The following is a 72089-nucleotide window of genomic DNA, read 5'->3' as shown; positions in this document are numbered from 1 at the left end:
CACTTGTGCCTGCTGGTCTTACCTGCCAGTTAAAGGCATATAATTGCTTCTGTTTTGCATCACAGGTGTAAAATAGACCCTCATTACATGGATGGAATAAACGCCAGCAGGGTTCTGAGTGCAGGCTGAGGAGAAGAATTGAGGGAATCCATCTGGATAGTTTCTTTTTTTTAGTTTAGCTGAATTCAACAACCTATCAATCCGCCCTGCTGCAGGCATTTAACAGCTTACAGATTGATGATAATAAAAATAAAAAAAAACAGCCTAAAATAGGTGGGTTAATGTTTTCAGAAGCTTTGGAGGAACGAGACATTGTCATGAAGAAACTTGAAGCTGTTTTCACAAAATGCATTCTCAGGTGGCAAGACGTGATGTGTAGAAAGAACAACGCAGAAGAGGCAGACGAAGCAACACAGTCCAACCCTATGATGACAGTTTTTACTCTAATATACAAAAACGTAGAATAGAAGTTGTAGAAGAATCCTTAATGAAGCAGTTTAATTACACAGATTGCATGCTATATAGTCTGTGACTGTGCACACATCCTATAAACATCATCAGCCCATCCTGCTTGCTTGCATTGAATTTTCATGGCTATTACCTGCTTCGTTCTCATATTAGCTCAGCCCAATTTTACGCATAACATGTACTAAGGGGCTGGCAAGAAAAATTCCAGACAATATCGGAACAATAAAACGTGGCAATTTGGTTTTGTGCGTTCACACATGCAGCTCACTTCGGACAATTTCAGGAAGCTTTCAGGAGTTTTGTTCATATATGAAAGCCCCATTATAAAATACTTTATATACTGTATAGTTGGCTTTTCCCTCCGTTTCTATGGTTAGCTAGACGTGCATTAGCTAACAGACTGTTCTAGTTTCCATTTACAGAAGGGACATGCAGCTACAATAACTCTTCTCTTCATTACACTCCAAGCACTAAGCCGAAGATTTTTATTTTTTTAATAGAAAAAAATCTTTCAATTATGTCTCAAGACATCCATTCCTGCTTTAGTATTCACCTGCCTCAGTCATGATTTAACACCTCATAAGAAGCTATGAGCCACCCTTGACATTTATATTCCATTATGGCTAACAAAATCATTTTGTGTTGTTGAATTTTTGTGTTGTTTTTGTGTTGTTGAATTTTTAGTTTTCATACAAACTGCACAGTTTATTAAATGTGAAAATGTTGCATTTAGAGCAGCTGCTGTTAAAAAGAAAACTCTAATTTTGTTGTGAATGTTCATCTCTATTCAGTGCTGTAGTTCCCAGCCATCAAGTATGCATCTCCCAGCATTAACTGTCTCCATTTGCAGCACTTGAACTTTCAGAGCTGAATATCTGAAACTGACCCGTGGTTTTAAACACACCAGAATGAATAAAACCATTGATGGGGAGAGAAGTCCATCCATCCGCTGTCTGAGTGCAAACACTCAGCAGGGAACCATTAAGTTTAACACCATGTTTCATTTGACAATACTTCCATTTGAAAGCTAATGTGAAAATATTCTAACTGTTGGGTGAGTTGGCATTGCTTTACATTAGATGGACCTAAGTCATGCCTTTAGCAACATATATCTTTGAATATATATTTTAAAGACCACTGCCTTTCCATTTTGTTTCCAAATTTTTAAAATGCTAAGATCGGGTCCTTATGTTTTCGGTGCAGACCCCAGACCATCACTATAGTGTGATAGTAAGGGGAAATAAAAATCATAGTTCCTACTTTCCAGCTCAAGGTGACTCTCAGCGCTGTCTGCTCCAAAGACTATCCCATCGCTTGAAACTGTTACAGGACTCTGGAGGTGCAGGATTTATTTAAATGGAATCTTAAACTCCTCACAATGCAGTGGAACAGCCTTTTTCATTAGACCTTCCATGTCTGCTCAGTGTGGATGTCTTTCAAACTCCTCATGTCATACCATTTTGTTTATTCTTTTGAGTAAGTTCCTCGGACATGAAGAACACATTATACAACTGTTTCAAGTACTTAGTTTCCCCCATGACACACAGAAAGTCATTAACATTTGAAAATGGTGGGATGCTTCAGGGCAGGTTGAGTCTGGCAGGTGTGTGACTCAGGGCAAATAATATGAAGGGCACTAGTGGGCAGAAATTCTCGAGGCATGTAAGCTAAAACAGTTCAAAGCACTGGATCGACTTTTCAGCGTTTTGAATAGATGACTCAGACCGAAGGTATGACAAATAGAATTCTGTTCTAAAAAATTGGGGGGAATTTTGTCTTGGATTCCAAGTGCTGCAAACATTTGGCTTCTTCCTCAATACTTCATTAAAAACAACAATATTGCACAACCCTTGTATCCCCAGCACAGGAGTCCTGGTCTCCAAACTATACCAATACAACTACACTGTACCACTTGATATGACAAAGTTAATACAAAACAATAATGATACAAACTAAATGTATATCATCCTATACTGTTTAATAAATGATGATTCGATACAGTGACATACAGTTTAAAACATTGCAAAACAATGATTTGGTATGATACACTCATTTGTGATGAAATATCAAGATTCGATTCAACATGATAGGGCACTGATCTATTTGATGCAGAAGGGACCAAATTCAAGACGATTTTCTAATTTGTGCCTTTTGGTAAAACTCGGAGTTTAAAGTGATATTGGTTGTGCAATTGAGCGAGCCATGGCATTCAATATAGTTCAAGCAGAGGTGCTGCTTATCTCCAGGCAAGACAGGCAACTGCTTGGGGCCCCAGACCAGTAGGGGGCCCCTGAGGACTCACAAACGTAAACCCAAGCAGTGGCCCAAAATGTTAAAATTTTGCAAGCGTTGCATGCATTGTTGCTGTGAAAACCAAGTTTGCCAATGAAAGTCAATAAAGAAAAAATGAGAGGAAGTATCAGTCTATAGGAGGGAAAAAAGGAAACAGGAAAAAAGAAGAAGAGGAGGAAGCGTTGCAGACATGATGGTGATGAATGCTGGTTGGAGGGCCCCCCAATTCATTTTTGACCCAACAGACTCTAGAATCGCCCCTGAGTTCAAGTAGATACAATGAGCAGAAACAATGTAGACTTAAGGCCAGGCTTGCTCATGAGTACTCACTGCTTAGTCGAGGGAGTGCACTCCATCAGATAATGGTGTGAAAAGTTTTCTGATGTAAACTGTCAACTTTTAAAGATAGCAGAGCTGGAAAGCATGCATATAATGTTACTGCTTCTGAAAACAATGGGCCCAGTCATAGTTCAGTCTAACCAAAGACAATAAAGATCTGTAGCAATGAGCAGCTGTGTGCGCAGGACTCGAGCAGCACAAAGGTAAGTTAGGTCACGGGTGTTGCCTATCATGGGGCCCAAAGGATTTATGACTTCACAGACTTATTCCAACTGCAGGGTTAGAGTTATAGGTCCAAATATAATTTCACATCAACACTCAGCTTCTGAAGGCATGCCCCCTATGTACCAGTATGTCCTTGTCGAGCAGATTTGGTAAATTAAAGTAAACTAGGTGCTAACAGTTGTGGGAGATTACAGTAGAAAAGAGGTTTGGGAATTACAAACTAATAAGATTTGTAATTTGTTGCTTTTTCTTTTGGAGCACATAGCTTCACACCAATGAATTTTGTTTTGCTCAAGATATCTGCCCGTTAAGGTAAGTTTTTCTTGTTACTCAAGGCATTTACAGGCACATTGATGTTAAGCAAGGGTTATACTGGAATACTGTCCTTGTCCCACTATAGAGAGGGAGAACTGATTTACTGACGGAAAAATGGCTGACTACATTCTGGTAGATGGTGACATGCCCCCTTTTCAGCTAGTTGCTATTTGACCTTCTTCCTGATGACTTTATTAGCTTGTTGACAAGTTAGCAAATGGCAAAAAGGGGGTTTGTATGTCGAACTGAGAAAACATGGAAGACTCTACAGCTTTGTACATTTTATCACTTTACTTTCCCTTTTGATGCGATGAACGCTAGCCCTCTAGCTTATTGGGATAACCGAAGGCAGATGACAACGACTCCTACTCTGCTTCAGACTTATGCATTTCAACTTTTTAAAGCCCGGTATGGAAAATGTGGAGCATGCGCATATTGCCTAGTGCGGTTTGGGTCAGATTGAGGTGTATTCATGCAACAGTTTATCGACCTCCAACCGCATTATCTAGGTGTGTTAGTCAGACTTCAAGAAATTTGATTCAGTACCATTATAGCCAGCCTAACAAGATAAATTGACCATTTCTAGCTGCATGTAAACGTACTGAGTAGTGTTGCAAAAGCATTGGGTCTGGATAATATGACAAACAGTGCAGAGCAGCTCTATGTGTGAATTGTCATGAGATAGCTTTAGTTGTGATTTGATGCTACAGTATAATAAAACAAACATAAGGATTGATTCTTGTGATACCAGATACAGTATTTATTGCATCAAAACGAGAGGTTGTAATGTATAGATTCCTCTTCAGATTTCATATTTTGAATAAGAAAATGTTTCTTTTACCTCAACCAGAAGACACACATCCTTCATAACTCTGGATGATGCAACAGCCCGTGTATATTTCAGCTCTTTGTACATTTTAGTGCTCACAGCTGTGCTGCCTATAGAGCCTCTATGTCATGTCTGTGTTCACACACCAAACACTCCTGCTTTGCACTAGAAACACAGGTGTTACGACCCCCTCAGTTCAAAAGCTGCCTCCCACCAACTCCCTGTGAGTGTGAGTGTGGGTAAGATAACATGTGGGTTTAAATAATGCATGTAGCTCAACTGCAGGACCCGTGTGACATTAAAAACTGCTTTGTAGTGATGGAGTGTCCGAACCCACATTCTCACTGTGAATGATAAAGAACAACAATTACGATGAAGCACTGAGAGTCTATTGGAAACCTTGTGTTGATATGATTTAGTATGTAATTAAATTTTAACATAAAAAAAAAAACTCACTGCAGTGTTTGACTCTGACAATGATTAACCTCAGAAACTGCAGTGGCCTAGCAACCACAAGCAAGCTGGTTTCATGCAACCTTTGACCCTTTTAAGGTTCAAGGGTGCACAGAATTTGAGCGTAACCTAAAACCAAGGTTTAAAAAGTTCAACCCACCTGCAGTATTATTTACTGTATGAGCCTGACCCATGTCTCGTGACAGCTCCCAGCGCCTCTGTGTTGTCAATACCGCTGATTTCACATGACAGCATGGCTGGATGTCATAAAATGAATTTTTACAAAAGATATAAAGAAAAGGTCATGAAGGCGTGTTGAATAGTAGCGGGAAAATGTGAGAGTGTAAGCTTATCATCACTCATTAACACTTTCAGATGTAATCATATTGTGTCACCTCCTCATCGCTGTCACATAACATTAAGCTGTTAATTGGGAACATGGAATGATGCAACACTGATATAATCACCTAAGTGGGGGTTGGTTTCATTTTATACACGGCAGCCACAGAAGGAAAAAATTCAGCAGGTTAAACATTTTTTTTGTCGTTTTTGATAAACTTGACCAGCCTCCACCATCGGACTGTGTCCAATGAAAAGATCAGCTGCTCAGGACCAGGCGATTTGTCCATTCAAATACTGATAGCAGTATTAACTAACCGCATTCATACACATGCCACAGATGAAGCAGCGGGAGAAACCTGGGCTTAAGTGTCTTGCCTAAGGACACATAGGACCTGTGGCTGCAGGAGCTGGGGATCAAACCCCTGACCTTGCGGTTGAGAGATGAACGACTCTGCCACTGAGCCACAGCTGCCCAGTGTTAGATTTTCATATTCCCACATTCAAACTTACTTGATATAAAGATTGATTTTATGACCAGCTTTTCATTTCTTATGTTACCATATCACACCAAACGAAAGTGAGTGAAGTGATGTTAAAACATTGGCGTGTTCTTGTGTCTTGGTCGTTCTGTTTCTTTCAGATAAGCAGAGGAAGAGCCGTGTAGCGCTGAAACAACCACTGATGAAGGCGAAGAGTGCAGATATTATCCGAGATCAAAGAAAATACAAGAATCCTGCAGATGAAGTTTCATCTGTTCATCATTTAGCACACTTTATCATCATTATTAAATGAGATAATGGGTGATCACACATCAAACGATTATGGTAATCAGAAGAACAACATTTAATGGTTTCAGCTAATGAAGTGTAAAAAAAAAAATTTAAAAACATGATGAGGAGAGGTTACAATGACTCTCTTTAACTAGTACTGCTCATTTCTTTGGATAAAATGCTGCTGTGGTACATTTTCATACATTTGACAGATTTAAAACAGTTTGAAGGCAGCCAACAAGGACATGTGAGCTGAGATACCCCAGTCAACATCAATGTAAAAGATAAAGAGAGAGAGAGAGAGAGAGAGAGAGAGAGAGAGAGAGAGAGAGAGAGAGAGAGCGAGCGAGAACTAATGTTATATTTTGAGCCATTTGTCTCATCGGGACATGAGAGCCAAAAAAAAATAAAGTTTAGGAGTTAAGAGGAGCTTTGTTTTTTATGATGACAGTGCATTTTGGCTTTATGAGGCAGAATTGGAAAGGATTTAAAATCCCTCTCCAATCTCCCGGGAGTGAATTCATTTAAACCCTGAAACAGTTTCTTTATGCAACATTATACAAGTCCTAAAATATGGTGACTAATGTGGATACTCAGAATTGATTACATTTGCAGTCAAGTCTTCTGGAGGGCTTTTTACACGATTACACTCACATCATTTATCAAGTATCTGCCCAACCTCTGCATCCTATTTGATTATTTTAGAGAAACAGCGCTCTCTGGTGGACACTAGAGATATTGCTGCTCTTATCATTTCAATAACTGCAAATAGTGTATGTATGATTTTTGTATTTAAAGGTTTGGTTTCCTTCAGAATTAAAAAATTGTTTAAAAATTTGAATTTTACATTCTGACAGTAGAATAATTTAATTTGGGGTTCGATGGGGGGGAGACTGAAAAGTGATCACTCTTGGACTCACATATTTCAATTGCACATTTTTTCATGAAGACAGCATTTTTTTTTAACTATTTAATGCTACTGGAATAAGCACAATCTCACATTAAGTTTGCATGGCATGGAAGTTTGCACTCCCTCCATACAATCATACAAAGTTCTAATTTGTGGTTTTGTTTTATTTCAATGTTTGCATGGCTTAAAATTACATTTTTGAATAGGCCAAAGTTGAAGTTTTATACAGGTTTGATTTGAACATTTGTTCAGGTTAACTTATAGATGAGCCGGGGAGCAGCAGGTGTTGTTAGATGTCACGTATGTTTCATGTCATGTGTCTTGTCAGCTGCAATTTGAAGCCTGAGTTTACCCTGGGAACAATGACGTATCTGGCTGCAGGGTGGTGCAGACGGGTTAGTGCTGTTGGCTCTCGGTAAGAAGGTTTCTGCATGGTTCAAATCCCCGCCTGACAGCAGCCTCTCAGTGTGGAGTTTCCATGATCTCCCTGTGCATGTGTCTCTCCGGGTACTCCGGCTTCCTCCCCCCGGTGGACACACTTGTTGGGTTAATTGGTGACTCTGAAATTGCCTGTAGGTGTGAATGTGAATATGAGACCTGTGGCTGACTGGCAACCAGTCCAGGCTGTACCCCGCCTCTCGCCTAATGAAAGCTGGAATTGGCTCCAGCTCCCTGTGACCCTGAACGGGAAACGGATCGACAATAAAGTATCTATTACTTTATTTATAAATTCATACATTCATCACTCAGTCAGTATGAAGAATCTTTGCTCCATAGTGGGTTCCAGCTGGTAATTTATTACAAAATCAATAATAATGAAATGACTCAAATCTAAAGCCTAGACTCACCCGTTTTAGAAAGACGAGTAACATTAAGTTTGATAAAAAATAATTGATATGATTTCTAAATTCACCTTTATCAGGCTTTAATGCTTTATTTTCTCATATTTTAAACGATGTAACTAACACATTCAGTAAATGTATTTGCCCCTCACTTTTGAGTCTTCTGATCATCTTTTGCTTTATTTGAAGTTTAAGGGCTCCATGTTTCCACAAAGTAAGATGGCCACTACGTGTTGGAGTGAAACCACTCTGAATGAATAAAAATAGAAACTTTGTCTCAGTCTTAGCATGAAATTGGTCCAAATGCAAAGATCAAAAACATTTCCCAACATCAGCCAGTGTGCGTGCAATTGTTTTGTGTTGGGATAGCTGCAAGTTTTGTATATATAGGTGTGTGTTTTGAGCTTGTTTGTCAAGATATGTGTGTGTGTGTGGCCCTTGCTGTTGGGGGATCATTTTTCGCCGCCATGTTGACACACGTGTGATCCCAGTCACAACCGTGGGAGGTGAATAGGGCTGTGCACATCATATGTCATGCTATCATCACTGCATGGATACAAAGACAACACCCCTTTAGGACACACACACACTCAAACACACATACATACTGGGGAAAGGTGTAGTGAGGCGGAGGTTAGTGAGTTCACATTCCAGGTAGAGGACATGAGGCCTGTCCTTGAGCAGGAGTGAAACGCACAGCTACAACATTCTCAGTTGTTTGAATAGCTTTGAGCATATGTGTTTTATAAACTTACTCGTTTTTTTGGAGGGGGGGGGCGGTTGTGCTGCTGCTTTTATTCTCCCACCAGTTTCCAGCCAGGTCACCTCAAATTGTGGCTGGATTAAAAGGTCAAAGGGTCAAATCCAAAAATATAATCTTGACAGAAGGGTTGTGGGGTCCCATGCAGGTGGCGGGCCGTCAGACAAAGTGTTGGCCTCTCGCTCTGCAGATCCTCTCTCGCTCGCTAAGAAGCGTGTCATATGCAGCTCTGGACACAAAAACATGCTGGCACTTTGACGTCTTTTGGTCACCCACAGCCCCCCCTTTCACCGCCCGGACAAAAGTTCAAGGAGAAGTATGAGGGGAGGGGGGGGGATTCCCCCTTGATAAGGCTCGCCGCTTAGAAACTTCCAAAGGCCCTTTCCATTTGTTCAGCTGCCTGATGGAAAAGTACCAGGCTGTGGCCCCACCAACCACCCACTGGCTCATGTGGTGGCACTTGAGCCGCTGCTCTGTGAGTAGAATTAGCCTAACTCAATTTGTGAAAACGGCTGGCGCATGACGCTCCATCAGATAAATCCTTGTTTGTGCAAACACTCACGAGGGACAACTTCTCATCATGAGGGATGACACAGCAAAAAAAAAAAACAAGATAGGGAAGGTTCCTGAAATATCAGTAGAAAGAGAGTATCCTACATCTTTGCCCTACATATTTTGAAAAGGTTGCTTGCTGAGTAGGAGCCTAAGAAGATTATCAACCTGCTCTTTAGCCAGATGTTTCAAGCATCATCTTTCAAGTTAAGTTAAGTTGCTTTTAGGCTACCTGCAAACAGCTACAACACACCCACCTGTCAGTCAATCAGCCACACCCCTTCTCATGTGGAATTATGCATAACTCTTACCCGTAATTAAAAGCAATTGAGCCATTAATAAATTCCCCCTTTGTTCAGTTGTTAACCTTTAATGATAAGAGCTATAAAGACCAAAACTAATTTTTTAAACCAGGCTGTAAACATGTTTATTTCAGCTGTATAAATGAGAAATTTAACATGGGGCTTAATGGGGATTCCTTGGTTTTTGGAGCCAGCCTCAAGTGGACACTCAAGGAACTGCAGTTATTTGCAATAAGGCATTGGCTTCATTTTTTAACTGCGGAGGCTGGCACAAAATTAACACTGTGTTAATGCTACATGGGTCAATTGCCAGCCTTATAAATAAATAAATACAAATATAATTCTGCTCATACTCTGGCAGCAGTTAAAAGAGGAATAATATAATTAGAAACTGAGGGCATTATTTGATATGAATGTTATTAGCCTCTGCTATTGATATGGTCGCAGCGAAACTCGGCTGAACACCAGCCTCAGCTCCTTTTTTACGGAGCTGCTTTTTGTCTGCTACAATGACATCAGGCTGGCTGTCTAGCATCTCCCTGAGGGAACTCCAAAAGAATGCTAATTTTCTGCTGGATGTGTAAATAAGCAACTGTTTGCTATCAAGTAAAGGCTATGTTGGTTTGTTTCTTCTCACTGATTGACGTTTGGATGACAGGATATGTTGGCTGAGAGGCAGAATGGCCTTGACTGCTAACCCCCACAAGGGATTTAGCACATTTTTGTGCTTCTTTTCTTAGTGTATGTAAATTTCACCAAAAAAGATGGCATAGACACAGCAAGTACTGAAGTCAGGTGAGCTCAGATCCTCCTCTGCAGGCACATAATTTATTCTGCTTATGTGATTCTGACCGAGATATTGATCCTCCAAGCTGGCTCCTGTAGGGCAGGAGACTCTAAACGGAAAAGTATGATAAACTCTTGTGACCAGAGAAGGTTTGGAGTCTACCTTTGTCGGTCACTAGGGGGTAAAGTTAGCTCATAGCTATTATGGGGATTGAAAGTGAGATGCTTGGCTGTTGGGTCTTGTGTCAGAGGCTAACATTGCAAGGTTTGAGTTGCACCAGTTTCACCAGTCTTTATTTTTGAATGGGATGGTTATATTTAATGTCTTATATAATTAGAAGGCGAACTCTACTGGTGAGGTTATAGCACAATGTTCTATGCATTAGAAGGATAGAAAGTACTGGTTCTAAACTGGTCATCTTTGACAAACAGACAATATCTGTAATATTTGGCACAATAAATATGGACTGGACAACCAGTGAGACTTCATCTCACATGATCTTGATTCTTTTTTTACTCTACTGAGGAAATTAAAATTAGTTCAACCAACATCACATGCTTTATCGTCTTTTGGAAAGGAGTTTAAAGTGCTGTAATGGGTACATGTTTGGGCATGTGGTCCGTGAATTTAGCTGTATTAAATATCTGATATCTAGTTATATGATGTTTTTGCTACATCCCATGCATTGTCCAAATCAACGAAAATTAAAAACCATTGAAGTCAATCAATCCATCCATTATCTATTGCACTCATCCCCTTCAGGGTCCCTGGTAGCTTGAGTCGAACCCAGCTGTCATTGGGTTAGAGGCAGGGTATACCCTAGACCAGTGGTTCTCAAGTGGTCTAGCCAAAGGACCCACCACCAACTCCTTCATGAAATCGTGACCCAAACTACTGATTTCACCAGCATGTTTTAAGAGTGCCTCTTAGACTTTCTGAAACTTTTTTTCCCCCACTCATATGTTCGCAACCCACTAAAAATGGTTCTGCGACCCACTTTTTGGTGCCGACCCACCAGTTGAGAACCAATGTCCTAGACTGCTTGCCAGACAACCACAGGGCTGACATACAGAGACAAACAACCAGGCCAACTCACACTCACGGGCAATTTAAACCTAAGCAAGCATGTCTTTGGACTGTGGGAGGAACCGGAGTGCAGAACATGCAAACTCCACTCAGAAAGGCCCTGTCAGACAGGGATTCGAACCAGGAAACTTCTTTCCATGAGGCAACAGTGCTAACCTGAACTAAAACCAGGCTATGAATGTAAACGCACAAGCCTTGTTAGATTATTTTACATCAAATTTAGCAAATTAGCTTGTTGCTTTGGTTGGGCTGTTCTTTCATTCAGGTTTTGAAGAACTTTAGGAACTGATTAAAGTCAAGATTTCATGAATGCAAATAAACAGACTAAAAGAAAGTCCTTTCACTTTGTCTCCTGACTCATCGTTTTTGTTTGTACCTGAGTTCTGTTTGAACTCTCAATAGAAACAACATCTTGAATCCAGATTTCAAATATGCCATGCCAGATGTTCTGTAAATATTCAGCTATGTTCCCCAGAAAATATGAACAAAGCAGATAATATTGACCATCATGGCGATTCAAGCTGTGCAGTAACTGACAAACTGCACGTGTCCCCTGTTTTCTGGAAACCTTTTGGGACACGTGCGAGTCACGGCGGTGGTCCCTCCAACCCTGCCGACCGTTGGACTGTTTGGGTTTGTTGTGGCCCGACCCCGACAGCAGGAGAGCTGCGGAGGGGGGGCTCCTTTCATGAGTATGTGCATGTCAACAGCAGCCTCTGCCACCAAAAGACCTGCTCCCAGACCCATTAGCGAGCCGGGGCCAGAAAAATTAGACGAAGGAAAAACACATTGCATAATACCTTATGTAACGAGCCTCCGAAATTAATAGCTGGGGCAGAGAAGCGGAAGAATTGGGAAATTATGTCGTGGCCTCACGGTATTGTGTTGTCGTCCTGGCATGAGGGGCACACGGGAGGGCTCAAAGGTTCAGGATTATGTTATCTACTTATCACAGCTAGAGAATCTCAGTGAAAACCTTAAAACTAGTGCTGTCAAACGATTCCATTTTTTAATCCCGACTGATGCTAGATTTCAATAGTTAATCGGCATTTATAATCACATGTTTGAAATTTCATTATTTTGCATTTAAAGAAAAAATTAGGCCTTTATTTTGATTTTTTGTACTGTCTTCAGCTGAGAGTACTTTACGTGCGGTTTGAATTCAACCATGCTTTTATTTTGAAATAAAGTAAGGACCCTCTGGTAGATTGAAGGTTATGACACTTACGTAACATTTGGAAAAAGGAACTCGATACAGATCAAAATCTGACGTCAAACAGCTAAAAAAAAAAGGTAACAAAGGTAAATGTTTGATTTCATGAGGTGGATTTGAATTTGGACTCGTCAGCTGAGCTGCCTGAGAGGTTTTCTTTTAAGTGAAATGAGACTTTTAAAGATGCAGCAGTGTCCTTCTTTTCCATCACTGTGACTGCAGGGAGACTCTGAAGAGGGGTGTCTACAGCGCTCCTTAAGGGACAAAATAGCGATAAAGAAATAAATATGCATTAATGTCAGTCCCTACTTAATCATTAACTAGCTAATGGTGTCAGCTCTGCTGAAAACATACATCAACTTTCTTTGAGAAAAGATTCATTTGTAATTTTATGTTAATAACTTCGAAACTAAAGTTAAAGAAATGGATTAAGATCCCTTTACACTTATAACACCATCAATGATAGGACAGATTTGGGTAGTTGTAATTAGGTCTGCATGATATGAGGAAAACTTGCAACAATATCAGGGGTGGTGAAAGAACAAATACTGAAGTGTCAGTATTTATGGAAGCCCCAAATTGACATGCATCAATACATTATAGATAACCATGATAATGAGTACATTTAGATTGTTTTCTCGAGATCTAAATGTCAACTATGGAGACAAAGACTATCAGACTTTTTGAGCAGCTCTAGTTATTAGGACTTTCTGCCACTGACCAAATAGATTAAAAAACAAGGTCAATTTTAATAATTAACTTTCCTGTGAATGAAAGATTGAAGTTCTTTAACCAATTGGGACCGTAGAATAAAAACATGGACGTAGCGTCAGTGTTTTCTTATGAAGCAGAACTTCTAAAGTTTTGAAGCCAAACGATGACGGTCGCCATATTGGTAATGCTGTCTCTAACTAACTTTTTGAGTCTAGAAACAGGCAAAGAGACGGCGGGCCTTAAACCTCCTGGGAAACAGCTCCAATGCACCCACCTGTCAGTCAAATAAGCCCATATTTATGCTTAAAGTTGATTATGTAAACAGATATGTTGTGAAAAAATAAAGTGTAATGTGCAATAAAATATGCATTTGAGGTGTTAACAGGGTTTCCTCAGCCTAGCCTCAAGTGGACCATCAAGGAACTGTAGTGTTTTTGCACTTCTCAGTGGCTTCATTGTTTTTAAAATCAGAGGTTGTCACTTGATTAGGATATCGCAGGAGACAATAAATAAATGCATAGATCAGTGATCGTTTTACTGTCACCTTTGTAGCATATCCCTAAAAGTGTATCTTGGGTAAAATATGTCATACATCTGTGTTTGCAAACACCCTTTAACCTGGTCTGGTGTCTTTGAGATAAAAATGAACATGTTGGTGTCCTCATCTTGGTTTTTTACAGCGTGAAAGAGCAATAGCATTCCAGCACACTGATAGAAGTTAGTGATTAGTTCTGATAAGGAAGCTGCATGCTTGTTTTCATGCTGTGCAGAACATGCATGCTCATGTGTTATAAATTGAATTTTCAGACTCCTTATATCAACTCCTGGAAGTATAGATGCTTCTTAAGCGAACAAGTAGGGAAACAGAAAGGGGGGAACGAACAACTATAAGCTACAGACTAAAGATGGAGATTACATGTATTTTTTTTTTGTATCTGGGAGACACAGTCAAAGGAATTGGACAGGACCAACTCAGACAGGACAGAATAAGGGTACCACGGTCATGTGCTGAACATGTGATGAACTACAGGACATACAGATTGGTACTTAGAGACATTTCTTTGACTCTTACATCTTTGTAAGTAGGTTATCCTACATAAGCCTCAGCTGAAGTTCCTATCTGTCATGTGAAGTAACTTTGCATCACACATAGTCTTAATCGATGATTTGTGTGAAATGCATTTTTTCACTGCAACTCAAAAGCCTTTAAGAAAATACTTGACCTAATTTACAGAGCTTGAAATTGTGCTCTGGTGGTTGTTTTAGGAATTGACTGGTCAAACAAAAAGAATTTGCATTGGTTTTATGACCCAAAAAATATATATATATTTATATTTGATTACGATGATTATGTCACCATCATGATATGACTTCCCTTTTGTGCAGTTGTAAAATAATCTTCTCTCTAAACACACAAAAACCTCTAGCTCGATTCAAGGCTTGTTGCAACCAATTATTGTACAAATAGTCACTCAAGTGGTGTCAGTATGATTATTTGACTGCTCTCAGTCGTGTCAGAGCCTCCCCTATCTCTAATTGTCCAGATCGGGATGAATGCCTCAGATGGAGTACCCGCGATGACCAATGAGAGCGAGTATCCCATCATGAATCCTACTTGGAGTGATGTTTGAGTCGATGCTTTCTATGCTACCAATTCTATGTACTCATACTAAAGGATTCCAGTATGTCATTAGGTTGCTGTGACAAATGTTACAGTTTTCTGGACTTAAGTAAATGAAAGCATACATGAACGTATCGTGTAGTGTTATAGTATGGTATTGGTCCGGGATGATGGTTGACCTACAAAGCACAGGACACATCGGCCACATCAGTGGTTAGAAGACCAGACAGAACCTTCCTTTCTTTCTTTGACAAAAAAAAAATAGATTGTCATGGTAATTTTTCAGATATGTTCTGTTGGATAATTTTGCTACTTGGTAGATGTTTGTTACATAAAGTACCTCCACGTGTTGATGCCAACAGACTCAGCAAAATGATCCGATGCCAGTGACGTTGTGGGGTTGGGGCTGGTCTCTGCAAGTGGATTCAGAGAGGAGGATGCTGTCTAGGGGCATTTTCACACCTAACCTGTTTGGTTTGGTTAGAATGAAACCAAGTCCATTTGCCATTTTATTGCAGTCCATGTGGCGTGAAAGCTATCAATCAAACCTTAGTGCGGCTGGTGGACCAAACAACCATTCCAAGACTGCTTGAAAAGGTGGGTCTCGGTACGCATTTTTTGACCCTGGTGCGTTTCGTTTGAAGTAAGAACATGAACTGATCTCGATCAAAACCAACTGCAGGAAGCAACCACCATGGGCCCTCTCTATTTTATTCTCTAATTTCAGTGGATGGGCAGGATTAACACGAGCCTTCTCCTGGACTGTCCTGATAGCTCCTTCGGCGACTCCAATACATCAACATATTATTTTCAAGTCGCAGTTATGGCCTCATTTTCAGACTGTAACGTTTTGCGTACAGTAATAAATGCAAAAAAAATAAAAAAACGATGACCAGAGCCAACATCAATCCGTGTAATTGTCAATCTATTATAACATTAGAAAGTGGCTTTGGAGCAGCCACAGCCAGACAGGAGTCGACTTGTCTTTGTTTACTTCCGGGTTTTTTCCCACAAGAAATTCCGACCAATTAGAGAGTGTTTTCCCTGGCCATCACACATGTTGGCCCGTTATAAATTCCTGTGAGAGCACAGACTAAACATGAGGTAATTATGCTAGAAAGTAACAAATTGGTACATGATTTGGACCAGAGCAAACACATTATATGTGTGAAAATGTCCTACATTGCAGGTCATCTTGGACAATGTCGATCACCCACTTCATGGCGTGCTGGTAAAGTAGCCCACAATGCACCACAGAACGCCACATGACGTAATGCCTGTCTGCAGGAAGGAGTAATAACACACCATATAATTACAGATATTGGCTTTGTGTAGCATTTGCTTGCCTAGCACTAAGCAGGGAGATGTGTTGACTCCATGTCCACTCTTGTAATGACATAATTGTCCATGTTCTGTTGACATGTTTGTTTTATTTAGCTCTCTTATTTAACAGGCTTAAACTTAATTTTGTCTCGCGGTCACGTCCACTTAGTACAGTTATTAGTATTTGAGACTGGGGGCTATTCTTAGATTGTCTTTGCTCTCATGGTCAAAATAACACCCATCTGGATAAACATCCATTTGTAGGGGGTGAGGGCTCTTTGTCAGGGTCTGTGTTCTCTTCCCTCTGACTGATGAGAACTTCTTTATCCTTCAAATCAAGAAGACAGATGTTGGATTGAAGAAAAACATGTACACTGGGTCTGTGCATTCAACCCCCCTGTGCCATATGTCCATCAAAACTGCAGAAAAACACAGATGTGGTTATTATCCAGGAATCAGTGGGTGATTGGAACATGCATTTTTTTTTATGACTGTGATCAAGGAAACGCCAGAAATTTGAGTTCAATTTCCTGTGCAAACTTCACTGTTTATTCTTAGTTCATCAAATCCAAGTTCTCCCTGTGATCATTGAAACTGGAGCAGAAATGTTCTCAGTGCATTGTTGTGTCATTTCTGTGCCACTTACATAACCAGTGCTTTTGTTTGACCAGTTTGCCAATGGGAGTTATCAGTAACAGGTACTCTCCAGTCTGCACTTTATGTAATTTTTATTTGGCAGCATTCTGCTCATGTCCTAACCATCGGCTTTCAACAGTGTTTGATCAGTGTGAAGAGGGTGGCTGCTGCTGGTTCGATAGTATGTCACCATTTTTAGATTATCACTAAATAATCTAAACTCCAGGAACTGCTGGGGCAAGTTCTCATGGTGCCCTGGAAGTTATAAAATAGCTTTCTGGTGGTGTCGATGACCGAGTTGTCAGTTCGGGCGTCACATGTCCGGCTGGGCGCCTGTGGCTCAGTTGGTAGAGTCGATCGTTTCTCAACTGGAAGGTTGGGGGTTCAATCACCAGCTGCTGCAGCAACATGTCCAATGTGTCCTTGGGCAAGACACTTAACCACAAGTTGCTCCCGCTGATTCTTCTGCGACGTATGAATGTCTATGAAAGGGTTTAATTACTACTGATGGTCACTTTAAATTGCAGCCTCTGCTATCAGTGTGTGAATGTGTAGGTGTGACCTGCGGTGTAAAAGTGCTTTGAGTGGCCAGAAGACTAGAAAAGCGCTATACAAGCTCAAGTCCATTTACCATTTACAATGTCCAGAGGCTACAGTCCACGAAGAGGGTAACTCGGGTTCAAATCCGACCCATGGCTCCTTTCCCGAATGTCATTCCCCACTCTCTCTCTCTCCCTGATTTTTGACTCTATCCACTGTCCTGTAAATCTTTATAGAAAAAAACATCTTTCAATGGGGAACTTGACTTGCTGATTTTAAATTCAAAGTTGCTTAACTCTCAATTATCAAATTTGTCAACCAAGGACCAAATAGATGACCAGCCTTCACATACCTGATAAAAAAAGAAAATCAACTCTCACGTGGCCGGAAGCCTCTTTGTTGCTACTTTCACCATATAGGTCAAATGTAACGTCAGTAACATCTGACCTATACCTACCTAAGTCCTGTCTGATTCCATTATCTTTACTGGGGTTAAAGGGGTAAAATGAAGAGACTGACACCTAAAAATAGCTCAGGTACACGCACGTGAGCACTTTCAGGTTATTTCCTCACTAGACTCAGGTCATGTCAGTGTAAGGCCAATAAGAAAAGAACCTCAGTATTGATACTTACATTCAGCCACGTAAAACGCTGACTTTGATACACAGTTTCCAAGTGCTGTTGGAAATAAGGTGGATAAGAGCCATGTAATTAACAGAAGTTAAGTTACTGCCTTAAAGCTCCTGTGAGGAGTTCTAAGCAGGGCATGAAACGGACTGAAGTTATTATGTATGCCTCTTGTATACTGCATCACACAATATATAATGCATCTGAAAATAAAAGTCAATAAAGTAGTTATGACTTTGCAACATACGACCATTTTTACGCGTCTCCCTTCTTACAGGTGACATTTCTATTTCAGTGAACTGGGTCACCCGGCTTGAGAGTCAAGTCCACACAGTTCAGACATGAGGTTCAATGAAAAATTGTGAAATACAGTGACGTGCGTCTGTCAACATATGTATAGCATTGTATCTTTTTTCCTCAAAAACCAGCTGCATGTTGGAACAGCTTGGGTTCATGCCTCTAGGTTAGTAGTCGTCTTTGAGAGTGCTGGAGGCAGTTAGCCAAAAGTGCACAACCACACGTGTCTGGGGTCGTCCACAAGGTCGTTTATTACAAACTACACATCAACCTTACAAAGCCTGGTTGTGTGGATATATTATTTCATCATAGCTAAATATCGTCCACACGAGCCCTCAGGTCACTGTTGAGTTGAGTGGCAAAAGGAAAGTAGGAGCTCGGTTACAGGTATCTTTCCATGGCAGAAGCGCCGCTCAAACTAACTTCGAGGCTAAAAATAATCTACCATCTAGTGACGTCTCTCCCCAAACTAACCAACACAGTACGTCTTAAAGGGACATTCCACAATTTCAACTGGTACAATGTGTCAAGTGTGAAAGCAGACACAAGGATTTTGCACATACAACAATCTTTTTTAGTACTTGCTACACACTAGACAATTTTTTCAAATCTTGACCGATTTTAAAGACGTGGGAGACCAGACATAAGGAACCAAACATTAAAATACTCCTTACACACACATCTACTGTTTGGAGTAACGACTTCACAATTGGGTTGCCACAGTGACGAGATCTCACAAAAACTCAGACGTGAATTAAGAAGAAATTCCTCTTGGCTCAGGGCACAGTTGTGTTTATGTTCACTGCAATGTTTGTGAGCTGCACCATCCAGTTGGTGAAGCTTTGCGGGATACTCGCTCTCATTGGCCATGGCGGATACTCCATCTGAGGCATTCATCCCGATCTGGACAATTAGAGATAGGGGAGGCTCTGACATGACTGGGAGCAGTCAAATAATCATATTGACACCACTTGAGTGACTATTTGTACAATAATTGGTTGCAACAAGCCTTGAATCGAGCTAGAGGTTTTTGTGTGTTTAGAGAGAAGATTATTTTACAACTGCACAAAAGGGAAGTCATATCATGATGGTGACATAATCATCGTAATCAAATATAAAACAAATTTGGGTCATAAAACCAATGCAAATTATTTTTGTTTGACCAGTCAATTCCTCAAACAACCACCAGAGCACAATTTCAAGCTCTGTAAATTAGGTCACGTATTTTCTTAAAGGCTTTTGAGTTGCAGTGAAGAAATGTACCTTGATTGAAATTAGTGCCGTCAGCATTAATTAGTTAATCATGATTAATTAAGGACTGGAATTAATGCGTTGCATATTTTAAAATGTGATTTATTGCATGCTATTTTTTCCCTTGTCGAGCACCATAGATACCCCTCCTCAGAGTCTCCCTGTAGTCACAGTGATGGAAAAGACGGACACTACTGCATCTTTGAACGTCTCATTTCACTTTAAAAAAAACTCTCAGACAGCTCAGCTGACGAGTCCAAAGTAATATCCAACTCATGACATCAAACACTTACCTTTGTTACCGTTCTTTTGAGATGTTTTTACTTTGTGATCTTTATCAAGTTCCTTTTTCCTCGGTTAAGTCAATGTTGTAATCTTCAATCTACCAGAGGGTCCTTACTTTATTTCAAAATAAAAGCAGGGTTGAATTCAAACAGCAAATAAATTAATCTCAACTTAAGTAAAAATAAAAACCTTGCAATTTTTACTTTTAATGTTAAATAATGGAATTTTTTAAACATGATTAAAATGCAATCAATCGCAAAATAACTATCTTTTTTTTTATAGTTTGACAGCCCTAATTGAAATACATGTTTAAAATGTAAGTCTATTTGTGAACATTTACTGCCTATTTGTCCATCTCCTGTGAAACCCTGTTGGTGTCTCAGGGTTTTGAGACTCAGTCACAGATATGTAGCTAAAATGGCAGACAATTAAAAGGCAGAAGATCTGATTGTACAGCTGCTATATCAAATGGTGAGTTACAGAGATAACATTTCTGGTGTCCTTAAATGCTCTCCGGACCTGTTTATTTACCTTCGACCTAAACTAAACCCGATTTCCCAAAATCTTGTGGTGTTTAATTCATCTCAGCTGAAAGAGGCCCACCCTCATGTGAGACGCTTTACTGAGCTTTTATCCAAAACATGAGGCCGATCATGTCATGTTCATGTGGCAACAACACGAGTCTAACTTCACAGTGACAGCAACAGGGCGATGTAGCCCTATACACTGCAGGGACATGAAATGGGTAGTTTAAAAGTTCAGGCATAGTCTATTTTTTATCAGATAGATTAAGAATCACAAAGATGAAGTGTCACGGCATGCTTTAGTTCAACTTAAACATTCAGCGGAAATGTACAGGAAACACATACTTCAAACATTCATTACACATAAGTCATTTTGCTCTGTCACTTATTGAAACAATAATGTAATGTATTCCTATTCATCCAAATGTCATCTTTTTACTGCGTTAGATTTAAAAGGAAACAGACATTTTTATGCAATAGATTGCTTTTAAAAATATACTTATGTCCAAACTAAAGCTAAGTGAAGGTCGGGAAAGCTTTTATTTCTCCATAACATTTTGAGAGAAGTTTCCTTTTTCTAACCTTTCCAAAAACACCCATCCAACCTAAGCGGACATAAGCAGCTAACTACCCAATATGGATCTTTCCCACAAGCCCGCGGTATGACAAGTTTCACGATACAGACGCCATGATACGACATGTATCACGATACCCTCTAGTATTTTATCCACAGTGAGCTGATGTGAGAACGCAGCAGGATACGATCAGGAGAATATACCTCAAGAGAGTCGGAGGGGGTGGGGTTAGACGTTTATCCCCTGCGATCAGTGCACAATCATAGACAGTCTGCATGCAACTGCTGCGATCTCTGTGCAACTAATAAAACAGCTGCATTATATTTCCTGTTCACCAGTTTGTTCTTCTTAGCTCTATATTTGACATTCTAAATGATAAATGGTCTTGAGCTTGTATAGCGCTTATCTAGTCTCCTGACTACTCAGTGCAACTTTATACTGCAGAACACACCTACACATTCACACCCTGATGGCAGAGGCTGCTATGTAAAGTGACAATCAGTGGTAACTAATCTGATTTATACACATTCACACGCTGCAGACAAAGCAGCAGGATAAACCTGGGGTTTCTTGCCCAAGGACTCATCAGACGTGTTGCTGCAGGAGCTGGGGATCAAACTCCCGACCTTCTGATTGAGAGACAACTGACTCTACCACTGAACCACAGCCACCCCTTTGTAATTCTGTTGACCACATGTAGCATTGATATAAAGGCTAATGTTCTCGTTATAGCGTCGTATAGTGGACTCTGTTGCTTTGTCAGCCATTTCTACACTGTTCTCTTTTTACGTCATGTCTTGCCTGAGGGGAACCCCCACCCCGGGACCCCCACCCACCCTCCTGTCTGACAGGGATAGTCTGCGGCTATGAGGTGCATGTGTGAACAACCAAATCAGGAGATGTTCAACGGCAGTCCTCCTGAAATTCTCTAGAAATGTTCAGAAGGGCCTATGTGAAAACAACTCTTTTCTTTGTTGCGGTAAAGTTTACAGTCATGGCAGACTCTAATGAGATAATAACATGTTTGCCAAGCCAATTGGATGTAGACAACTGTACACATTCTCTTCACCTGTGAACCGAACCTTCAGTGTTCGAGAAAACTCAAAGGAGGAAGTAAAGACTGACGAGGTAAAGCAATGTGTTTGCACTTCAGAGGAACCACACTTTGTGACACAGGTTGTAATGACATCGCGCCCAAAATAGATTTACAGTCCATGCTCTGAGGAGACGTTTTAAGATTTCCAAGGAGCTTTCTGATTCCTTTATGTGAATTGAAATTTCTGTAGATGTGAATTTGATAATGGATTTTTATTTATTTATTTATTTGTCTGTGTGCATCGTGAGAGATGCATGCTGAGATATGGTCCATCCACTGAGCCTTCAAAGGATAAGTGGGTTTAAATAATGGATGAATGGATAGAGGCTGTTAAAGCAATTAAGAGCCTGGTGAGCAGCGTGTTAACCCCGGAACATGTATAGACTGTATGTAGGTAAAGGACGCAGAGAGCGACCGTCTGCGAGTACATCCTACAGGAAATGAGGTTTGTCGCAGCCAAATGCCTGTTGGCATTGAGCAAGGTGAAAGCTGTGGGCGGATGTTGTCAGGCTAACAGAAGCTTCCTCTTTCCACCTTTAAAAACACGAGGAGGAAATATCAGAACATTGGAAACAGAGTAAAGATTTTGTTGTTTGAACTGGGAACCTTTGTTTAGATCTTCTTTGTTCAGTTTTTTAAACGAAAAGGGAATATTCTGAGCATCAACAAAGCAGATCCAATCAGTCGTTAACTCTTGGCATTTTGTCCTTCTTAGAGTTTTTACATGGCCAAACCTCTGCACATTATTCACCACATTATGGAAGATACTTTTTCATTTAGCTTTGTCTATGTGATCCGAAGACGTGTGTTTTGATGGTGTGTTTTGCCATGACATGTGTGGTTAACCACATGTTTGAAATGGCGCAGAAATGGCTAACCATTCAAATTCCTGTTTGGCAAGTGAATTCTGTCTTTGGAACAATCTAGAGAAAGTGATGTGTTTTCAATATGCGAGTAAACACAGGAGGAACTGGTTTTTTTAAAAGCACAAATATCCGGTGACTCAACAGACAAAGACCGGAGGGCCACAGAAAATCAAAGAAATGAACACAGGACCACACATAGGGTTTGATTAAGTGAACTCTGGGAGGTTTATAAATCTGGAACACAGTTATAGCTGCGATAATTGCCTGCTGTTCAATCAGGTTAGCATTCATCTTGTAGCCGTACTGCACTATAAAAACACTATGTCTTGTATTCTAAGGTCTCAGTGAAATACATGAAACACCACGACTTCTTTACACAACACGCCATGTTGGAAATCCTGTCTAACCGAACTTTCAGTCAACCTAACGACAGGCTGAAGTTCTTCACACACTGAGTCCGTTTTTTTTTTGTCAGATGTGTTTTTTGTATCCGTAATCCGGGAAAAAAAAAACATGTTACACACTGTCAATACACCCACCACGATAAACAACTTCCTATCTATAGTACGACAATCACAGAGACCATTTGTGCTGGTCAGAATAAAGATGACTTAATCAGACAGCTAGGCTAATCGCTGTCTGCGCAGCTTAGTGATCATATTAAATCATACCCTTGAATCTACACTACTGTGATTGGCTGAATAGGAAGGAGACATCTAATTGGCTGCAGCCATTTCCCTGCTGAAAAAAATGCATTTGTGAATCGAACCACGGCAGGGGAGTCTCAAAAATCGCACACACAAATGCAGTGAGATTCACAAATGACAAACAGTTTGTAAATGCAGACTGAACAGCTTGTATATAAATGTAACAAGATACAAATATGTATTTTGAAATATATATGTACATCATATATTTTTTGGTTTCTATTACATATCTATAAAACAATAAATATTTCTGTCTGAATCAGAAATACGTTTGTGACCCTTATTGTTTTATTTGTGGATTTTATTTTTACATTTATAGAATAATAAATATTTGTGAAATACATTTGTGATTCCTTCTGAGTGGATTCATGAATATTGAGACTGATCTCACTGCATAGATAGTCATCTCGAGATAACACTTGTTAAGAATTGGCGCTATACAAATTATTGATATTTATTTGTAAATATTGTTCTTATTTAATTTCCCTGTGCTTGCACATGTTACTCAGTAGGCTCCTTATAGCTTACTCTATTTCTATTTTATATTCTATATATTTCTATATTTCATACTGCTATATTAGGTTGTATAAAAATATATTGTTTTTAAGAGCAACAGTAATGACGGCACTTCCCCCTGGGATTAATTAAGTATTTCTGATAGTGATGATCTGTTGCATACTGGTTCTTCCAAACATTAGCCTACAACAGCAACTCAAATCTGGAGGTTTTGACCTCCGCAGACCATGACACATGCATGAAACCTACATTTTGAGGCAATTTCTTCTGTTTCAAATGCTGCTGAATTTTTCTCCCTACTTCCCCTTTAAAACATCATTACAGCACACGCGGAGTGTGGAGCCTCCTTTCTTCCCCCTAAAACGTGGCCGGGCGGAATGTAAACAAAGGATCTCAGTCACTACAGCGCACAATCATTAAATAAACTCTTTTTTTTGGTTGTGCAAACACCCTGCAGCATGAATAAAAACTGATGAATCTACCTTAAACCCATACCTTTAAGAGGAAGGAGTGGAAACTATTACACCGACTTAAACCACTTTAATACTCAACTTGAGGCTATTATTCTTCCCCAGCTTGTGTTTTTGCGCGTTTTGTCTTTGAGTTCCTAAAAAAAAAAGAAGAGGGGTGGAGGGGTTGATTGAGAGAATCAGGAGCCCCCCAGCAGTGCTCGGAGTTGTAACACGACGCTCTGTGAGTTGCCATCATCACATGGCAGATGGAAATTTCCACTCAGACTCCTTGCTTGTTAAATGGGAAGGGTCTCCAACTCTTGTCTTCACTAGTCCGCCTCCTCCTCCTCCGCCTGCAGCAGCTGTCCGCCACCCTCAAACCCCTCGGTAAGACCCCTTCATTTACTTTTCACTCGTATTCCTACCCGTCTGTGCTCATATGGTTAATCCTGACCACCGTGTTTGACGCTCTGGAAGCGGGTAGTTTAATTCTGACTGTTGATTGCATTTGGATGAAGCAGCTCCGAGGTTTTATTGCCTAGTTAGAGAATTTAAAAAAAAAAAAGAGGCCCTTTTTTGCGCCTGAGTTGGATAGTTCTCAAAGACTTGCTACTTCTTTTTAATTAATTTTTCCTAAAGCGCATCCATAAAGTAGTATACTGAAGAGAGGCAGCAACAGTAGCCGTGTGTGGAGGGTGTTGTCTGCAGTCAATAGGAAGCAGCGTGAAGCGCCAAACACGCGTCTTTATTTATCCAAGAGAATTACGCGTTTATTTTGGTGCAAGGTGACAATTTAGTGTCTGACTCTTGATTTAAAAATACACGTTCACCCCATGAAGGCACCAGTTGATCTTAAGTGCTGAAACTACTCTCCTGCATGTTGTGTTTTGCTGCGTGCTGCTTTTCCGCCTACACTGACAGAAAACACAAAGGCGACTATTAGTGTTTGCAGTTTGCATCTCGGTTTAGCTGCTCTGTGTCTGCTCCGACGGTGTGTACAGTACATAAAAATACATAAATCAGATTTATACGGTTTGACTGTGTAAGCAGATGAGATATATGATGGCAGGGCTAATATATGTTTTTGTAACAGCACACAGTGACATGCTGAGGGTGTCCTGCAGGGCTCACTGAGGGCTAATGAATATGTTATGACTGCAATCCCAGACTCGTACTGTTGTTATGACATGTTGGGAAATAATGTGTGTGTGTGTGTGTGTGTGTGTGTGTGTGCGTGTGTGTGTGTGTGTGTGTGGGGGGGGGTTAATTCATTGTGATTTGATTACATTTTACACTTTCCCCTCAGTTCACCAACGTTTTTCACTCTTTCTGTCAGATTTTCTGACCCTATTTTTTTTTTTAAACAAGGTTCCTCGTTTCTTTTTTCCGTCAGAATCACTTTTTGAAGTAGAAAACCTGGTAAAACAGAGCGGTATCATTCGGTCCTAAGGGGGGACTTTTGGTCTGCGTGGTTGCTCTCCATACATCTGCTCAGTTGTTGTCACTTTCATGGCCGTAATGCTTTATGTTCATCCTTGTCATAGAGTTAAGCACTCAAAGCCACACAACCTAATCCTGGCCTTAAACAGAGGAATGACTGAAAACAAAGCCGTAGACTCACACAAGGTGAAGATCTCGTCCTCGGCATATTTTTGAAGTGAGATCGCTTTTCATAGCTCCTCTGACTGCTAAAAATACCCGGTTGCCACACAGTGACTGTGCATGAGCACTTTCAACCCCCCCCCCCCCCCCCCCTCAGTTCCCCCTATGCACCTTACTTATGTAACACTGAAAATGTAGTAATGCCTTCCTTCAATGAGACTCCTCCTTCATCTTTGTCAAATGGATTTTTAAAGTTTCTACACTTGTAATAACAGGCGAGTGGGCGTGCTGACTGACGTGATGGTAAAGAGTTAAAGGTGCACGATCATAGTGACTTAGTAAATCTTTACACACTTACATACACACACACACAGACACACACACACACGCACACACAAAGAAGAGTTTTCTTTTCAGAAGTGTGCATCATAGGAATGAAAAACAAACAACTTAGGTTTGTAGTGCTGAGATTAAAAAAAGGTTTAAGGTGGATTTGTTCTGATACAGCCTTAAATGCCTCAAGTATGTTTTAGATTAACTATAAAGAAAATGATTGCTGGTATTATCACAGTAAGCTGAAACAACAACTGTGCGATCTTTTTGTCTTTTAGTGCCGTGTTTTTGGATCGATTCTATGAGTTTGCTAATGTGCAAATTTTGAGTATGGAAAAGGGAAAATAGTTGTCAGAATAATCATCTTTTAAGGAATAAACAAGGTCTATTTAAGGTAATTATGATGGAAAACTTTAAAAGAAAAAAAAGAGTTTCCCCCATTTGTCTTACAACCACTTTGCTTCTTAACTTGCTAATAAGGTCAACTGGACGAAGGTCCAACACAAACTGTCTGAAAGGGGGGGCATATCACCACCTTAGAGCAGTCGGACAAACTTCTGTCACTAAATCAATTCTCCCCCGGTGCTTGTATACGAGGGACAAGGACAGCGGTCCAAGTAGAAATTAATGTAACGAATCAACAGTTTATAAAACGGTAAAATCCCGTTCACTCAATGCGATCATTTCCTGCAGGCTTTGCATCGTGTATGTCCCTGGTCTACAGACCAAACTATGTGTAAGGCTACACATAGTTTACCACACAAAGCCGTAGTGAACCCAGCATTTCATTGTGCTCGCTGCACATACAAACAGGAAGCTGCAACAACTGTCAGGTTTTCAAATAAAATCTTTTAAACTGAAGTGTAAGAGTTGTATCTCATCTGAACAGCTCGATGTTGAGGATTTTTGGACACTTCTTACAGTTCAGTCTGAGTGTCTTCAAAGTGAGACTGTGCGGGTTGAGAATGTTTAAAGTGCCCAAAAGATCTTTTTTTAATCAGTGACATGGATTGTCACCGTCAGTCCGATCCGTAAATGACATCAATATCGGACCTGATACCGATATGAGATCAGATCTGTCCCATCTCTTATGTTAAGTCCAAATGGACAAATATCTGCTTCAATTCATTTCATTTTACTCCTGTTTTGGTCATTCCCCATGTTGTACACTCTGTTACCCCTCACCCTGACAGAGGGTGAGGGTTTTTTTTGTCCTCTTAAGGAGATTCACTGATATATTCCTGATAGGTCAGTAACAGCCGGACGATATCAGCCTACAGATACAGTATGTGTCTGGCTTCAGAAATAAACCTTTTGCTTTAAATACCAATTGAGGCATTTAGTGTAGTGTACACCCTCCAAGATTTGTAAAAGCAGCAAAAAGACAAGTATGTATCCTACATATCCCATAATGCAACAAACTGAATCTCAACGTTAGGCATTCAGGATCTTTTTCAGCTGTTGATGATTTTTACACTACATGACAAGTTAATAGGCTGTCATGCATCTTAGGGTTGTCCGCTTTATCGCTTACTGCTAACCCAAGAATCTTATGTAAGTTTCCAGACCTGCAGGTGAGGGGCGACACCAGCACAGGGTTTGAACACCTGTCAGAAGGGATGAGCTGGGCTGTGGGCTCTCGCTCCTCATTGGCTGTCAGGAGAGCAGAATGACACATGTAGGTCAGAGCCTGCCGAGCAGCTGCAGGTTTGGAGCGCTGCGGGTGCTGGCTGATGTAACTTAGAGTGTGAATGAGCCAACGAGCTGCGAGCCAGATGCAGAGTCAGTTTCAAAGGAGTGGATATTGCTAACACAAAGACAAACTTTAGGCACGGCCACCACAGAGAAGAGCAGTTGGCAGTTTTCCAAAATGCTTTCACCACATTCAATTGAAATGTGAGAAGATGGTGTATTGTTCAATTTATTAACGGGTCTATTTTAACCTGCAGGATTGTATAATTTAATGACAGGAAATGTACTTTAAGGACACTTGAACTGTACACAAAGAAACCACATGCAATGAAGCTTTTATTTTCTTTTGATGGACTGTTGTTGATTCTCGTGGGGGAAAGTCCCTTCTTCTTTCTCGCCACACATGGTGGTCAGGGGTCAGGGGTCAACTGCAGGGGTTCAGTGCCCCGCTGTATGTCCTATAAACATGGAGGGATGTTTGCCGACACAGCTGCTTGAACACTTTATTCGCTATACTGAACTTTTTACAACTTGTTATTACTATAGAAAACAGGGGTTACAAGATATGCTAAATTATATTTCATTCAAAGAACATTATTCTCTTGGTAAGCCGCCTCATCCATGATCCATGAAACCCTCAGATGTCAAGTCAGTTAAATGAGAAAGTTTTTATTCATGAATACATTCAATGGACCGCTTTTTGTCTTGGTAAGTCAAATGCAGAAATACGAGTCTTTCAAATTTGGGAAGTACACTTATATGTTTCCTGGTGGAGTGATAGATTAGTTACTTTGTCACGGGTTCAAACTACCATCAGCACTTTGCTTTCCTTAAGTCTAATGTTTTACATTAGCGTAAAGTGGGGCTTCTTTCAAAATCTAATTTTAGCCTTTTTCACGCATGCACTCCTAAAAAAAAATTTAGAGAAATTTTCAGGACAGGTTGCTCCTGAACATTTTCTTAGTCATCTGTTCAGACATGCACCTCACAGCTGGGGGCTGTCCCTGTCTGATTGAAAGCGGGGGGGGGGGGGTCCAGGAGTTAGGACATGACCTTAAAAGGACGTCGCATAATTGGCGGAAACGTCAGAGTCTGACACCATGACGAAAGATTTTGCCTTTTCATCATCAATGCTTCGTGTTACAGTATCTAGTTGTTCTTCTTCCAACGTGTTGGCACGGAAACGCAGCCTGTGCCAAAATGCCCCATAACTGGCCCCTGAATGATCAAAGCCTGCAAGGTTCATGGTCATGGTCTCTCTGAGAGAAGAGTCTCACAAAGTACACAAAGTATTCACTGTTGGATGACAACAACAGTTTCATGATGATGTCACACAGCACAAAGTGAAGCGTCTTAGTCTTTCACCTCTGCTGAAGTAAAAAAAAGTCATAATAACAAGAGCTTTTGAACTATTGATCATTTCCATGTCGAGTCCTTAACTTGATAGTTACGTCTATATCTTTAAAATTCAACATTCAGTCGTTATGGTTTGTCATTGTTGGCGTACATGAGCAGGCAGATCAATACTACCTGATAAGAAGATAACAGCGAGGGTCTGCTGGAGCAAGTTCACAAACAAGGCTTGGACACACCATGCTAACGTACAAGAGGCCAGGATGGGGTTTACGAAAGCCAATCGGCCTTTTATGGCTCATGACGACGCAGTTTGAGTCAATAGTTGTTGTTTTTTGTCTTTGGTTCTGAGCACGCTGTGATTTGTTTTTTACTCTTTATCAAAGAAATGTCCTCAAGTGTCCGAGTCCTGCATTATTCAGAAATCAGGATTTCTAACCCAAAGCAAACGTTCATTATTTCCTTTCTGAGAATTCAAAAATACTTTTCAGTACAGGAAACTAATTAGTCACAGTTTTCCTGATGAGTTCAAACAAAGATTAGCTTTGTTAACTGTGCTGTGACTTCTGTCTTTTTTTTAGCTTAATTCATTGAAACATTCTGAACTTCAGGGGATTGATCGCCCTTTTTAAAGATGTTTGACACTCAGTAAGTAGTTCAACTCAACACTGACTTACATAATACATTAATGCATATGCAACTATATTGTCCATCACTAAAGATACTGTGTTTTTACAAGCCTACTTCCCAAAGTGCTGGTGGGAAAGAACTGAATGTGTGTTTGAGTCCTTGTCGGGGGTTTCTTGAGGGAGTACTGCAGTCTTATCCCTTGTGCTCATGTTTCATACCTCCATAAATCTTAGATGTCTGAGCTCAACCTAAAAGCATGTGTTAGATCATTGAGCTCCCAGTAAGTGTTCATAGTAAAACAATTTGCTTTTGGGACATTTGCTCACATTATATAACGTATTGTAACAACCAAGACTACAAATTAGCACAATGCTTTTCAACCTGGTGTGTGGGTTTGCAGATAACTTTCAACACGGTGAAAAGCCAAGGCCGTCTCATTTAGTTCCCTTGCTCCCCGGGTTTTTAGCCTTTCAAACGGCATTGTTTGGTAGTTTATGACCCCCTGAGGATGAATGCTAAAGACCTTGCCAAACTTTTAACTGCTCCTGTAACTTTTTGCCAATTGGCTAACATTAGCATGCTAGCTTAGCCAACTAAACCTGTGACAATGGTGAAAAACCAACATGCTGGAAATGAGGATGTTGGCTTTGTAACTTGTGACAGCTGATGTTAGCATTTAGCTCCAATTACCGTTTTCTACCAAGTACTTCTATGGTGGCCTGTGAGTCCAAAATGCAAATGTCTCTTTTGCAAAAGAGCATGCAATCGGTCAAATTATGGAAATATCTGTATACAACATAATTTTCCTTAAAGTTGGGATGTGTTTAGGATGAATGTGTCAATTAAAACATAATATTTAATTGAAAAAAGCCCAGAGACAATAAAAAAGTTGGGTCAGGGTCGTGTTTACCGCTCTGTAGCATCACCTCTTCTTTTGACAACACTCTGAAAGCAAGGGAACAGAGGAGACCAGTTTCTGTGATTTAGAAAATGGGGTTGTACAAAAATCATAAAGTATAATAGAAGTTGTGTAAATTACAGCCACAAAGCAAAAAACGTCTTGAAAAGCTCAAAGCACCAAAACATGCAAGCGGTGACTGCAAAATAGCAACACAAAATGGCGTACGAGGTGATAAAACTCTCCTGTAGGACCTGTCAGGAGAAAAATGATGACCCTGCCTGAAGCATTTGCATATGTTTCACGCGTGCAGGCTTTGGAGCCAAGTGTTCAGCTTGAATTTCAGGAGTATGCTGAAGCTGAATATTAGCCAATACTCAACCTCTTTTCAGTTTTCAGACATCCAAACTGTACAAACCGAATGATCAGAAAGTGTACATTTATTGGAGGATTTATTTTATACAACTGGGTTTGAGAATGGGAATGAGTAGGACACGTTTTTGTTTTCAAATGTAACGGTAGAAACAGAAATGACCTCTTATTTATTCCTTTGAACAGAGAGCCAGACGCCTCACTGTGCCACATACATAAAATCACTCCCATGTGGACACACAGACAGACAGATCATCTGGAGGAGCGTGTGCTCTCACTTTAAACCAGATGTGTTTAACTCCTTGCTCTGTGTGATGTGGTCGTATCCCTGTAGCTATAACATTTGCCACCCATGGACGCAAGTGCTACATATTATGAAGGAGCACAGAAGCTACATAACTCAATGTGCTGAATGTAACCGGCAGCTGTAAATCTGTACAACATGAGATGCTTCATTGGGAACCGTGAACGGTTAGTTAAGGTTGAAGCACTTAGACTCAACAGGGTCACACACACTGTGAGCATTGCAACCTTTTTGGTTTTATAGGGTACACACGTTGATTTATGTAAATTATGAAAAGGAAATCAGTGGGCTTCGACCATTTTAGCTTTTACTGATCAATCTTACATCTCTAAACAAATGTTTCTCACAATCCCCATGAAAAAGCGGGAGACTAACGGGACGGGTTTACTTGTCTGTAGAGTGGAGAAGAACAAACTGTGCATGCAATGAAACTGCTTCAGTATGCTTTTTTGTTTGCCAGAGATGGCACCTGTCGCATGCAGGGGCGTGTCCAGACTTTTTGGATTAGGGTGGCCCAACTGCGGCACTGACTTGTGTGTGGGGGGGAAGTGTGAGTGCACACACATGAATGAAGAGCACCCTTCTGTCTGCACTAATCCCATCCACTTTAAAGTAACACAAGATAATGGCAACCTTGACGTCTTCTAAGCTTCATTTTCCAGGACTCACAACAATGTGCATGTCCAAAGTCACAATTTAAAGTATTTTAAACAAACATCTGCACACTGTAAACTATGAGCTACCTGTTGCAACACAGCCTGAATTGTGGGTTTGACCATAAGTCCCACCTCTGGCAAGGCAAATGGCCAATCATAGTTAAGGATTTTGGGGTGGCCAATAAGATTTAAAGACAGGCCCCTGGCCACGCCTCTGGACACGCCCATGGTTTTGCGTCTGTTGCAGGATATAAAAGGCACCACCCCCTGTACCAAAATATTGTCCGTTTGTGTTCACACACACAGCTCACAAAAAATGTCAGGAAGTTTTCAGAAGGTTTGTGCATGTGTGAAAACACCATCAGACAACATCCACGTTTTATAAAGTCTATAAGATATGTAAAAATGTAGGTTTCCTTGTCCCGTTTTCCTTTGCCAAAACATTTTAAAGGCATTTCAGGGATTCTATGTTTCTGTAAGCGAGTTCAGCAGTCAAACAAAAGTCAGCTGATTATGTTGATAATCAGTCGTAAGACTTCAATTTACCATGAACAGCTTATTTTCTAGCTCGAATCTGCTTCATTACATTTGCATTTTGGCTTCCAGTGGACGACTGTGTTTCCAATTTGCAGCTCCTGTGCTCTGTGTTATAACTTCTGTAATTGGATTAGTTTCCATAACTTTCAAAAAGACTCTATCTCTGAAATGAGCTACAGAGTTTCAAAAAACTTTAGGAAAAATCGGCTTAAGTTAAAACTGAAGTGAATTATTCTGAAGAAATCAAATGTATGTAAACGTTAGAGGCCTCTCTATTGGAAGAGGGAAAACAAGCATCAGACACACATCTACAAATAATAATGCTTAAGTGTCACATGCATGTTATGTCATATAACAGTCGACTGCTTACAAAGAAGTGCACAGAGCCGATACATTTTACATGCAAGGGACAGAAATATCTGCTGCCTCGGACCTTTGAGATTCTTAAAAAGGCCTTGAACTTTTGGAGAATTCATTCGTTTCAAAATGTAGTTTTGATGAAGCAAACCTCCTTTTCCATTCTCCGTCTTTATCGGTTGCCTTTTATTCTGGTCTTATGATAATATTTTTATAATCTTTTGTATTCAAGCAGGCGCTGGCTGTCATCTGGCCAATCACTCAGCAGCAGACTCTGTGTGGTATTTGCAGTCAGTCACGAGGGGTGAAGAGGTAAAGGCTTAAATTAGGGGTCCTTAAATTCCAGCTCGTCAGAAAGACTGATGGAGAAGTCGGGCTGCCTGCACAATAATAATGAAGGACACATACAGTACAACTGTTACATTTTTAAACTGCAAAATCTCACTCTAACATGTACACTTAAAAAAAAACTTAGAAGATTTCAGTACAGTCTGCCTCCGAAGTCTTTGTGAGTTGCTATTTCACACGTCCCTCACAGCGGTAAGTTTTCCCTGACGGTCATGGGGGGAACAAACGTTTTTATATGTTTTATGACATAATAAAAGAAGCTGCAGAAATCCAAGATGGCGGGTGGAGCAACAGTCCAATGACTAGGTGTAATTGGAAGTGTTTACAGTATCAACAAATGAGTGGATAAGAACTTACTGGCGAGAAGAAAAAAAATATTTTAATTGAGGAGGTATAGTAAAGCCGTCTTTATGTGCAATGTGCAGAGTCGAAAATTAACAATTGAATGCATCATTTGAGATCTTAAGCTGAAGCAGCATTTCCAAACGTCTCTGTTTTCAGGACTCTGAAATGCCGGATTTTTGTGAATAGAAGAAGTTACCTGCTTTAGAAACAAAACAGCATTAGTGTTGTTTAAGCTTAAGTCTATCATGGTTTTAGATGCTGTGTGTGGGATATCCTCGGCCCCTCAAAGAGTCAGAGCTACAAGCCAAAGTGAATGTTGTCGTGTGACAGTTATTTTGTTCAGAAAGGGAACGTTAACAACCCCTTGATCTATGACGGAAACACCCCCCTTGACCCTGTGTTTACCTGCTGATGTCAACAATGTGTTGTTGTCCTGCTTCAGAAATAGCCACACTCACACGTCACCTTCAGGGAAACTTGTTTAGTGTTCAAAAGCCATAAAAGGTGAACCCTTTGTACAGCGTTCTACGGTTTAAAAAGGTTGTAACGCCAGATTTGTTTGAGGTCTTACACTCTGAAGTTCAACCAAAACGTCACAGAGATCCAGTGAACCAGTTTCTTTAACAATCAGGAGTGGTTTTTCTTAAGGTTAAGAGTGGAAAAAGCAAACATGCTTACATTACCAAACCCGGTATCAGAACAGAACAAAAAGGGTTGGAACTATTTCACTACACAGAAACAGACTCTGGAAAATAGAGCTCTAGGAATCAAGAGAACCTCACACAACAGTCCAAATGTTCTGGCAAGCTGCAGTAGTTGGACACAGTCGGTAAGATGACAACGTTTTACCACAACCACGTATTCTGAGAAGACGGGTACAGAAGCAGACAATAAGGGAAAACATGATCCTCTTTTACTGGAAGGTGTCAAAAAGAACACTTAAGGAGTAGGAAACTTTGAACACTTGTACATAAACTAAAGTGAATACTGTAAGTGACGTTTTAAGTCTTCTAAAGGAAAAGCCCGTAAACGTTCTTTACTTGGATAATCCCTGTCGGGGAAGGGGGTCTCCTGAGGCAACACATGACGCAAAACCAGAACGCAGAACCAAGCAACAGAGTCTGCTGTTTGTTATACAATGAGAATATTTGCCTTTTTTTTCCTAAGATTTATTTTTGGGCTTTTTGTGCCTTTAATGGAGAGATAGGACAGTGGGTAGAGTTGGAAATCAGGGAGAGAGAGAGAGTGAGGAATGACATGTGGGAAAGGAGCCACAGGTGGGATCGATTTTTTGAGCACATGCACTCTGAGGTTGTGCACCCATCCCAGGGATTAAACGTCACCACCCCCTGCACTCACTGGAGGTGGATTCTCCTGATACTATACTGCTCTCACATCACCCCACTCTGACTTTCTGCTGAGAAAATACCCGGGGGAGCTGTCAGGAGAAACTCTGGATAAAGTCTAAAGGGAAAAATTGGCTGTTTGCATTCACAGTGTGAAAGCACTTATAGCTGCAGAATGCATTAGAAAAAAGATTTCACTTGAATAAACCTTTAAATATCTTCTAAATTGGAGATGTGCCCCTTTAAGTTTTTGCTCACCAGATAAAGAAGTAGAAGAATATCTAATATTTGCCAATGTTGAAATTCTTAACCTAGTTTTAATCTTAATGCTGCTTAAAGGGGGTCAGTAAAGATGGGTCCTGACAATTTGTTCAGGAAATATCGGCTAAGCACAATTCCTTCCCCCCCTCTCAACAGGAAACTGTGTCTTTTTGTTTTTGTGTGTCTTTGACCTCAAAGAGTGAGCTCTCTCACTTCTATAGCCGGCTGCTGCTCCATTCAGTAGTTAACGACCTTATGACCCCCAACAACCCCCCCCCCCCCCCCCAAGCTAACCCCTGTCCTTCTTTGGTGTGTGGCAGGATTGACTGACAGCTTTCTAGTCACAGGTTATTGGCCAAGTATGAATTTTAAAAGCCCCCCACACACACTTTAATGACCGTGATGCCATTTAAGGAATGTCCCTGAAGCTGCAGGGACGATCATGGTGACGAGTCTTTAGATTCTGGGAATTTTGCTTGTCGTGCTATTCCCCTGTTTGAAGTTTCTGACAGAAAGTGAGAGGTAAAAAGTGGCTCCAATTTCTCTTTAAGCTCCAAAACCCAATACTTAAACTTAAACAACTCCTTGATTATTTAGTACAGGCCTGAGTGGAAGCTGTGCTATGTTGGCTAGCAAATTTGTTGTTTTCATGTAGCCTAGCTTGCTCGACTTTTCTCTAGACTTTTTTAATTAAATAATACATTTTCCCTCCAAAAAATGACATGTCAGTGATTAAGATGACAGATAAGATTAGCCTATGTTAGCAAACTTAAGAAAATTGCTTTACTACAATAGAGATCTTTTTTTATTATTATTATCATTTATTGTTTTATATTCATTTAAATGTTCGAAAGAGTTTTTGATGGAGAAGATTTAAATATCAGCACTTGTTTATTCACAATTGTTAGCCAAAAACTGAATATGTTGTTGATTTGTAGCATGTATTTTGGTTAACATTGGTTAAATGTTTCTTCTGGTTGTTTCTGTTATTTTTAACATGACTTATCAAAGACAAAAATATCAGCCAAACACATCAGTCCAACTTGATAACATTGTGTTGTTGTGACTAAAAGTGAGAGCCCATAAAAAAGAAAAGGTTTGTTTTGTGGTCGGAAGGTGATAGCTAACAAAAAAAGAAACTTAGCAGCCAATTTAAGGCTACAGTTTTCTCTGCATGACGCATGTGTTTCTATGTGTGTTGCTCCACTTAGACAGCGTTTCAAAGTAGACACAGATAATAAAAAAAACCTCATCCCTGACATGAGCATGACCTTGGGCACAGCGACATCCCCTTGCCCCGTCCTCTGATTGGTTGGCCGGCGGCACAGCCTACCCCTCACACCACTGACAGTTGCCCACAGACTCTCCCGGGCATCTGCATGTGTGGAGCAGCGTGTGCAAACAATGAGGCATGTGCTGGTGTTGGTAGAAAGGAGGCTGTACAGTCAGTGACAATAGAAAATGTTTTCAACATGGGAGATGTGTGTGATCAGTCTGCTGGTGCACACAGGGTCGGACTGCAGCCTCATGCGACCCCTGACCTCGCCTCAGTCTTTTTGGACTGTAGAGTTCTTTAAGTATAAAACGGAATGGTCTCGGTCACATGGCATGTCATGTGATCACATCTTGAAGCCACCAGGGGTATTTAACGCCATCGGTGCACTCTCAGTCTTCAGTCTGATGGATGCAACGTTACACTTTAGACAACTGCTCTCTGTTTTTTTTTGTTTTGTTCAAATGATCGATCTACCTTTTGACAATTTGCTTTGCTTACAGTCTTTAAAATTAAAGATTTACATTTGTAACTGACGTCTAGAGGAGTTCTACATGGATACGCATCTATTTCAGTTATTTTCTCAAAATTCCAACTTTTTTTTCTCTCATTATCTTAGGATAGCAATTTGTATTTTCCCGTGATACGATTTAATTTCAGCAGTTTTTTTATTTTTTTTGTGATTTCAAGGATTTGGCTCATTATCACAGAAAAACTGTAGTTGTTCTGCTGAGATAAATAAGTCAAGATCTCAAGAAAACACCGAAAAAATGCCTCCTCTCAGGAAAATGGAGTAAAATGGATGTTTGCCCACTTGGCCCTTCCATTTAGATCAGATTTTCTACATGTTTTAATTGTTCTTAGTTACATCTCTTCTCTCGGGGTCCTGCTTTGGCCTTTATGGTCATTGCTGTTGCTTCACGTGTGTCTTTCTAGTTGCATTTGTGTGTGTGTGTGTGTGTGTGTGTGTGTGTGTGTGTGTGTGTGTGTGTGTGTGTGTCAGTGTGTGTGTGTGTGTGTGTGTGTGTGTGTGTGTGTGTGTGTGTGTATTGGGGGAGTTGCAAGTCTGCTTACAACCGTGCTCAAAGAGGGCGGGGTCTGAGTGAACTCCATCTGTCCTCATTGGCCGACAGAGGCCCTCCCTCCTCCTCTTTAAAAGCCTGCTTTCTCACCTGAAGTTACAAAACAACTGCAGCTCCTCACCCTCTCACTCGTCTATCATCTTGATTTTACTAAAGAAAAAAACTTTAATTCAAAGAAAAAAAAAGAACATAAGGATCAATCCAGGAACTTCTTTAAGGAACTGTAGCTAAAGTAAGTATTCCTTCTTCGCACTAAAATCATGACTCATACAATGCAGGAATATCAGGAGCTGATTGATTTAAAAATAAATATGTTTGAGGCGTTTACTGCAAAGAAAGAAGTGTCCATTTTGAGGCAAAAGCCTTTTTCTTGAGTTCAGTTCTCTAGCTGCTGCTGTAGGGTGTGTTTGAGGAACGCATGGTTTCTGTCACAAGTCAAGTAGAGTGAGTTTCTGTACTATTGGTGTAACTGGAAGGAATTTCTCTCTCAGGTGTTGGCTGATGCAAGAGTTTGTTTGGATGAAGGATGTATGAAGTAGTCTGTTGTGTTTCACAGAGCGGAGGCATGAGGAGGATTGTGAAGATCTGTTGGAAAGTTTTTAAATGGTCTTTTTTTTTCCAACCATGCAGAGGTGTTTGCAAGTCACTTTTTATTTTTTTCTAGTGCCTGATGTAATGCAAGTTACTTCTTTTTAACAACCAATGCTTAATCTTTAAACACAGAAAATACATGATCATCTCGAATCAAGCTAAAAATAAAAACACGTGCTCAGATGCTCACTTTTTCTAATTCATCCAAAATTCTGGTTCTTAACATTTTCTTTTCCTAAGAAACGTATGTCGTTTTTGCGTATTGTCATAGAATTATCTGCAAACAGATAAGTCCTATCACTGAAACTTTGGGCTGATTTCATTTGCATATTATTTTTTTTAATTTCAAGAGTAGCATTGCATGCAGTGGTAAAACTTTAAAATAAACATTCATGTGGTCATAAAACGCCTTGTGATGCTTCTTTATGATCTACATATGCTAAACACAGCGAGAAGCTAAATAGATATTTGTATTGTCTGTCGCCAATGACAGACAAGAGACTCTGAAGAAGCCTTTGTTTATCATTTCAGTTTCATATGGAGTAACACAGAGGCCAGTTAAAAAGAAACACAGCAACACTTTTCTTGTCATCTCTCTCAGTTGCTCGACGTAGTTGATAAACTAAAACATGACTCAGGAGTCTCTGAGGCATGAAATAATGAGGGGAGAACGATAGATTCCTGATGCTCGCTGTTAATAATGGTGTGTAAGCAAAACAAAAATCAAAGATTATGTGATTTAAAAAAATGGTTTTCAGTTGTATGTAAGTTTATTTAATATATTTTCTTATTTGCTCATTAAGCTAAAACAACAGAAGCCTAGCTGTTCTCAATGCGTAACAAAAATACAATTCTTCAGCATCACCCAAGTGTATGTGTACTTATTGAACAGAGTTACAAATGAAATCAAGTTGCTTGGTTAAAATGTAGGAGTCGAAAAAGCCTTGTGTTATTGTGAAAAAGACTGTGAAAAGTCTGGTTCTGTGTCGGTTTGCCAGTGAGTGGTCTCACTAACATTAACATTGAAATGGACGACTTTAAACTCAAGGTGTGAAGACATCCCAGGACACTTTGAGGTCACAATGGCAGCGAAATGGTCCGGCCACTTGCACAAGTGGTCATGGACGAACTCGTCTGAGTGCGGTATTCACATTTATCTCTGGTTTCAGTGATATTATTCGAGGCGTTTGTTTGTGGCCGCTACTGTAGCATTTTAGTATTCGTTAGCATTGGTTTCATTTGGGATGCTAATGCCCTCGGTGCTTCCTCTACAGCCGTATTGTCAATTGCAAATGTGTTTCTTCATACATGTAAGAAGCAGGGAATGTTCCAGCGATAAGTAGGCACTCGAGATGCCTTTTTCTACACTTGGTTATTTCAAGAGTGAGCAGCAGTCAGTTTCACATCAAAGCTTGTGAATGTGCTGTGTGGCACGCTGCCATGCGTGTGTGCTTCTATGTTATGGCTGTAACAACGGCGGCATTAAACCAGGGAGCTTGTGAAGTTAACAAAGTCAGACAGGTTAATCCTCTTGGCAATGAAAAGTGAAAAAACTGTTCTTGGTTTCACTCTCGCCACAGAGCAGGCGGTGACACACGGAGATTTCGGGTGTATTGGTGTGTGTGTGATGTGGTTTTAACGGTAATGCTTAATCTATCAATAACATAAGCGTTTTGCACTGCGCTCCTGAAAATGTCTAGACAATCGCAGCATAGACAACCGCCTCTGAAGTCCTTCTGATCTGATTTTTCACTCATACACCTCACTGCGGGAGACCATCGCAGTAGAATAGGAAAGGGGGTCTTTGAGTTCAAGACATGACGTGAGAAGAATGATGTGGAAGTGGTGGACAATACAGCGCTATAAAGAAAATATTTGCCTTTATGTCAATGCTGTTTGTAGTTCAACAGAATCATTCAAAATAAAAGGTGGAGATGAACATACTGGTGATTCACATGTACGGATATCATACTGGTGGCGTTCAGACAGACGATAGTCGTTTAACGATGGCGGGGGAAGAAAAGGTCATCTCGCACTCCCACTCGCTCAAGGTGAATTCTCCTGATATAATCCTGCTGCGCTCTCACGTCAGCTCATTCAGACTTTGTGTGGGGAAAATACCGGGGGGGGGGGGGGGGTATTTTTTTCACTCAAACTCTGGATAAAGTTTGAGTGAAAAATTCAGCAATCATGCCAAAAACTTCAGCATTTTTTCAGTAGTTTTTTGCGAGTGGGAGAGCATTGTTAAAAAGTATTAAAAGGGAAGTTTTGTCCTTTTGACCAAAGTGGAAAGTTTGACACCTGACAAGGGTTTGTAGTTAAGAACATTGTTGTAAATGGAAAGTTTCCTGTACCTGGATGTGGTGTTTTCACTGTAAACACTGCAGACGTCGTCAGGCAAAGATGCTGTTGCTCAAAAAGCATCCACTGATTTCTCTACTGATTGTCTGAAAAACGTCTTTTTAGAATTTAAATAACTGCATTCGTCTGATAATTTAGATCATTTTACACCTCTGCATTTATTCAGGTGTTTCTTTGCGATTCATGATTTAACATTAAAAACTATTATGTGTACAGATTACAACATTTTGTTCAAATGCGGTTATACATCCCAGCTGGATACATCTTTCTGTTTTGGTTTTCAAGCAACTCAGTGTTGCTTATTGTTTAATTCACATCTTTAAACTGAAGAAGAGGTCTGTTTTACTCTAAAAACTCAATTTCATACACTAGTTCCTCAGCACTTTGGGAGAGACGGACAGTAAGCAGCTGCATAGTTAACATAGTAGAGCTTCAAGTTGGTGTGGGTTGACTGAAAAAAGGGCTTAAAAGAGCTTTAAAAAAAAGGTAAACACAACTCCAAATGAACGGTAACGGTGCTCCATAAATGTAAGATGTGAGTACAAACAACATTACTCAGAGGATGATTCATTTCTGCAGAGTCGTGTTTTGGTTTTCCATATAACAGATTCAGCAGGGAGATTTTCCTGCTTTTCTGGGGACATAAACAAATTACAACTTCACTGCATTGTTTTAAAACAGAACAAAATGACCACTTGAGAAATAGTTTACCAGTTCCCGCTAACAGTTAGATTATTAGGGGCACACTAAGTTTCAAGACTGGAAACAGGTGGGGCGAGACAAGCCAATATACTTCAATACATTTGTTAGCTTATCTAAACGTTAGGCAGACCCACAGGTTAGCTAGCTTCCTCTGTTTTCAGGCTTAATGCTTGGGTGAACTACTTTGCAGTAGCTAGCTCTAGCTATTAGCTTGTTATTAATATTCTCTTATACGTCTAAGTAATTGAATTGAAAGTGGGTAAAGCTAATAGGACGATTCATGGTGACACTCATAGACTGACTATCAAATTAACATTTTCAGCATTATATGTAACTTTATACAATACTGTATTACTCAAAATGCTTGACACAGCTTCAATCATGTTTCGTAGGCTACGTGCTCCTTTGCTAACCTTTCTGATAAACAGAACGACAGCATCTCATCGCTCAGCCTTACTCAATCACAATCTTCAGCACTGAAGCATCATCAACATTAAATGAATTAACTTACTAACATGTTTTACCATTTAACCACAATAAGCGATGATACAAATCTTAGAGCCTCTGTTTCAACTAGCTAGCTTACTAATTCGTTCTTGTCTTTTTATCAAGTTTGCTCTTCCTAGACTTAATTCTGTGAAGTCTCCACTCTTTATTGTCACCCTGCGCCCCAATACACAACAAGACCACCATTATTCTCTAATGGGGTTTTCCAACTTGTTGTTGGTGTGTTTACTTGCAATGTTTGTCAGTAGTCCTATTCAGACTGCCACCTCAAGGCGTCTTATTTACGCCCCTGTGATTTCCTGCCTTCACCATAAATGTCAGGGAGGCATAATGGAGGGGGGAGGGGGGGCAAAGTGATCCCATCTCTGAACTACCATCAGAGGTAGCAACAGAAGGGGTGAGGACGGGATCAGCACAGCAAGTGGGGGAGAACAGTGCTGTGTGCGCACTGATAAGTATGTACATGTAGCTCTTGTTGTTTCTCTACACGTGGTGCTTCAAGAACGCCATTACACAATATGAATTCACAGACCTGGAAACCAATATTACGCCGGTGCGAATCAATATGAATGTACAAAGACGTAGTGACGGTGGTGCTTCGTTACAGCGCTGTTGCTCAATCATACTCATGATTTACACCCTTCTTCCACACTGACAAAAAGCAGAGTCAATAAAGGGTTGTTATAAGTAGCATTTACATGCTGTGTCCTCAGCCTTTTTTCGCCCCTTACATAACTTAATGATGAATGCCATTGATGTCAAAAGTAGGTGTGTGCGCCTTTAATGTCAATGGGTTAGGCTGAGTAAACAACTTGCACAGGAACAAGGCGGTCTGTTGATGGTGGTGGTTGTGAGGCCTCATGAACTCGTTGCATCCTTGACCTGGTTTCAGGGTTTGTTGACCTAACTTCAATTGCAACCTCTATGTACGCCAGCATTGGCTAAGTGTTGTCCCTAATGAGGCGTAAATTGATATTTTTATTGTATATTTTTTGTTTGAGGATCAGTCGTCTAATTTAAAAGAAAGTTGTTCATACCATAAATCAAGCTGGTGTTGAATGCAACCGGCAATAAAGCCAAGGATGGCGCCAGTGTGTCATCATATCCCAGCTTTCCTCTTCAAGGCAACAAGACAAATAGTCTCTCAGTTCCAGGAAATGGGATGGACTGCTTTGCAGGCTAGAGGGCCCCATGCCTCTCTGAAGTGTTCTTCATGAAGGCCAATAGGCACCTTTGAGGCAGATAAGGCCAGACAATACATGTTCCTGCCTGGAACATTTGCATTCCAGGGGTGAACTTGAAATACGGTGAAATATACTTAGAAGAATGAGCACTGTTGTTATAGGATAAAAAAAGACGACTTCACATCCATCTTTCCCATTGATACTGTCCTCTAATGTTTCTCCTTTGTTTTTAGGTGTTTTCGTAGGCAACTAAAGTCTTTGGAGAAGTTGAGGAAGAAGCATCATCCCCTATTGAGCTGACATCCCGAAAAAAACATCTCTGCCTTTCATACTGCTGAGCGCCACCATGCCGGGAGTCGTGGATCGTATGGAGCTGAGGAAAGTCCCCACAGAGGCTGACGATGACAGCATGGACAGCCTTGACGACCGCTACACAGAGCCCATTGACTCGGAGAAGGCCACCATTGACAGGTAGGCAAACATGAAGTCAAGTTTCTTCCCTTAGTGAGCTGCTACTACCAGATACTCCGTTCACTCTCACCGTGTCTGCTGCTAACTTAACGATAGCAACGCCATCTCACAGCCTGCTAATTTAATGTAGAGGGAAAAACATATTTGATATAAATACAAACGTCATATACGTACATATATATATAGAGAGAGAGAGAGAGAGAGAGAGAGAGAGAGAGAGAGAGAGAGAGAGAGAGAGAGAGAGAGAGAGAGATGTGAGGCTGATATTGATAGTTGTAGCTTTTAGATTCCAAGAAGAGGATTCATTTATATTGATTTCCCCTATTTTCAGTTTTCGTCTTAAAGCCCATTATTGCTTGTGGTGTTTTGTTTGTTTTTTTGGACCTTCTCATTTTTACTGATGGTTATTGTCTGTCTTTTTTGCCCCTGCAGTCAGTTTTTGGATGACAACGAGGACGGGGAAAGTCAGAAGTTTCTGGCAAACGGGATGATGAAGAAGAAGAAATACGAGGAATACCATGAAGAATATGTAAGAGGATTTAAAAATCACAGCACTAATGTATTAATGTCTTTGCATGTGAGGCGTGTTAGATTGTTTAAAAGCATGTGTATAGAAAAGAATAAGAACAGTCTTATTTCTTTATGTCGTGTGAGGTAGAGCTGCACAATATAATGCAATGGCATGGTTATTGCAATCCAATCTGCAACAAACACACTGCACAAGTTTGAGGATGAAATGATTTCTAGCTCTGCAGGAAAACACTGAAACAAAGTTTATTTTCTCAGCGTTAGTTGCATAAATCAAAAAATATAAGAGTTTCAACGCACCTCTTGTTTTTTTTAATTAACTATTTTGACATTAAGAATTTCTTTAGAGTGAGAGTGTGTTTAACCTGACAGTTTCTGCACCCTGTTCTAAAAATATCTTAATTACTTTGTGTCAAACTTTAATGTCCGAGTCTTACTTTGTTCTTCTCTTTACCTTTCTTCCTTCGTTTCTCTCCGTGCAGCATCCCGGTCACACCTCCTTCGGGATGTCCGTTTTCAACTTGAGTAACGCCATCATGGGCAGCGGCATCCTGGGCCTGTCCTACGCCATGGCTAACACCGGCATTGTTCTCTTTACGTAAGTACTGCTAAGAGAACAAGGAAACCATCGTAAACCACGTGTGTGCATGTCAGGGGCTGTGTAAGGAAAGGCGTGACAGTACAGGACAGGCAGGGCGCTGCGACAAAAATTCCACAGAATTGCAGAGAATAGACCAGAGCAGTGTTGCAACTGAGCTCGTTTAACATTTCTTTGAAACTTTACACTGATGAGTGATTTCTCTGAAAGTTTTTAATGTTTGTTTTGTTTCTTCTAATTAAGTTTCACACTGCAAAAACTAAATCCTTAGCAAATGTCTCAAGTCCGGATAATCACATTATGTCAAAAGCAAAGAATACATTTTCTAAATTGCTTTTAATTTTTCTAAATATCTGCAAATGCAGCACTCAATATGCACTTGTAAAGGTGTCTTAGAATTAGATCTACTATCTAGATATGAGATATTTTCTCTCTGGAAGTTACACAAATAAGATTCGAGTTTTTGGAGTACAGTTACATAATAATCCACAAAAAAAAGTCTTGTCACGTTTGATTTATTCTTTTCTTTTAGCAGACAGGGATGTAAATAAACACTGCACATATACTAGGCAAGTACAATGCATTCTGCAAACAACTGTAAGAAACTGTTGAGTGAAGTTGCATCATACTGGGTGGATCCTGTGAGAAAAAAGTGAGTGAGTGAAAAGAGTGATGAGTGAACACGTCTCTCCTTGCCAAAAGCAAACCTGCACAGTCAGTGTCATGTGTAAATCAATTGTGATTAATTGCTGAATTTCAAGAGTTAACCACAATTAATCACATTTTTAATCTTATGTTTAAATGCCATTATTTTTAAATTCAAAAGATCATTGTTATGCTTTATTGTGTACTGCCATAAGCCTAGTTTGCTTTATTTCCTGTTTGGATGAAAGCTTTTTTAAAGAAAGTAGATAGTAGAAAAAGGAACACAAACTGAAAATTAGTGAAGTGAAATGTTTGGTTTCAGAAGGAAACTAATATTAATTTTGACTCGTCAACTGAACCGCCTAGGAGTTTCAAAAAGTGAAATTAGCCATTCAAAGGCGCCACGTTGTCGTTTATTTCCATCTCTGGCTTCAGGATGCGATAAAGGCCTTAACGCTGCCCAAAACATGTCCTACTTGGCGTTGTAACATTTTGCAGACTCTTGACACAGCTGTACTTTGAGCTTAAAGCTAGTATTAGCATGTTAGCATCACACTCAAACATGGATGCTGATATGCTAATCAAAGATGTTGATCCTTAAACTTGGATAAAAACAATGCGAATTCAAACACAGCTGTGCTTTGTGCTAAAAGCTAATGTTAGCATGACATTTCCACATAAACATTGTTTACATGTTTATTATTTGAGGGTTAAAGGGGCAAGTAATGTTCACCAGCTAAATGTAATGTGTTGCTATGTATTATTAGCACAAAACAGGAAGGGTAACAGCTAAATGTTGTGAAAATGTCTGTGACTTTGCAGGTACTTGTTTATGAGGCAGAATATTTGACAAATTCAAATGTTGTCCCCATGTCATGGTGTTGAATGAAGAGTGGTCCCTGAATATGTGAGCAAGAGTTAATCTAGTCACATTACCACCTCTGACACATGAGAATGTGTGAAGCACCCTGTGCCCCTGTCCCTCTGGCCTCCATCAACCTGCTCCGTCCTTGCAGTACACATACGTGTTATCAGCATTCATTGGCAACATCCAACATCCCAGCAGTAGCCCTACTCCCCTCAATCCCACTTCTTTGAACTACCTGCTTTCCACTGTCTATGCTGCTTGGCAGAAAAGTAGAGGGTGTCACTTCTTTGAGGCTTAGTGTCAACGTAGAGGAACCATTTTGCAATAAATTCTGGGAAATTAAAAATAGAAATGGAACAGTTATCTCGTTATCTTAGTTGCTTGAAATTAAGTTAGCCCGCTGTAAGAGTCACACTCGGTCCCGTCCTTCCAGTGTCACACTGTTGATATACTTGATGCTATCTAAAGAATGCGACACATGGATGCATGGACGTAGCATTGATGTTACTGGGCACAGGTCATGTTAGAACCATGCGTTCCCCTAGACAACATCCCCTACAAATACACAACAACAAAACGGACATACTTGCCCGACAGCTGCCGTGTGTCTGAGGCTATTTTAGAAAGAGAGATAATTCAAAGCAGCCACATGACAGATATGTGGATGACAAACGTCTTGTCCCTTAATTCAGACAAATTTCCCGATTTTACATCTCTCATCTTTCTGTTCTTTTCCCTCTCTCTGCAGAATCCTCCTCATCGGTGTGTCCATCCTGTCCTTATATTCGGTACATCTGCTCCTTGTCACCGCCAAAGAAGGAGGTTGGTTTTTAAGTTTATTTCAATTTCACAAATACTAGGGCCTGACTGATATTGGGATCTTTTGGGGCCGATACCGATATAAGAAAAAAATCGGATGCTGATTATTCTTTCAATCTTCAGTGTGTAGAGATAGATAAATACAGGTATTCACAACTAATGTGTTGATCCCTCAATTGAAGTTATCAAACACTTGCACAAAAGATATTATGGTCACTCAACTGAAAAGTAACTGCACATGTACGTGCATTATAGCTCGACCCTATGGAGAGTGATCATGCCTGTTGTAATCCACATAGCGCCCTCTACTGGTGACAGAGAACTGATAGTGTAGTACAATGAAACTCAAACGAAATGCTATTTGACAGGTAAATCAAGTTATATTGGCACAAATAAAATTAGCCAATACCAGTAGTCACTAGATTTGCTAATATTGGCCGATAATTGGCTGGCCGATTAATTGATCGGGCTCTTAAAAAAAAAAAAAAAAAAACACCTCAAAAAGACCAACAGAATTAGATATTTAAACATTAGTTCCAAACCTGTGTTCTTCTTCTGTTCCATACAAGCTTATTTCTTAACATGTATTTTTTGTAAAAGATGGTTAAATGTACTGGTTCTACGTCTTTGAGCTTCTAAAAGTCATCCACAATTAAAGCATATTGTCATGAGGTCTCATGACACATGTATCCCCATGAAGGGCTTGGACACCACAACTCAAAATCCTTTGTGGTGAGACATTAGAAAATATGTATTCCTGTACTGATGCACCCACCTAGTGGTCATTGTAGTGTTGATACAGGTATACAGATCATAGGTGATTTAATTCTTTGTCTCTTACTTAATGATACAAGTTGTTTTCAAATGATCCAAATCCTTCCTGAGTGAATCATTCGTAGGGCACTCGCATATTTACAGATATGTCTGAAGGTGTAAATGTATTTTTCCCTCTTTTTTATGGACTGTAATTCACTCACATTGTCTTCTATTAAGTTGCTGACTCATATTTATTCATTAAATAGTGATCAATTGATTTATTCTTGCAGGATCCCTCATTTATGAAAAGCTGGGAGAGAGAGCATTCGGTTGGCCCGGCAAAATAGCAGCTTTCGGATCCATTATCATGCAGAATATTGGAGGTAGGTGTGACTTGATGTGTCTTTTTCTTTCTGTTTGTTGATCTCAACCTTGTTTGTATTAACAGAGGTTTATGACTGTTTCATGTTTATGATAAAACAATATGAAAACGTTGAATACATGTAAAATATTCTGTCTTCATTGGTGTCCTCTGTCCTGCAGCCATGTCCAGCTACCTCTTTATTGTCAAGTACGAGCTCCCCGAGGTGATCCGAGCCTTCTTGGGCTTAGAAGAAATCTCTGGGTGAGTGTGTGTTCTTTTAAAGCTGCATTTGTGCGTGTTCAGAGTACACACAGCGTTCAGTGTCTGACCACGTTTGAACCTCTCTGCAGTGAATGGTACATGGATGGAAACTACCTGGTGGTGTTTGTGTCGGTTGGAATCATCCTGCCTTTGTCTCTCCTGAAAAATCTGGGTAAGGACTCACTTTTCTCAAAACGCAATTAGTCTTAAAACTTCTTAAACTGCAAGCTGTATTTATGATACTTCAGAAAACGCTACTAGAGGCACCTTCTCTTTGAATTCCTGCAGTCTGAAGCATATTTCTGTTTCAGTAGTCCCATGCTCTCGCAGCTGTCTCTAATCAATTCCAGCAGAGCAACATTTTAAATAAAGCAAGTACTTAGTCAGCTCAGGCAATTAGCAGTTACTGTAACACAACACTGCCATCAGGCTTTGAGTCAGCTCCAGCACTCCATTTAGGAGGCCGTGAGTCAGATCCCCCGCTCGGGTTATGTAATTAAGACAATTTGACAAAGAGTCAAATAAGCTCCTGAAACAGAGTGTGATTAATAAATAACAGCAAATGTAATGAGCATGTTATTTTTGACACGTGTTAAACTGGTTCAGTGTTCCTTCCAGACATTTACACGCTTTATCTCCTGTCTGAACTCCTGCTACGGCTCGATTTATTTGGTCTATTTAAGGATCTGGGTCATGATCTATTACACGATGTGATCCACATCTAGGAAAAGAGAGGAAACTGATGTAATGCCAACGTAGATAAAAAAATTTAAAAAAGAGAGACAGAACAGAATGCAGATTTGCAGACTAGTAAGAATAGCATCTATGACATAGCATGACATCAGTATCTGGTTTCACTGAATCATCGGCTTTTCTCTCTTTAGGCTACCTGGGCTACACCAGCGGCTTCTCCCTGTCCTGCATGGTCTTCTTCCTGGGTGTGGTAAGTCCAGTTATCTGATCATCAGTGTGGGTGGAGATCAGGAAACATTCTGCATATCCACCCTCTCGTCCAAATATGGTCGCAACTTCCTCTAGAATACACGCTAAACTTAATGCTTCAATCTAACTATTGGCTGAGTCCACCTCTGTTTTCAAGTCTATATAGGCGGCATATTTATAATTGGTGTACACTTAACAGAGCTAAATGGAAAGTGAATAATGAACTAACACTCGCAACATGTCCAAATAACTATCAAAATAAAAGCTTTTACAGTTCTTTTGTACACAAATGATGTGTTAGTGAATCATCTTAAAAACCGCAACAGGTCCATGTTGTGTTTACAACGTGTTTCTGCTGCCTCCAAGTGGCCGAAAAGAATCTGTTATTTCAGTTCTACAAGTAAAGCAGTAATGGATGGTTAACCTGCAGGACTTTTGACCCTCTCCTCAATTTTCATGAGAGGTCACCACCTACGCTCAGGCCACCGCAGTGTGTGTTACCCTGTGAGGGCCCGGTTTAGAAGCATGTGAGTGGAGTTCACGCTTTGAGAAATGACATCATAGGCCCACACATTTGCTCAAAATTAAAACTGTTGGAAGCATTTGAGCTGTTGGAGAATTCTTCCCATAATGATAGACCTGAAGAGCAGCCACAACTTCATCCCTTCCGCCACACAGAATTATTTAAATCAGGGAAAGACCGATAAGGGACATTTAAGATCAACGCCAATGCTGAATATCAAGGATAAGATTTATCAATGAACAGCTTTACAGCCATTGTAGGGAGTTTTGGCACTAGAATTAAAATAGCCATTTCCCCACAATGATTGTGCACTGATTTTGCACATATATGACAATGTAGAGGTATCCCAATGGCATATTCTTTTACAACTTCATGAACAGTATTGTCACATGTAGAAAAACAAAGAAGAGGACCCCATGCAGAATCACAAAATATTGAAACAAAAAAGACAAAAACTTCCTTTCTTAACAAAGTTCCAAATTCCAGAAGTAACACGGTCCAACGAGAAAGTCCAAACAAAAAGACACTGTAGCACAGCGACTCTGACCAGGACCCACAGAGAAGGTTTGACAGATGATGACCTTACACAGGAAGGAATGAACACAGAGCTTAAATAGACTAGAGGTAATCAAACCCAGGTGTGACAAACGACTCAGGTAAAACTGATGAGGGCAATCAAGGTGGAGGAGAAACACACAAGGGCAGGAGGTTCAACTGGACATGAAACAGAATACATCAGCACACACTGAAAACTAAACTAAGGGTTATCAACAGAAAATAACACACTACGACAGAAAGGAACACAAGGATACAAAATTACAAAATAAAACAGGAAACACTGAAGACTAAACTAGGAGAACTTCAAATAAAGAAAAACACAGAATGGAAACAAACAGCAGGGAAGAATGAGACTAAATAAAACAAGAAAACCTAAACTCTGAAATCATGACATAGACAAGTATAAGAAATATTACAGTTTTTTAAACCAATCCTAGTGCGGACAGCCGTGAGCTCCACTACAATGTTTGCTACATGTGAATAAAACAATGTTAAGAGTATTTTAGGAATTAAGAAAGCTGGAAAGACTTGTTGGCAAAATTGTTTCAAATCCCCTCAAGCATTGTTTTCTGATCTTAAGGATTGGAAAGAAAGTTGGTTTTATATCAGCATTTATTGCATTTAATACACTAAATCTACCATATTGGCCGACTGTATTGGCAGACCAGTGTGTTCGTCACTTGAAAGAATGTAATGTGATTTTGTTTCACTTCCAGGTGATATACAAGAAGACCCAGCTGCCCTGCCCTCTCCCGTTCTTGACCCAACACACGTCGAACCTCAGCATGAACGCCTCAGACATGTCGGCTTTGTACCCGCCGCCGAACAGCTCGGCACAGATGGACTTCTCCCGGGCGGACGTTTCCCCGGCGGTCGGCGGCGGCAACGAAGCTCCTCACTCCGGCAGCATCCACTACGAGCCGCACACCGACGACAAGGAGCAGTGCACGCCCAAATACTTTGTCTTCAACTCACAGGTAAACGAGGGAAACGGCGTGGTACCCCTTCAGGCTAACTGTCATAACTGTCATTCGGCGCAGCGCCAGATTCTTTTCTCTCCCAAGCTTTTGTCCAAGTTGCAGAGCTGACTTTTACATGTGAACCGAGCGTCTGTCAAAAGGGGTCGGCCCTCGTGGCGTTTGCAAAGGTGTGTCATGTGCTCAGAATTTTTTCTTGTTTGAATCTGTGGCTGCAAAACTCGAACAAAGCCCCAACGATAGAGCATCTCTTAACTAAATGAAATGAAGGGAACGCCGCTGTGTCTCCTCCTTTTGAACGGGCTAGGTTTGAACAATATTAAAAAAAAGACTCTTGTTCCTACACGTGGCATCTTACAACCTACAAATCCAACAGAAGAAGAATGTCAGGCATTCGCCAAGACATGTTTGGTCAGGGTGGAGTGTCAGGGTGTGTTTTTGGTCTTTTTGTGTGTTCAGGGATTTGTGTGAGGGCCTAAATCAAGATAGGAGGATGACACATAGAAAACACATAGAAACGTATAGAATATCCACAGAGGGACATATAGGGTTACTCACGTTCAACAGAGTCGCTACTGTCCGCCTGCTTTTTTATCTTATGATGGTGCTAAATTTCACATGCCGGCTGCAGTTCAACGATCTTGACTTTAGAAAAGTTGTTTTGATAACAAATAGTTTGAAATGCACCAAACAGGTGCAAGTGTCTCCGGGGGAAATCTGCAGAGAAAGTTTGAACTCCACCACCCCGGCTAACCTCAAATAAAACGTTTAAGCTTTGACTCATCAACGTGTTGAGAAGAAAGCATACCAGCGGTTTGCAATCAAAGTCAACAGCGCTGTCTTGGAAAAATGTCTGAACGTGTTTTTTGTGGCTGACGTCTTCTTGACATTTCACTCTCCATTTCTTTCCCAGACCGCATACACCGTGCCAATCCTGGCCTTTGCTTTTGTGTGCCACCCCGAGGTCCTGCCCATCTACAGCGAGCTGAAAGAGTGAGTGCTTCTCTTTGTTACTCTGAAATCAACAACAACAAAGCTTCACCACCACCTCCTGAAAATAAACACTGAGGGCGAGTTCACCCATATGAAAACAGATTTTCTCACTAAGAAGCCATGCTAATAGTCTGATATGGGCAAAGATGAAGAGTGAAGGTGAAGAGAAATAGTTGGTTAAACTGAAAGCTCTGATAAGAAGGAGAGCCGTGTCTTTTCCCAGGGATCATCTGCTGGCTACAGGATGGAATTGAGCATGCAACCCTTCATTGAAAATATAGACTATTGGTGTTTTCAAACATGCACAAAAACTCGTGAAAATTTTGAACTACATGTGCAAACAGAACAAGTGAAATGCCAAACGCCTTTTTCCTGCAAGCCACCTAGTCAAGTTTCCATGTCTGATGTCTGACCGCAGCAGGAATTAGTCAGGGAAACCGCGAGCGGGCAGATTAACATCACTCAACACATCATAATGTTGGTCTCTGTAATTTCATCTGCCATCATGGATTTCTGCAGTCTTGCCTCCCGTGACTCTTCCCCTCCCATCCATCCCTTTGTAAGAGACTTGAAAATAAGAAACTCAAGAGAGATTCACGGGGGAGGCTGTCCTGACATTTTCTAGAAATCATCATGAGTATATTGTTTGAAAACGGCTCGACAGACAGTTTCCTGTTCATATAATTTGACTGAGTCTGTAACATTTCAGGGAAATTAAAGTCGATTCCTTAATGGAGCTGAGTCAGTGAAAGAAGTACACTTTCAGCCCAGCTCCTCAGGGGGGGCGATGTCCAGACATGTCCAGAGTGCAGGGTTGCAGGGGGGTTGGGGGAGGGGGGTGAAAGGAGCTTAAATCTGTTTATTTTTTAAAGACTTTTAATGCCTCAAGTCTCAAGTGTGACACCTAATCTGTTAAAAGCCTCTAAAAACAAAAAGTGTTGTTTGTGTTGCTCCACAGTCGCACGAGGAAAAGGATGCAGAACGTCTCCAACCTGTCGATCTTGACCATGCTCATCATGTACATGCTGTCGGCGCTGTTCGGCTACCTCACCTTTTACGGTAAGAGCGACGACCTATAAACAGGAGTCAAATTCATCTCTAGTGGTGCGTCTCTCCCACCAGACACCAACTTTAAACCCGCATATAAAGCCTTTAAAACAAAAAAACATGATGCCAAAATGTAACCCTTGTAAAGCCATGAAATTGGACATTGACTCTGATGTTTGAAAATGTGATTTCTTTTCCAACATTCTGCTTTTTGACCGTGTTTTCAGTTCATTCATACTTTATTCCGTCCAACACAGAAAACGTAGAGGCAGAGCTGCTCCACACCTTCACCAAGGTGTACAAGTTCGACACCATGTTGCTGCTGGTGCGTTTGGCTGTCCTCACCGCCGTCACCCTGACTGTCCCCATCGTGCTGTTCCCTGTAAGTAAATCATACAAAAACACTCGGCACTGTCATTTGAAGTTTCCTCGTCATAAGGTCTCGTTTCTCGAGCTTTTATTTGTGGAGCGTCGGCGTCGTTTCGCTCAAAGAATGGAACCTCGTCTAAAGCAACGACATAATTGGATGCACGTCCGAGTACACAAACATGTTCCTGCTGACGCCAACCAGCTACTTTGTCAAACCATTCATTCATCGGAGCATTACTGCCACTTTGTGTCACTCTGCTCACAGGCCTTGTTTTGTGTTTGCTGCAGAGTCAGACTTTTTTTTCTGTCGTTTTTTTCGATGCAGTTTTGGTGAAAAGGAACACACTGTTCGCTTTGGCCCTCTGCTAGTGTCGTCATCTTGAAAATCTCAATGCGCACACACTCTCAGGTTGTAAACTGCCACACCTCTTAATTACGCAAGACACACACACACAATTACCACCCGCACTCCGAGGTCTTAACAGCAAAGCCTCTTACTCTCTCAAAAAGCAGTCAAAGGTCGGGCCCTGAGTGACACCCAGTAACCAAAACTTATCGTCACATTCATTCACACATTCACTCTCCTGCCTTCAGCCCCATACATGTCCATGTGCTAATTTTAGCTCTGCCCTCATTTGACACAAGGCTAACAAAAATGGCTGCTGTCCAGATGGAAGTTTCACGACCCGTATAAGCTTTCATACAAATGCACACACATGGACACACAATTTATCTAAAGAGAAGCAGCTGCCAATTTGTGAGTGTCTGAAGAGGCTGCGAGTGCAGTGGCAGACCACCAGGGGGCAGCAGATGTGTTGCTGGAAATTGCTGACCAAGAGTGATGCAGCAGTGACTGCACACGAGGGAAACACACAGCCCTGACACAGCGCGCGCGCACACACACACATTTTGTGCACATAGATTTAGAATATATACTTTAAAACATGTCTTTAGTATTTATCCACGGCCTCATTTGCACATTTGAACATTTTCAAGCGCGATCATTTTGTAACATTTTAGCTGATGCCTTCATTCTTACACTGGGTGTTCCCATTCTCCATCATAAACCTTTAACTAACACACACCCCTCCCTCACCACACACTGCTAGGGGTTTTTTGTCTGAGGGAATGTGAGAGAGGACCCCCCCCCCCCCCCCCCCTATCTATCTCTTTCTCTCTGCAGTGGAAGTTTACAGCTTCACAGTGGACAGTGGAAAAACCCTCACCCTGACTGTCAGCTTCGGGGAGATAAAGAGGCGGAGTCAGTGATACAAAGAGGGGGTGGGCTGATAGAGGAGGGAGACAGAAAGACAACCCTTTTCCAGGGCTGCACAGTTCCTACAAAAATATTGTGTTAATGATGGAACATGGTTTTAAAAACCTGCATCTGTATCAAAAAAAAATCTAAAACAATCCAATGACGCTGACGATGACGATGGGAGAATACCATTTATGTTTATTTTATTAAAAAAGGTATCAAATGCATAAATCAATATGTGCATTTCGATTAAACATGGATATGTGCCAGATCTAGCCATACTTTCTGCTTTATCTGCAGTCCCTGACAGGATGACATCATATAAATCACTGAGATAACCCCCTTTAACTGAATAAATAATTCAAGGCCAGAAAAAAAAAAAAACATTTGTACAGAATAAATCATCTCCAAATTTGTAGTAACAAATAAATGGAGCTGAAAACCCAAGAGGGGTGACTTTATTCTTTCTCTCTGTCATACTTGCCCTCCCTGGGATCATCTTAGCTAAAGCAAGGATGCTAACAGTAGCTAAACTAGTAGCATAAGCCTCAGTTTTAAATCAACACAAGTTAGGTAGATTAACTTTAAACCATACACTACAGTCAATGCTTTACATTCAAGTGAAATGCGTATGCTGCTTAATGCACCTTTGTAACAGTTGTAAGCTTCCAAATAAGTTTTTGTGTTGATGTTTTGATGCATACAAATGGGGAAAGCTAAAGTTTATTTGTATTAGCAAAGCAGTGAACATGGCCTTGAGGGCAGAAAGAAGACGGTTTGTTTGCACATGCTGCACAGTGCATACTGAATTGTACCTTTTGTACACATATCTTTTTACGTAATATTTAGGTTTTATGGCAAATATGTTTGGAATCATATAAGCCCAGCAAAAAAAAGGAACAAGAAGCAGTTTTAAATGCTGCTGTAGTTCTGCTCTCTGCCTCCGGGGGGCAGGACACAAACAGCTGTGTCTTCTGATGATACTTTCTTAAAAAGATGAACTCTGAGTTAGTCCATTATATATGAAGTTGTCTGTTTTGTCTCTATGCTCAGGCAACAAAATGTTCTTACTCCATGTCCACCGTGGGACATTGAACTTCAAATAAATACATTCAACTTTAATAGATCGGCATGTTTGAATAATAAATGCTGATTGAGAATGAAAGTGGAATAAGATTACAGAGGAAAAACACAAGACTGAAATGAGATGCCATGAAGCAGCTGGTGTGACTTGTAGCTTAGTGAAAAGAGCAGAAGAGTGACACAGTCAGGGTTAGTGGTTCAGATTCCACTGCGGGCACGTGCAATTGACACGTCAGGTTTTTTCTTTCTTTCTGGTGGAACCTAATTGCATTCTACAGTTTTTTTCTCTTTGTCTTTTAAGTGGCCGCTAAGCTTTTTAAAATGTCAAGATTATGCTTTATGTGAGGTTGTGTACAGAACAGGTTCTAGTCTGTATATACTTGCATGGATACCGATGAAAAGTTGTGAGTCATATCCTGCTTTAAGTGAGTCAGTTACAGTGATGATAGAGAGTCGTGTAAAAGAAATGGCCCATTTTGCAAAGTCGATTTGTGCATGGTTTTGGAGTGTTGGGGATGATTTCCGTGGCTGAGATCACTACTGTAGCTGTAGATTTACTCCGAGATGGTGCAAAGATTGACGAACTTGGATGCATGCGAGACACGAGTTTAATAAGGCGTGCTCAGTCGCTCAGCCAAGTTTCCAGTTGACATTTGAGAACCTCGCCTTGAATCATCCTGACCTTCATCGCGCAGAGAAACGCTGTCGGCCTTCAGCCGGAGATTAACATTAGCTTTGTCTGCGACCGTCCTTGGCTCCCCCAGGGAAATGCTAGTGTAAGAAAAAAGCGATAGTATGTGTGGGAGTGGGCATCATGTAGACATGTGTTTGGATGTGAGAATGCGTGGAGTGTGTGTGTGTGTGTGTGTGTGCAGTCACGTGAAGGATAGATGCTAACAGAGAGGCCAGATCACACAGGGCTTTGCCAGGATCCAGAACATAATGAAAAGGCTTTATGGGGAGTCAAACATGCCCCAGTTCTCAGGCTCCAGCAGCAGATTGAAAGCATGGGAGAGAGACGCCACCAGTCTGATGAACAGCACCAATATCACCTTTATGTCTTACCTTCATGTCGTACTGTTTGCCCCTTAATGAACGACCTCTGTTGTGCAGCGCTAGCTTGAACACTTGCCACTAAACCTTCTTTTACCGGTTGCTACTTATTTAAAAGTAGGTCACTTGTTTTCAGTCCAAGTGTATCAAAGGTAAACTCGCCTGATTTTGCTTTGCTAACTAATAAACGGCTAAGTGTCTGTTCACAAGTGATTCATATTAGCGCTAAACTCATTCTGGTTAACATTTTCTCCGGTTAACAGAGGGACATTTTATTTAAACTTGGTGTTATTTTACAAGTCTACAAAGTCAGACAACCAGTGTGTTACTCGTTTGCAGAAGGATTAACTACATACCACCAAGTAATAACATCCCTCATTCAAACACTGCAATCAAATAAGCTACCAGTTAGCCTGTATAAGCTAGTTAGCCTACAATACAAAGAGCATGCATGCTGGTTTCAGCATTATTCATCCCCTCATGTATAGGCCTTATCATTCTTTGCACGTCTTCTTGTAAGCTTACACTTCTGAAGTGATTTTAAACTTGTGACTGATAAAGGCAAAATTAAAAGTGTCAAAAACATCACATAATATTCTTCCAAAAAGCTTAGCTAGCTACACTACAAGTCAACCTTCAGGCTTCACTTTAAGCGAATGTGTGCTAACTCCCAGTTTATAAAACACATAGGCCTACCACAAGTTACCCATCGGTTATAAGCATTTGTTAAGTCACACAAAAACAAAATCGGATGCTATTATGCTAAAAACAAGCTTAGAATTTGGGGTTGCCAGGTTTAGCAAAATCCTGTTTTTACATCGTTTCTCCTCTTCATCATTATTGCTTGATGCTAATTCGTTAAAGAAGCTATTTTAAAGAGTATATTGTCATTTGAATTGACGTTGTATAGCTTCAAACCTAAGGTCTGCAAATAGATTTTTAACTAAGTCTTAACAGTACCACAGTCTAGTCTATGTGATTGTTATTTCCCTCAACCCATGGGAGTTGAAATGCTGCAGAGCATATATCTCACTGTTGGAGAGCTCAGCCTACACTCATGTTTGGGACCATTCTATCTCTTGGGTTTGTTTTGGTTTTTCTTCGAAGAACACGGTGTGATACTTATCTCTGTCCTCCTGTTTGGGTTTCGGATCCAGTCCGTGGTCACAAGAGTGAAAAAACACTGTTGTGGTTTTGCTGTTGATATTTTTACTGCATTGGGGGGGGACTTTACCCTGCTGCATGTTTCACTTCATACTCAGCAAGCAGCTGCTGACATTCAAATGACTCTGAAAGAAATGGAAACAGTTGTTACATGGTGTGAACTCCTGCGTCTCTAGCTCTGAATATACTTCGTCTTTCATATTTGCACAAACCTCGACTTTCACAGAGAATTCACTTCTTTAGTTGGCAGTAAAAAGAAAGGCTCAAGTGTACATGGTTTGTTTTAATCTTCCGCTAGTTGTGACCATCTTTGCAGAGTAACATCTCAGTCCCTGGTTTCTTTCAACCTGGCTGAACCCAGATGTGGCCGGTTTAATCTGGCTGCCTTAAACTACACCACCCAAATACAGTTTGTGTGTGTATGCATGCATGTGTGTGACAGGTAGTAGGAGGTGTGTGCAAATATCACACAGTGCACTCCAAAGGCTACACCAGGTAACAGCCGGGTGCTGAATAGTTTGGAGCCTTGGAGAGAAATGCCGCGTCCACGCTCGACTTTTCCAAGTTGGACTAATTATGCAACAGCTGGTGGGAAGTGGGAGTTAAAGGGGGGCATTCTTGTAGACTCAAGGATGGATGCACTTCAATGATTGTCATTATCTCCCACTAGAAAGGAGTGTTGGCTTGGAGTGGGACACTTTCTTGGCATGTGGGCTGTGAAGCGCAGGAGTCATCCCAGTGCCGCCTGACAGTCATGATGGAGGTCACACGGTTCAATTTGACCGTGCAGAAAATCCAGTTAATGTGATTTTTTTTTTTTTTCCACTGAGCCATGCGAACTGGACATAAATCTTTTGCTTAAGTCAGACTTGAAAGATTACAAAGAAGGCCTGTGGCGTTCTGCTGACAAAAAAAAAAAGTAAAGGTTGCACATTCGGCATCTTTCTAAAGGTGCCATTAAAAAAAAGACGTTTCTTTCCCTGAAACTATTTTTGCAGCACATATATTTTACTCCACAACTTAACTGTCTGTTAGATGTGTATGTGGTGTTTAGATGTTCTGTCACTGTGACCAGAGGCCATGATCAGTCATAATGAGGTATTAGTAACTAAAAGAGGAAGGAAGACAATTGCAGCTTCATGTAAAGACACAACCTACCCCCCGCGCTGCTGTCGAGCCCGCCCTCCTCTCACTACCGGCTGATGCAATCCCATGGTTCCATTGCACTGCAGGAGATAATCCCCAGCCCTTTTGAATGGACTCCATAAGCTCCGCCCCCCCTAGTAACCTCGCTCCATGTGGCCAAGCAAGCTGACGGTGCCTCAGGTTTCACCTGACAGCCGCGACCTTTTACCTACTAGAGGCTTGAACAGCCTCGCCTGTGGCTCAGCAGCTCCTGGCGTCTTAGCTGGGACCTCCTCCGTATCTCTCTCCCTCTCACACACACACAGGCTTCATAGTACTTGACACACTTCAGTCAGCAGCCAAGTGTGGGAATCATTCTCAGAAAGAAGCCGGCAGACATGCAGACTGATGTTAATAATTTGTTTCCTAATGCAGACACACTGTGTGTATGTTGAAAAGTACAACTCTTGACATGTTTCATTATAGAATAACCTGATTGTAATATCAATATTATTATATAATATATATATAATATATAATATAATATCAATATTTTATATATATATATCTTTATATTCCACAAGTAACAGGCTATAAACACAGACCTCCCCTCATGACCTCCTCATTACAGCTTATTTACGTTACATTGTTACATTGTTATTATCACAATTAGTAACATAGATGCTGGAAAAAATGCACACATTGGTATTGGAGAGTACACCAGTCAATGCACAATAAAATACAAAAAAAGCTATTATTAACTACAGAGAAATCGACTGGTTTCCTCTACTTACAACATCAGTGTCATGCTAGAGAGGAGAACTACCTTAAACAAAGCTAAATGTCTGCAATCAGTGTGTGAGTGGTAAGGAAGATGCCATGTTTAGGATGTCAACATTTACTTGAATTCATTTTTGATACCCCAAGTTTTTTTTGTTTACTTTTTGTTGTTTTCTATCGCAAGACAAAGATGATTACATTTAGTACAGGCCAGAGTAAACGGGCATGTTCATGTTTACATGTGTCCCAAACTCATATTTCACATGTTAAGAGAACAAAGTCAGGGTTGCTGCATGTGTGTGTGTGTGTGTGTGTGTGTGTGTGTGTGTGTGTGTGTGTGTGTGTGTGTGTGTGTGAGATAAGCTAATCCATGTTTTTAACGATAAAGATGAATGAAAACTTCATGCATGTCATGAGACAGGTGTGCAGGAATGGAATAAATCCATTGAAAAATGCAAGAGCACTTTGAATCATTGCCTTGGTGCTGAAATGTGCCTTAACTTAACCTCGCCTTACATTGTACAAATACAAACTGAAACGTAGCTCAAATATGTGTTTAATTCAGACAGTGTGCTTCGATTTGTGATAAACAAAATGTTCCCAGTATTAAGTGTCTGGGACTTCTATTTCTGTCGCCGTGGTATCGAATAAGAGATCGATAAAGCTCCAGTTCCACTAGTATTATATGGAAGTTTAAAACTGTGGTATAAAAACAGCCCTCTACCTGATATTTGGGAGATACTGGTGTGGAGATGTAGGAGTTGTTAGTGGGGAAAAGAGATGTTGTGGTTGTTACACATGCCTCCTTTTCTCACTCACTTTACGGTGAACTTTATTACAACTTTGTTAGAATTATTTTCTTATATCCGGTAAATCCCAAATGAGTTCATTTCCCTTACTTTGTGTTTGTCCCCAGATCCGCTCCTCAATCAACACGCTGCTGTTCAGCGGGAGAGAGTTCAGCTGGACTCGGCACATACTGATCGCCGCCATCATCCTGGCCTTCAACAACATGCTGGTCATCTTCGTCCCCACCATCAGAGACATCTTCGGCTTCATCGGTGAGTCCTCTTGAATCATTTTGAGACTGTGGACACACAGGAGTTAATAAAAAAAAACGGGGGTGGTGGGGAGGATGGGGGTTAAGGCCTGATTAGCACCTTTGGTTCAGAGGTCATTTTTATTGAGGAAAGACGTGGGAAGTACAGAAGCTTAAAGTGTCGGGTCGTGTCAGCCGTGCAGTCGCGTGAGCCCTCTGTGACCACTGGATCTCGACTCTCATGTTCCTTATGCCGACGCTCTGAAAAGCACGTACATGTAGGGGAGTCTCTCTAGCTGCTTTCACACATGCACTCTTGAAAACTTGAAAAAATGTTAAGGCCAGCCTGCCCCTGAAATCTTTCCGAGTTTCTTAGCATGATTTCCCTCTGGGGTTAGGGTTAGGGTCTCAGGAGGCAAAAACATGATGGAAAACATTTGCGGAAATCCAAGATGGAGGATGAAGCAACAGAGTAATGCCAGTATATCACACATCATTGGCTTATACACACTTTTACCTTATAGGAGTCAAAGCAGTTGGAAATGACTTCTTTGATGGCATACAGCTTAAAGTAAAAAAAACCATCAGATTAATTTGGGGATGTGAAGCTCCGTCAAGTTAGTGTCCAGGTGCGGTATACGCATGGTTGTAAAATGTGGTGTAAAGGAACGATGCTAAGGAGCTAAAAAACTAAACAAAAAACCCGCACAGGAGAGGTGAGAAAGCCTTGAAAGACACGGTATGATTATGAGGAAGAGGATATTCCTATCTTATGAGTTTTTTTTAAAATGAGACTAGAGATGGGACAGATCCAATCTAATATCGGTATTGGGTCAGATATTGACGACGGCGATTCACATCACCAATTTAGAAAGATCTTGCAGCACTTTAAACCTTGTCAACTTGCACAGTCTCGCTTTGAAGACGTTCAGACTGAACTGCCCAGTGCCCAAAAATCGTCTCGATGGCGACGTTGAGACGAGATGGAACAGCTCCTTCTATGTGATCAAAAGCACAAATCTTACACTTCAGTTTAAATATTGAATTGAAAAACCTGACAGTCATTACTGCTTCCTGTTTGTATATGAAACCAGCACAAAGTTCAAATACATTTATTTGGAATCATTTACAATTTTTGCTCTTTCAATTAGAAATGCAATGCTGGGTATCCTACAGCTTTTCCTACAAAGATTGAACTGACAACAAATTTAAAGGGCCAGTCCTAATTTTCTGAAAAGGAGTTACCTAACTTTTTCTCATAATTTGAAATATTTAAAGTCATAAATGTCTGAAAACAATCCTTTGGTTTCCGATCACAGGTTCCTCTGCAGCCACTATGCTCATCTTTATCCTACCGGCTGCCTTTTACATCCGCCTGGTGAAATCTGTGCCGTTCCGCTCCCCGCAGAAGATTGGGGTAAGTGCACAAAAAGAGACTTTCTCACTGTATCATTTTTCTCACTCTTTACCCCAAGGAGAGGATAACATTATTCAAAACGTGACTCGTTACAAATTTCCACAGCCCCCTCACGGTGCATGGCAACACATCGGACAACATTTAATCCCTTCTCTGCCTCTCTCTCTCTACAGGCGTTCATTTTCCTAGTCGTGGGAATCGTCTTCATGATTGGCAGCTTGTCACTCATCGTCCTCGACTGGATCCACAACCCCCCCGGCTCCAGCGGGGGACACTAAACCCTCTTTCTTCCCTCGTCAAAATTTCAGAGTGCAGCAAAACCCTCTTCAGCCACCGACCTGCTATGTCTCTTCTGTTTTTTTCTCAAATACCAGGGAACACTGCCCTTTAGCGGTTCACTTCCTCAAATCACAACGTTGAGCGTAAAAGCTGAACATATACAGGAACCATGTTTTGCTGCACTGGGTTCAGTTTTTCCCCCCAAATGGCGGGAGACTTTTTTTTGCCCAGTTGTATTTCGTTTTTCTTTTTTTTTCCTGTAAAGTTTTGGATGCGACACGACAGAAACGAGAGATTCAAAACCCGGAGATGGGTAGAAACAAACTCTGGTTTTAAGTGCCTCAGAGAGACATCCTGAAATCACCGCCACCATCATGATCTTTCCCAGTAAATGAAGAGACAGAACAAAACACAAACTATGCAGCCGTCACCTGAAGCAGATCTGTGAGCTGCTGCTGCACCCCGCAAGGCTGGAAAGACGATGCGAGGTTCCTCGGTCCTCTGCGCACTTGAAGAAGACATTTTGAGGTCGGAGTGTGTCATCCTCTATGAAACAAGCAGCACTTCTTTTATCACGTTACACTTTGTGTGTAGAGTGAACACACAGTTACAAACACAAACGTAGACGGTAAAACATCCCTACACCGGTGTTTTCCAAGCAACTATCCGTAAAAAAACATCTCAAAACAACCGTCAACCAGCAACACTGAAAAACAAGTGGACATTTTATACAGGAACGTTTGGTTTATTTTGCTGCTCTGCTGCACACTAACAATCAGAAGCTTTGCCGAAGTCTACATGCACATACAATTTCAGCTTGATCTGGTGGATAGAGAGCCACAGCTTCCTCGCCGTCTGTATTTTTTTCCGGCGCTGTACAAGAAGCAAGGAGATGCTTCCAGTATTTCTGTTACAGAGGGATGTAAACATTAACGGTATTAATGTACATATTGAAGAATTAGGTTGTTGTTGTACATAATATCTTAAACCAGACCCGTCAGGTTGTATGAAGTACAATCTCCCAACAGCCTCAAGACACGTTTAGACTGCGATAGGGACAAATAAAAAGGTGGTTATTTTTCCAAGTCATTGGCAAATATATGAGTTTGAGTCAAACACTTGAGTAAAACAACAAATGAGAATCAGTTCAAAATGCCTCATTGCAGAAAAACGTGTTCAACGTTGTGCCATGCTATTTTCACCCAAGGATTAATTCCCCCACCCCCTCTCTCCAAAAAGGAATTTAACAGTAATGATTATACACTTTTAGCAAAAGAATCAATTAGATATTAGTAAAGAGTAACATGAGTAGATTGATATCACTCCCATGTTTGTATGACAAATATTAAGCTAACATTACAGCTAGCAGTTGGCTAGGCATAGAAAGTAGAAGTGTATGCAGTGCACTAATTCCTGTAAACAAAAACGTTTTACATTTGAGTTTTTATTATTTTACAGTTGAAATTGAGTTAACTATTCAGATAAACTATTTCAACTCCTTAGATGGTTAATTGATGGCTTTGGCTTAGTACCAAAGTAGGCTAGCTGTTTCCCCCTTCTTTCAGGCAATATGCCAAAGCTAGCTTAGTTTCTAGACATTAGCTAGCTCTGCCTTTAGCCAACACAGTGGTGTGTGTCAATCTTCTCATTTAAATCTCACCAACCTGTAAAAAGAGCCCCCCCCTCCTCCCCCAAACAAATATGAAAGTTTTCCTAAAACTTTTTGTGATTCAGAGGAAAGAGTGCAACACCTGTTAAGACGTAAAGTCCCAACAGAGGACTTATCGATGCAGTAACTATGATAACTCACCGAGGATATGACCTGTTTTCAAAGTGCAAGTTGTGAACCGAGCTCAAACATGTTTCTTATAATCTAAATTCTTAGTAAAATCTGAAAATGGATTGTAGATGACCTAACCCTTCTCATTAGTTTTACTTATTTGTAACATTTGGTTTGTGTAGCTGAAGCATAAAACTCTTCCTTTATAATTGGCCTCTTAGGGGCGCCGGTGGCTTAGTGGTTAGTGCGGGCGCCCCATGTACAGAGTCATCAAAAACAGGTGGCTCCGGATCAAACTTATCCACCATCATGTCTCTAAATAAAAGCCCAAAAATGAATCTTAAATATAATAATAATTGGCCTCTTACATCGGTGCCTTTGGTAAAATCAACATGAAAACCTCATCTCTGCTCCGATGCCGTTGTGTGTCACGGACACATCCAGCCAAAGTGGACAACATTAACTGATCCTTTGCGGATACAAATAGATATTTCAAATGAAATAGTGTAATATGTGCATGTTTTTGGATTACAAACATGGTCTTTTTGGACATTTGTATATGCTCTGTAAATAGTCTTTATTTTATGGTACACTGACACTCATTGTGAGTGGGTTGTTTTGGGGGATTCTGCTTTATAAGTCTTCTGCAATCCAGCGTTTGTTTTAGTATATATATAAATATATAAAATGTGTATTAGGTTGTTGTTTTTTCCTCTTGCTGTATGACAGTAGTTTATTTTCTTTATTTGATGCTTGTATATTTGTAGAAAATTTGATCTCTATATATCATCTTTTACACATGTTATCTTGTCATATTAGGATGAATTAACCAACGGCATACTTCATAGCAGGGTTTCTGAAAAGTCTCTGAAACGAGGCAAAAAGTTTCTTTAGCTTAGTGGTTCTTAGTGACCGACACTCGACTGCTTTTAGTCCTAGGAGTAAACTGTATGAACGTTAAATGTTTCCTGAAAACAGTTCGATTACATATTTTTTTTAAAAGCCAGACAAGATCATCTACATAATGTTATAACCACACTACAGGAGGGTTACCGGGGAAACCTTCTTAAGAATTAGTTTTCAGGGGCTTGCGGCTCCTCTGCTACTTGTAGCGTAGAGTATCACTAATGCTCACTAACCGCCTGTCTTCACCAGCTCTGCTGCTGTACTGGGACAATCGTATACCGTTGTAGTTCACACCTTTCTGTGGCTCATAATGTAAATCACTGCTGTGAAAGCGAACCTTTGAAACCCAGCTTTGGTGAAGTTATACTTACACGACATTACTTGAACTGAAGCTTTCCACGGCGTGATGAAGCTTCATGGACGAAGGGTCTCGACAGTACTCGCTATGAATGTTGAATAATTAAGATCTTGCTTACTCTGATGTAGGGTTGTCACGATACCAGCATTTTAAACTTCGATACGACACTAGGTGAAAAAAAAAACCTGTTGTCAATACCACGGCAACAAAAATAGAAGCCCTAGCTGCCCAATGTTGGGGACCTTGTTGTTATTTTATTACCAAAAATTGCAAGTAAAACTCAAACACACTGTCTAAACTGTGAAAAAGGAGACAGTGTTGTCACTTCTCATCCAGCTGAATCGACCTGTGAATTTGAACAAACCCTCGCCGCTCTCTCTCTCCTTCTCTCGCGGCCCTTTAGGATAAAAAAAATACACTTGAAAATGTAGAGTTTTGTAAAGCTCTGATACTGTTGAACATTCAAATAACAGAGATGGTATCATTTTAAAACACGTGGTATAGGAAAGTATCAAAGGTTTGAAACGTTTTTTTACAACCTTACTCTCTTGAAAATATCTTCACAAATGTTTGGCTGTAGCCTCCTACCGCTCCCCAACCCACACTTCTTTTACCTTTTGGTTTCTCAGGTATTCAGTCTGGATGGATTTTCCTTCTCACTTCTGGTTCACTTTCAAGTATCTCTACTTTTTTTTTGCATGTTTGAGCCAATCCATACATTACTGTTGTACATTGTGCTGGTTGAGATGAGGAGTCATCTTGTTGATATTGTAAAAGTAGAATGTCCCTCAGCTGATTTTTAACAGTGTTTTTAAAAAAGGAACTGCGCAGAAACACCTGCCTTATTTTTCTATGGAGCGTCAGCCGTGGAGAAACTCTCGCTCAATGTTACTGTTGTTCAGTGTCACTGCTTCCTATGGATCAGACTGAACGCTCAGAAATGTAATTTTCCCACACGAAGGGGATGATGTTGTTTTTTTTGTATCAGTGATGATGTTTCATTATGATGAACAATAAATGTGAAATAAAAAAGATTGCATTTTTGTACTTCTTTTAGAGCAGCTTTTGTTTAGAAATGTTGCCCAGACTTGATTAAAGATCACATATTGTAAAAAAAATACACTTAACCATGTTTTTATCACACTAATAAGTGTCATTAGCCTGTATAAAAACCCTCCTATGACTCCTTTGAGTCTCTTGCCTGCTCCACTTTCCAGAAATTGTGTGCTCAAACAGGCCGTTAGGGGATTTTCCCTTCATGACATCACAAAGGGCAGTAGCCCCTCCCCCAGGTGGGTGACACTCCCACAGCTAGGTGTTTGTTCTGCCCTCTGAGTCTGCGTTCTCACTGTAAACAATAGAGCATGGTGTAAGGAAGCCCAAGCTACCCAAGCCCTTCCAGAGAGGGAGCGTGGTCAGACACAGCTCATTTACATATTTAAAGGTACAGACACAGAAACAACCTGTTCTGAGCAGGGCTGAAATAGAGGGTTTATAGACATGATCAAGTACAGGATCAGAGTGGATTTAGAACAAGAAACTTCACACATTTCTTGGGGAGCTCAGGTATTCAAACTTGTTGAATAAGAGTACAATATGTGACCTTTAAAGATGGTGTGGGGTGCTGGTGGGTTAGCGGTTGGTTTGCTCACCCCGTGTATCGAGACTGTGTTCCTTGAAGCCGGTGGCCGGGATTTGAATCCTACCTGTGGCTCCTTTCCTGCATGTCATTCCCCACTCTCTCTCTCTCCCCGATTTCTGACTCCACTGTCCTAAAAAAAAACGTCACACAAAAAAAAAAAAATGTTGATAAAAATTGAATTTTCAAGTCCAGTCAAAGTACAAAAGCACTTTTGGTAGTGGAGCATAAGTATTAAATTCCATTATGAATTAATGAAAATCCCTTTTGGTCACACCAAGGCTTACATAACCTGTCTCTGTCCCAGCTGGCACCTCAGGATGTAACAACCAAAGCTGTATTCCTGGCATAATAATCAGATGCTATTAGGCCTGTAGTAATAAAATAGATCCTCCTGTTCCTGTCCAGCTAGCATCTACTACTGACATGTAACACCAGCTTGTAATGTTCACAGGCGATCAAACCAGAGGCAGGGGAGTTAGGTAACTTTTCCATTTCTTTCCCGATTTGTAACCTTGGCTCCAAAATCAAACTGGACAAAAACACGGAGGACCAAGAGAGCTGGAAAAACCAACAAACAAACTGGGGAGGTAGATTCAGCTGCTAAAAATCCATCTAAAGAAATATGAGCTCCTCACATCCTTTGACATAAATCTCAAGATATTGGTTCCCAGCCTTGGGTCCAGGCCTCCCTAGGGTGGCGCCAAACATCCCAGGGCGGCTTATAAAGCTCTCTGCTCTGACGTTGTTGAAATCACATTTGCATATATTAATAAAATAATAATGTATCAAAAGGTCTGCAGATAAAAAACATGTAAAACTACTATATTCCAGAGGCTGGTGGAATGGTGGTTGGTTCTTGCAGACCATTTAAGGTTGTGGTCCTCGGTTCGGGCGGCCTGGGTTCGAGTCCAACCTGAGGCTCATTCCCCATTCTCTCGCTCTCTTTCTCCCCCTGACTTCCAGCTCTTTTTCTTTAATACAAGTGGGCGGGCGCTTCAAGAAGAAAAGGATGGAACCACTGGTTTAAGAGTTTAGATCTGATGGTCATTAACCGCTTTGTGTTGTAAAAAAAACAACAACACAACATCACAGGCGCATGTGCGATAAGATGCAGTAATCAGAAACCAGGATACCAGTATGTATCATGTTTACTGGGACATTATTTACCAGGTTTCTCTTTGTGAAGGTGAACGCAACATCCTAAATATGATGAAAACCAGAAAAAGGCTCTAAACCGGGATACTCAAGTCCATGGAGATGCACTTGATAACGCAAGTTTAATAAAGCTAAATCTGTGCTGGGGGAAAAAAACTAAAAATATGAATTTGTGTATATACTATGCTTCTAACGCACAATAATCTAAAGTAAACATACGGTGAACTAATATGACTAATATGACCGTCTGTGACTTTAAGCTCTCCATGAAGATAGATAAAAAAGTAATAACCCCACGACAGAAATATGTTGCGCAACAGAGGTCAGCTAGCGATGTTTGTGTGGCTGAGGTGGCAGGTGTGACTGTTTTATTGATGTTTGTGTTTGTGTGTGTGTAGGTGTGTGCATGTGAGGCTGAAGGACACATACAAACAGAAAGAGAGAGAGAGCGCAGCATCACCAGATCAGGATGCAGGATACATTCCAGCACAGGGTTTTGTTGTAAATCTGGTTACACAACACGTTGGAGATCTGACCTCTGCATGATAACCTGCTGTATAACCTCTCCTCTCCTTACCTCCCTGTGCTGTCAGCAGTACACATTTAACACATCTAGATTCAACCTTCTGCCGCTCTCTATCCTGGCGTATTTGTAGTGTCTATTATATAATTGAGCATACAAATCAGATCCCCAGTATGCATGGCGTTAGTCACAGGTTGGAGCAGATGCTATATTTCCCAGGAGTCCACAGTGTTGTCGGTGTTTGAACTGAGACTTTCAATTAGCAGCATGGACCAAAAGAAACAGAACACCAGGTGTTTCACTGGGGTGTGTCACACTTAACAAACCAGCTTCATAACTGACTAACATTACTGGTGCAGCTATTAAATTAATCCCCACAAAAGAACAATGGGTCGTGTCACTGAAAAATGGCCTCGCAAAGCTAGGTCATTGTCTCTGGTGGCCAAAAATAAAGCTGTTAAAACCACAGAGGCTGGAGATAATCCTGCAATATAATCACAATGATGTGAAACTCGTCACCATGCAGGTAAATGATCCAAACCAACCTGCTCGTTGTAGTTGAGTTTGATTGAATGAAGGCGTCCTGTGCTGTGCACACAAATAAACCTGTACTCCTGCTCTTTCTGCTGTTCCACTCCTGCTCTTTTACTCTCTTTTCTTTTTTCCCTTCTTTAATTTCCTCCTCTTCCCTCTTTGACTCTTCAACTGCCCAACCTCCCCACCCCCCTTTTTCCTTCAACCTCCGTCTCTCCTTGCATTCCCCCCCTCAATCTTCTTTTTATGAGGATTAACTGTGCTGCTCAGTAAATTCCAGGAATATGGTCACTGGTAATAACCAACTATCGGTGTGGGAAAAAGCCTTAGCAGCACTAATCCTTACAGGGTTTCGAGTCAAGCTAGCTCTCTTTGGAGGTTTATAGATTATATTATACATTTTAACATGTATGGAGAAGAACTATTGTCGAGAGCTTGGATTGGCCAGATATGAATAACCAAAAGTGGGGGGGGGGGTGACTAACAAACTTTACAGCAAAAACATTAAGAGGTAGAGAGAAATAGCTTCACAAGTACTCTGAAATAAACCCCAAAGGTAACAGTATAACACTAAGGTTTTATAAAGACTCAAAAAATTTTGAAGGTGGATTCATTAGCAATTTTTGTTGCAGCTTGTAAACACAACGTTCAAACTTGGCCCCTCCTCCTGGGCTCATCGCCACCAGAAGCACGCACACACACCGCAGGACGTGGCGTCAACAATCACCGCATGCTAGCACAAGCTAACCGCCGGTGTTTGGCACCTGCCAGTCCAACAGAATGCAGACTAACTACATGCCCGAGGGTGAAAGCCATCAAAAGGGTCACCCTTCTTGTAGAGTAAGCTTTATCCGCTTGGCGCTACTTCCATCCTATTCGCCAATCAATGAATTGTATCTACTCCTAAACTCAACCGCGACCTGTCATTGGCTGGAGAGAACACACCAGCTCCCCACCCAGAAACGTCCAGAGTCAACCATAACAAACCAAAACATAAAAAATCAAGGAAGAGGACAGAGTCTCTGCAGACACAGTCACCACCACACATGTGTATGGAGGCCCATAGGTGATGATGGGGTTCAGATCCGACCTGTGGCTCCTTTCCTGCATGTCAGTCCCTACCGATTTCTGACTCTATCCACTGTCCTATCTCTAAATAAAGGGAATAAAAAGCCCCCACAAAAATCTTTTAAAAAGGGAAATTTTATATATTTTTGTAGTTTGTCATGTGTATATAAATCACCTTCAATGACTGTTAGTAAACATGGAATAAGTGGTACAATTTAGATAATTGATTAGACCTTTTGTAAAGGAATGTCATATCTTCACAGGAGATCTTTATGAGTTTCAAGTTATTGTTCCACTGATCTGTAATGTCATTGGTGTGTTCTGTTTGTGTCCTTCAGAAGGTGTTGTCCACCTGAATCCGGGTGACACAGCAGACAAATACAGATACAGATAGATAGAGAGATAGATACAGATACTTTGTGCTGTTACAAGGTGAGTACGCTTCAAATAATCATGATGCATATGGTGCTACAGGGCATCCTTGAAACCAGAATCCACCATGTATACATCCAAAGGTGTAGGTGTCTGGTTTATGTGCTCTTATGTAACACAGACTCAATTTCCATAACAGCTGAGTGCAGTCAGAAAGCGTCTGCTCCCTCTGGATAACACATGAATGTCACCCACCGCTGAACGACCCTGCTAAAGACGTGAAATGAACCGTCTTTATGATTTAGAGGAGTGATTGAGTGTTTGTGTGTTTGTGCGTTTGTGTGTTAGTGTGAGGGGGTGTGGTGTTACCGGTGCTGTGTCTCGGGGATGTGTCAGGTTCAGCGTTACATAAGCTCAGGCTGCTGCTGGTTGGATCCTGGTTGATCCTCTGAGAGCAGCATCCTGCAGACATTAACACGGAAAAGGGATCACATGTGTCAGACGTCACTCACACACACACACACACACACACACACACACACACACACACACACACGTCGTCACACGCTCAGACGTATTCACAGA

The 72089-nt window shown here is 40.8% G+C and overlaps 1 protein-coding gene across 2 annotated transcripts; it reads left to right on the top strand.

The window, feature by feature from the left end:
* The first annotated feature begins 24743 nt into the window (after positions 1-24743).
* On the top strand, positions 24744-67244 carry slc38a4 (solute carrier family 38 member 4). 2 transcript variants are annotated; one of them, XM_020651708.3, is made up of 16 exons: positions 24744-24902; positions 43483-43720; positions 44153-44249; positions 44731-44846; positions 47108-47181; positions 48225-48317; positions 48478-48559; positions 48649-48731; positions 49444-49502; positions 51299-51559; positions 52473-52552; positions 53511-53611; positions 53857-53981; positions 61348-61492; positions 62790-62887; positions 63061-67244. In XM_020651708.3, the coding sequence occupies exons 2-16, from the start codon at positions 43596-43598 to the stop codon at positions 63163-63165; spliced, it is 1644 nt and encodes a 547-aa protein (XP_020507364.2). In that variant the 5' UTR covers positions 24744-24902; positions 43483-43595; the 3' UTR covers positions 63166-67244. The 2 variants fall into 2 exon arrangements, with proteins under 2 accessions (XP_020507364.2, XP_020507365.2); XM_020651709.3 differs by lacking the exon at positions 24744-24902 and adding an exon at positions 36465-38136.
* Positions 67245-72089: the final 4845 nt, after the last annotated feature.

This window comes from Labrus bergylta, chromosome 23 (genome assembly GCF_963930695.1).
Source record: "Labrus bergylta chromosome 23, fLabBer1.1, whole genome shotgun sequence".
NCBI lineage: Eukaryota > Metazoa > Chordata > Actinopteri > Labriformes > Labridae > Labrus > Labrus bergylta.
Note: the sequence above shows the minus strand (reverse complement) of the source record. Positions and strands in the feature narration are given on the sequence as shown.

Excerpts from the sequence above, each read along its gene's own strand:
- slc38a4 (XM_020651708.3), top strand. The coding sequence starts at position 43,596 with ATGCCGGGAGTCGTGGATCGTATGGAGCTGAGGAAAGTCCCCACAGAG. Across the intron at positions 49,503-51,298 it reads TGGTCTTCTTCCTGGGTGTG|GTGATATACAAGAAGACCCA; the intron begins GTAAGTCCAGTT and ends TTTCACTTCCAG. Across the intron at positions 61,493-62,789 it reads AGACATCTTCGGCTTCATCG|GTTCCTCTGCAGCCACTATG; the intron begins GTGAGTCCTCTT and ends TTCCGATCACAG.